Source organism: Stegostoma tigrinum, chromosome 6, assembly GCF_030684315.1.
Source record: "Stegostoma tigrinum isolate sSteTig4 chromosome 6, sSteTig4.hap1, whole genome shotgun sequence".
Lineage (NCBI taxonomy): Eukaryota > Metazoa > Chordata > Chondrichthyes > Orectolobiformes > Stegostomatidae > Stegostoma > Stegostoma tigrinum.
The window spans coordinates 55,473,104-55,545,192 of NC_081359.1; the positions used below are offsets into that span (position 1 = coordinate 55,473,104).

The 72,089-nt window shown below is 39.8% G+C and overlaps 1 protein-coding gene and 1 long non-coding RNA gene across 2 annotated transcripts; one reads left to right on the forward strand and one right to left on the reverse strand.

Moving 5' to 3' along the window:
- Nucleotides 1-29,695: 29,695 nt before the first annotated feature.
- LOC125453487 (uncharacterized) lies at nucleotides 29,696-50,857 on the reverse strand. Its single transcript, XR_007247774.2, has 3 exons — nucleotides 50,522-50,857; nucleotides 34,736-34,856; nucleotides 29,696-30,243 (listed from the first exon to the last, which is right to left on the reverse strand). It is a non-coding gene; the product is annotated as an uncharacterized LOC125453487 (long non-coding RNA).
- LOC125453486 (protein FAM181B) lies at nucleotides 48,616-51,448 on the forward strand. Its single transcript, XM_048533164.2, has one exon. It carries the CDS (start codon nucleotides 49,240-49,242, stop codon nucleotides 50,317-50,319), a length of 1,080 nt encoding a protein of 359 aa, XP_048389121.2. The 5' UTR covers nucleotides 48,616-49,239; the 3' UTR covers nucleotides 50,320-51,448.
- The last annotated feature ends 20,641 nt before the right edge of the window (nucleotides 51,449-72,089 follow it).

Below are 72,089 nucleotides of genomic sequence, written 5' to 3' on the forward strand. Positions count from 1 at the left end.
CTTATAGCCATGCCCCTTATTTAGTATCATCAACAAATTTCAAGATGCGCTTATGTTTCAGAATGTGCTTACACACATGAAAAATAAAAAAAGTCCCAGTTCAAATCCTTCGAGCACATACTGCTACATCCTGCTGATGTGAAAAACATTTTATTTATCATTACCTTGCTTTCTCTGAGAATTGTTATGTGGCCTGTGACTTTGAAATACTTCAAGCCAATTCATTGTTAATTATTCAATATATACCATGGAAACCTGACTACACAGAGATGAAAAGGATGGCAGTAAATTTTTTGCCCTTGTTTGTTGCATAATGTCAGCATAGATTGAGAATTGATTTACATTCAGCCTATTGTCATGCAATTGCTGTACTTTTGTTCTGCTATCATTTCCAAGACTGTATAGAGCACAATTATAATTAAAATCAAGTTTACAGCATTTTATAAATGAACAATGTTTTTAAATGTTAAACATAGTCATGATGTGTCAGATTGTTAGTCAATTAAATAAACACAGGAACCTATTAATCTAATTTTTTTTAAGTAGGCTACTTATATGGCTAAGATTTGAATCTAAAATCAGTGTAAGATGAGGTAAATGTCTTAACTGAAATACTATGCTTGACTTCTTGATAACTGTTCACTTTAAAATGTTAAAAAGAATGAATAAATATTTAATTACCATAGAGATGTATACTATATTTGGGCAAAATCCATTGTCACTGTTTATATTACAGTGCGGCTAAACCATCTGGGATGCCTTGAATGGATTCTCTATCACTAATCCTTCTTATTGGTGTTAGTCTAATCTACCGATACCGAGTTTTTCAGCAGAGTATAGGCTCACTCTTGATAAACAGTACAGCTTTATTACATGGTACTTGATAGCTTGTTGCATTGCAATTCAGATATGCGATTGTCTCCTAGGAGACATTGCATTACTACGAGCTACATTGGGAGTAGAACAATAGTTACAATACACAATGCTTGAAAAATGATTAACTCCTCCTTTCATATCCTGATGGGTAGTGTTTATCTTGTAATGCCGATTTAGACTTCTATGATATCATTGTTGACATAAATATTTAATTGCTATGTTATGGAATTTTAAAAAATTTTATAACTGCCATTGTTCTGATGGATACTGAATGAATAATCCAATCAATCCCGTCCATCCAGTCTTGGTCATTCCTTCCAAAGATGTTTTTGTTCATTCCTTCCAAAGGTTTTAATTCAGAAGACTGGAAAAATGGGGGTTGATATGAGGAGAGGAAGCATTAAGAAAATGCATTGGGGAATTCATTTTGACAGCCAAATAGAACTTGGGTAGCCCTTCTGACTGTGCAAAAACATTCACAAACGTCTCTTGAAATTTTTTTCTGGAGTAACAATGCACATCCCTTTTATGACTGTTGGTTCGGCCATTCAACAATGCCCACCAGTAGGTGTGCATGATGGAGGCTGCAACACTAGGTACTTTTGAATTACAACCACATTGAAGCCAGTGGATACCTGAATATCAAGAATGCTGGAGAAACTCCAGGTCTGGTAATATCTATGGAGAGAAAAACAGAGTTAACATTTTGAGTCTAATGTCTTCTTCAGAATTATATTTCAGCATTAGCAGTTCTATGCCTTCACCAGCAAGTGAAATATTTGTTGGCGATTCATGTTGTGCTGCCATTTTAATTCTTTTCATTCTAATTCCTACTCATTAGACAAACCTAATCAACCTAATAAAACTCAATAAAATAGAACCTAATAAAATGGATGACAGCAGATTATTTTTCAATACAAGCATGGCATTTATATACTTGTGATTTTGTTTCATTGTGTTTTTTTAGTGAGTATCTGTTTTTCTGTTACACTGCAAACAAATTGGAAATGTGCCTGACTCTTGATGATTTCAGTAAAATGCTTCAGCCACATCCACATGACTTTTCTTCTTATGTTGCCAACTACGGGGATTACAAGAGTTCTTAGTGGAAAGTATGTGAACTCAAATGGCAACTGTTCTTAAGGTGGCTTTTCAAAATTGGAATTCAAAGAGGGCTTGAAAATTGGAAAACATGCATCTTCCTCCTTAATTCAACATTAATACATGACCTCATGTCACATTATATACAAGGAAGCAGTCAGGTTGTAATCTTTCAAGTACCAGTGTCAGCATCAAGAACTTCCAGATTAGATTTATTAGACATAGGTTAATGTTCTACTTAGTCCCAACTTCAGAAAAAATTATGCCCTTACATCTCCCAAAGTATTTTCCCCTTCCTGTGCCAACAATCCTGGTGTTTCTGAGCAACTTTCTCAAATTATTACCAAAGCTGTATAATCTTTGTGATGTAAATGTATACCTGTTCAAATCTGCCGTGAAGTGACTTTTTTCATTTAATTCTGGAGCCAGATAGGGAGCATTTCGTCTCATCAGTTCAAGATATTCTCAAACCAAATCCTTCAATAAGTGGAAATGCAACTCAAGGGCATATTTCTAGACTGGTCTTAACAGAGTCTGACCCCGACTGATTCTGTCAGAGCCTTACCCACACTGATCCTATCAGACTGACTGAAACTGGTCCTTGCAGTGTTGTCCCAGGTTGGCCCAGACTGGTCCTGTAAACTGTGTATTCCAGGTGCAGATTCAAAATTCAAAAGTGGTTCAAAAGCACCAAACCTGATTAATTTGTTCAATCTGACATAGGTCACGTTTTCCATGCTTATTAAACATACGATAAAGGTTCTGACCATTTAAATTGCCAAGGATAAATGACAGAGATCAGAACATTGCATATGCCTCAATTTTATATCATTTCGTTTATATCAGTTCGTTTTTCATCTGTAAGTGATGATGTAAACTATTTAAACATGTAAATAATTGTAGGACATGTAAATATTAACACTCAGATGAAAACAACACAATTATTCTTCTTTCTTCTCCTAAAAAGAAGTATTGAGAGAGAAATCTAAAGGGCAAGAAATTATGCAGTTGAATAGCAATGGGTAAGAGCAAGGGAGTAAAGGGTCTAAAATCTGTACAATAATGTTTTTGAGATGAACGTGGAAGGCTTCAGCTTGATTTTCTTCCACCTAGTTGTTGCAGTATTTGGCTGAATGCCTTCAGCATTCAATTCAGTCTGGTTTTCACTTTTCTCTTGCCCAGCAGGTTGCCAACAAAAAATCACAAGCTCCGTAGGCAGATCTACATTATTAAAGCTGGTGTGAAAAATCTCACTCCATTCAGCTCAATAAAATTACCAACATTTGAAGTATTAATAATCAGAGAGAAACGTCAGAAACCATTTTTTTTACTATGAATTACATTCAATTGCTTTTAAAACCTTTCCTGGAGGTCACCATAAATTAATTAAATAAATTACAGATTCTCTAACATGGCATATACAAAAACTGCTGGAGATATTCAGCAGCTCAGGTAGCATCTATGGATCCAAAATTAACATTTCAGGTCAAGTTAACCTTTTATCACAGCTGAAGAAAAGTAAAAATTTAATAGGTTTTGAACGGATAAAAGTGGGATGGATAAGAAGAACAAAAGGGAAGACCTGTCATGAGCAGGATAAATTAAAAGATTTCTTGATGCAAAGAGTGGTAATGGGCCACTCAGGTGAGCCCATAACGAATAATATATAGCAATACATGCCAGAAAAGGCATGCATTGCTATATATTATTTATCAAAATGAAACATGAAGGCATAAGGAGAGAAATTAGAGGAGATGAATCCACTTTTAAAAAAAGAATAATATAGAGACAGAGATTTTGAACAGATAGGGTAGAACTTAATGTTGAATTCAGAGGGCTGCAGTAGGAAAATGAGGTGCTGTTCGCAGAACTTGCATTGAGCTTGTTTTGTCGGAAAGCAGACGCTGGAAAGGAAGCTCAGTGATGGAGTAATATGGACATGACAAGTGACAGGAAGCTTTAGGTCACGCTTTTACCTTTTACTCCATATCTTTTTGCTTTTTTTCAGAGTATCACTGACACTGTACTTTGCTTTATAATTCAGGTTTCTCTCATTGAGCAAAAGTGGCTTAGTTCACTAATCAGCATGAGAGGTAAATTATCAAGTTCCTGACACCTTGGATGCTATTATGATTCCAAAGGGAGTCTTAAAATCTTTTCATGATGCATTTATAATGGAAATTTGAGGTCTAAAAAGTCAATAGTTTTAAAAAATTGTATGTTACAGTTACAATTTTTGCTAATACAATCGGGGTTATGATGTCTTCAATGCATACTGATTCACTATATGCCAATTTAGATAGCACATACCTTCAGTTACCTTGGCAGTTTCTGAGTACTGGGATGACTGCCATCAATATGTTGCCAAAAAGTTTTTTAAAAGTACGCTCTGATCTCTTTAAATATTGCATATTAAATATTTAATTTGATGTGTTACTAGTTACAAATAATTATATTAAAAAATGATATTTTTGATTTCTGATGTGGATGAGCTTGATTAAGCTGTTTTAAGAAAAGAATGTTACCCATCTTTTTTGGAAAATTAGTCTGGCTGTGTGAAAAAAGACTTTTAGCTTTGTAATGACTGCAAAATCTGGGGCATGTGGTTCATTTGGAAACTTGCAGATACAATTTTCTTCAACTTCATTTTTAAGAAGTCATTCAAATCCAGTCTATGGATGAGGTTTTTGGGCTTGGAAGTAGGAAGGAAATTTAATTTGATGCCAGAGTTGTGTACCAGGATGCTCCCACATTCCCACTTCCACCTGGGCTAATTTCTGGTTGGGAAGTCCCAAGATCTACATTTCCACCTGGGCTGGGACTTCCTCTTCTTAATTCCAATGCCAATCAAAAATCAGAAAAGAAAGGTCCTGACCCGAAACTTCAAGTTTTCCTGATCCTCTGATGTTGCTTGGCCTGCTGTGTTCGTCCAGCTTCACACCGTGTTATCTCAGATTCTCCAGCATCAGCAGTTCCTACTATCTCTCCAAACAAAAATCAACTGGCTACCAATCAGATGCCTGGCTTCCAGTGAATCTGGAAGGTTTCCACATCTTGGGCAACCATGGATTTCTCTCCAACAATTTGTTCTGCTTTTAGACTTAGTCTGAAAACAAGAAGATACCAGGCCTCAAATCTGTAATTGAAACAGAAGTTTAATAAAATAATCTGGAAAAATGGGTCAAGTTTTATCATATTAATCTATTTAGCTGTCACCTGGATTTGGGGTTCTGAATAATATTCCCCTCTTCCTCTTAATTCTCCAAATATGGATATGTAAACTGAATAATTTAGTTTCACGAGCAGAAGCTTGTGTTACAGTCAGAGCAGAGGTGATGGGATTGCTGTTCCTTTTCTACCTCTTGACTAACTATTATTGGATTTGCTTAAAAGAAGTGCTCTTATCCCTTGAGGGATTCTGTACTTAAATTAAAAGGAAGAATTAAAAAGAGAACATTCATTTTCTCAAAACCAACAGCACCCATTTGCTCTTTATCATAATGGCCACATACAAAAATTGATGAGGCATGTGCTGTGAAAAAGTCCAAGTTAGTGGAAACATTGCTATCCCAGGATCTCGTTTTGTTTCACTATTGAAAATGGCAGTAGAAGCTGCTGGGAATGAACACATAATGGGGTTTACCATGTGGAACACCATTCTTATGGCTTTTCCAGTTAAAACTAGTCAAGCCCCTGTAGTGAAGATATAATCTACAGGTAAAAATAACAGCCCAATTTCTCTGCCTCTCCATAAATTTCCACACAGGCTTCTTCTTTTTTCTGGGTGACATGTCTTTTCTCTGCAGTCCTTGTATCCCAGACGTAGGCCTTGTATGCCTTATGAATTAACAAGGTGTTTCCTGTCACAGATGAGGTGTCAACTGGTGAAGCTACAAAACAGGATTACTTGCATGTGAAATAGCATTAGCAGCAAATGATTGACAGAGCTAAATGACTCTCAACCAATGGATTAGATATAAACTCTGCCGTCCTGCCCCATCCAGACAATTAAGCAACTCGCTGCAGGAGAAGGCTCCATAAATATCCCATCCTTACTTATGGAAGAGCCCAACACATCATTGCAAAAGATAAAGCATTTGCAGCAATCTTCACCTAGAAGTGCTGAGTGGATGATTCATCTTGTCGTCTTCCAGTGGTTCCCAACATCACAGATACTTGTCCTCAGCCAATTCAATTCACTGCAAATGGTATCAAGACATGGTTGGAGGCACTGGATATTGCAAAGGTTAAGGCCCGTGACAACATTCCAGCAATAGTACTGAAGACTTATGGACCAGAACTTGCTGTAACTGTAACCGAGTTGTGCCAGTATAGTTGCAATACTGAGATCCACCTGACAATGTGGAAAAATGCTCAGGTATGTTCTATACACAGAAAGCAGGTCAAATCTGGCCAAATACCGTCCCATCGATCAACCCTTGATCATCAGTGAAGTTATGGAAGGTGTCATAGGCAGTGCTATCACCCAGCCCCTTCTCAACAATAATCTACTCGCTGATGCCCAGTTTAGGTGCTGCTGTGGCCATTCAGCTCCTGATCTCATTTACAGCCTTGATTCAAACATGGTCAAAAGAGCTGAGCTCCAGAGGGAAGGGGACAGTGACAACTCTTGACATCAAGGCCACATTTGACTGGAACAAGGAGCCCTTGCAATGCGAATCCTGGAATCACTGGAATTCAGGGGGCAAACCCTCCTTTGGGTGGAGTCATAACTGGCATAGAGGAAAATGGTTATGACTGTTGGAGGTCAGTCATCTCAGCTCTAGGACATCTTGGTTGGGTTTCCTTAGGCTAATGCCCCAGGCCTAACCATCTTCAGGCTTGGGCTGACAAATGGCAAGTAACCTTCACATCACGTAAATGCCAGGCAAAAAGAGACAATTGAACCACTGCATCTTGACAGACAACAGTGTTACCATACAGAATCCCTCACAATCAACATCCTGGCAGTTACCACTGACCAGGAACTCACTGGACATGACATTTAATTCATTAGCAATATGAGTAGGTCAGAGGCTAGAAATACTGCAGCAAATAACTTGCCTCCTGACTTTCCCAGGCCTGACCACCATCTACAAGGTGCAAGTCAGATAAGAGATGGAACACTCCCCACTTGCCTGGATGAATGCAGCTCCAATTACACTCAAGATGATTGACACCATCCAGGACAAAGCAGTCCACCTGATTGGCTCCATATCCATAAGCATCCATTCCTTCCAGGACCAATGCTCAAGTAATAGCAGTGTGTACTATCAATAAATTTCACGGCAGAAATTCCAAACCCACAACCTCTTCCATCTAGATGGACAAGGTCAGCATATATGTGGGAACACCACCACCTGCAAGTTCCCTTCCCACACACTCATTGTTCTGGCTTGGAAATATATTGCCATTCCTCTACTGTCACTGGGTCAAAATCCTGGAATTCTCTCCCTAGTAGCATTGTGGGTCTTCGTAGAGCACATAGACTGCAGCTGTTCAAGAAGGCAGCTCACCACCATCTTCTCAAGGGCAACTAGGGATGGGCAATACATGGGATCTGAGCCAGAGACATCTATATCCCATGACAGAAAGAAAAATAACAAGCTAGTTTCTGTTATTTGACTATGCTATTTATGCTCCTATTAACCACAGAAATGGTTTGATGACCCAATCAATTATGACACAAAGAGGATTGAATGTGGGTCATTTCACCTTCTTATGAGAAAATGGTTTTCTTCATACCTATTTTCACAAAGTTTCAATTTTCAGACCCAAGTATGGCCCACTGTTCTATTTCAGTTTGTGCCGACAATTAGACATTGGCAACTATCAAGTCCACATGTTGCTTTCTAATATATTTTCAACAGAATGTCCCCAAAAGGTCATTTATACTTTAATAACTTCCCAGAGGCCTATTCAGATATGTGTCAGTTCCTGTCTGTACAGAAAATACAGAAGGTTGCCTGATATCAGCCACTCCACTCTCCAGCCCAGAGTTTATATTGTCAAAAAAAAAGGGTCCTGACCCACAACATTAACTTTCCTGCTCCTCTGATGCTACCTGGCCTGCTGTGTTCCTCCAGCTCCATACTGCGTTTCCACATTTCATGCTGATTTTTAAAAAATGTATAATGTCCAACTTCTTCATAAATTCACACTCATGGGCAAAATACTCTTGTAAATAATCTTGTAATCTTGCAAAGTAATCTTGTAAATTTGAAAAAAGAGGGATATTCTCAGAGATAAAACATTATAGGAGCCAGTAAACATCATTAATAGGTGGCTTACTCAAATCAAGGAAATTTAGCACCAATTACGAAAATAGTAATTTATTGTGTGGATTTTTTCATTTCTGGCTGCCTGTGAAGACTGTGAGGCATCACATCATCATCAATTGTTCATGGTCAGAATTAACACCACTGCACGAAGAAGGATCATTTAACCGTGATTGTGATTTAAGGAATAAGACTGGACAATGTGATACTCAATGTCACCATTCCAGTATTCGTTTCTTGTAATGCATTGGATGTGACAGACATGTAAGTTTTGGGTACTAGAAAATTTACTTTTTGAACGCAATACAATGTACTAAGATTATGATACAAAGATCTCACTTAAAACACTATAAAAAGGAAGAATATGAGAAGATACAAGGAAAAATGAAGAGGTATTAGAAGAACAGATAAAGAACATGCATTTATATTGCATGTTTTATGACCTTACAATGTTCCGAAATGCTTTAGAGCCAACAAATTAGTTTTGCAGTAACATCACTGGGATAATAACTAGATAATCTGGTTTAGTGATGTTGCTTTAGAGATAAATATTGGCCACAAATCACAGAACATCCCAATTCAACTCTTCAAGAATGCCACGGCATCTTTGATGTTTTTTTCTGAGAAGAATTCAAGCTTTCATCTGAAAGTGTGGACAGCATCCCTATGAAGAGCTAATGAAATAGAATTGGGATCTACATTTTTTTTTATTTATTCATGCATTGTCTAATTACTTTTTGTCAAATACAGAAAAAAAGGCAATTGGATGAGAATACATTGTCTTAATGCCTGTTATCTATTGAGAATAACATTTGTCTTGAATGTTGCTGACTGTTAAACAATGGAATTCACTGACTCTAGGCAGTTTGACAATGTGTTAAAATAGTTTACTTGTCTTTGTTTGCATTGATCTGGCTGTGCCAGATTATGTCCATGTCAACTTCAGAACACACAACTTTACCATTCTCTCTTCTGATAATCAGTTCGCAGCTGCAAAGTATTTTCTGATTTTCATGTTGCTGCTCTTATTATTCTTTTTCAGTTTATTGATCCAATGAGTTTTTCTCTTTTATACTCTTCTTCATTTTGTGCTTTTCTTTTAAAATGTTGCACAATAGTTTATTCTGTTTTGCCTTGATTGTTCACATCTAATTGATAGGGTCAGGAGCCTCTGGAACATTCATTAATCTTTGGGAAGGTCTGCTTAACTGTCATTGTCACTTTTGTCTTTCACCCTATCTTGCTATGAGTTTAGTTTTTACGCTTTTGACTTTATCCAGCACTATAAAACTTAACATTTCATTTTCACTTTCACTTTGATTGCACATCTTCAGACAATTTAATTCAAAACAATCTCTCACAATTGCACAAACACTTGCAATGTTTTCTGTTTGTTTTCATTGTAGCTTTAAGATAAACATGAGAGAATGTGTTGCCTTTTTAGCTCAGCAGTTTGAACATGTGCAACAAAAATGAAAGAAAAAAAAATCTTGAATTTTCTTGTGTTGCATAAATTCAAGAATATTAAGAATCAAATTAATTAAATGTTTATTGAGTTTCCACTTTTATTTAACGACTAATAGTTGAGATTCATTAGTGGGTTAGTTTATTTGATATTATGAATATTGGTAATTGCATTGTATTCTAAATAATTGTTGTCGCGATTTGGACATTACAAGCAAAGCCAACATACTTTATCCAACATTAATTGTCTTGTTCCTTCATATTGAAATATAACTGAGAATTACATGTTAATGATGATTATTTATCATACATTGAACCTAGAATTATGGCACAAATACGTCACGTCTATCCCCAAAACTTGTTTGAAGACATCTGTGACAAATGGTTGACTTATACTGAAGCTAACCAATTAAAATATTGCAAAACATTTTAAATTGCAAGTGTATAATGTGGGGATGGTTGAAACCACCTTCTGAAGTTACTAGTTGCTTGTTTTAAGAGTGACACATTCGCATTTAATCTGAGTAATTACTTAGAAGAACATTTAACAACCACCCATTTGTGCCTCAATTCCATTCATTTTAAACTTTATCATATTGTTTCTTGATAAAGATTTTCAAGGGAAAAGGAGAGACTTTAGACATTGTAAATGTATAATGAACTGTAATAATAATAAAAAGCATAGACATCTATATTTGGATGTTGTCTAATGAATAGAGGGCCTGCAGGGGGTATGAGCAATGAACCAGAATGAATGTTGGAACTATGGATAACCTGCTGAATTCCTCGGGTCACAAAGCAATTTACAGAAGTCATCTAATGTCATTAAGTTTATATCCAGACAGTTTTGGACCCCATGGTCTATGATGCCCTGCTGATAGCAATATTAATAATGTAGTTACAGTCAGCAGGAGACAACAAAAATGCAGAAAGTACAAAATGCATCCTGAAAAACATGATGAAAGAAAGTATTCTAAAAGATGTTAGGTGGTCTCTTGCATAGCTTTATGACTTGCACAATTGTGAAGGACTTCTGAAGCTAGCCAGCCAATAACTACCATTTCAGGCATTCTCTGTGGGATGTCCACTGCTTTGCGTGTTGTCTTTTACTTTAGCCACCAGCTGTTAAAGAACAGGTTGGGAAAATAAAAATAGGCCGTAGGTAGTCTGAAGCTAAGGATAGTCCTTTCCAAACTTAAGTTCTTGATTCTTTATTAAATTTTGGGCTGAATTTTTTAAAACTTATTCAATTTGGCAACTATACATAAATCATCCACTGAGCTTTAAAACAAGTTGAAAATATCACTCTGTACTGCTGAAAGCTTGTTGTGTTATCACACTCAACATGTCCTTCATGACAATGAGCTAAATAGAGAAAAGTCAGTGATGTGGAAACCTGAATGTTAAATTCCTTATTAAGCCTAAAAGGCTTCTTGCATAATTTCCCTTTCTATACATATATATTTTCTATCTCTTCTGTATTTCCATACTGTGAGGCTGGGTATACAAAACATGGACAAAGCATCATAAAACTATTTTGTATGAAGTATAACAATAAGCACTTGCTAAATTTTCAGCATTAGTAAACACCATTTTAAGATTTCTAATGATTTCTTAGTTAAAAAACCCCTCAATACTCTTTTATTAAGGAGATTAAATAGGTGGAGTAGAATCCATAATAAGATGGATTAGGAGCAGCTTGATAGAGCTGATTTTTTAATCTTGTTCTTTGCTTTTTCATTTTGCCATCAAATGGCCTTTCAGGCAATTCAAATTTTGAATGCACTGTACCCCTAAAACAAATACGTGTAGACGATACCAAATAGAGATATCAAAATGACAAAAGATATCAAGATAGAAAGTTCACAAGAAAATAGGTAGAATAATTTACAAAGTCCTTTTGATGAAAGCAATTATGCTATAAAGGCTGTGTTTGACTTTTCGTTATGTAGTAGGTGTTCAATGATCCATGTTCTGAATGATAATGAAATTGCAGGTTTTGGCCAAAAAGATTACAGACACCATATGGTTTCTTTCTTGAAATTATCTGAATTAGAATTATATTTTAAGCATACAAGAAATTAATTATTTAGGTGTGTAATGAGGGGTGTACATGATAATGCACAGATGTGGCATCAATTTTAGATGCAGCAGTAAAAGTCACCAAAGTTCTGATTTAATTTATTTTCCTCCAGTAACCCATATATTTTTTAGCTGGTTGGCATTGAAATGAACAATGGGAATTGCAAGTTTTCTTAAAATTCAAAATGCTTAATTTTTGTGGTGCTATAGACTGCATTAATGTGAAATAGTATTAGTATATGGTTGCATTTACTGAGCCTTTATTTTTATTAGTTCAGGAGATGTGGGTTTTGCTTGGCTGATCAGCAGCTATTGCCATTCAATATTTGTTCTTGAGAAGATGGTGGTGAGCTGCAGTCCATTTGGTGTAGGTACAGCCACAGTGCTTTTAGGGAGGGAGTTCCAGGATTTTGACCCAGAGACAATTAAGAAACAATGATATATTTCCCAATGAGACTTGGAGGAAAACTTGCAGACGGTAATACTCACATATATTTGCCGTGCTTCTTGGTGGTAGAGTCAATGGTTTTCAAAGGTACTGTTTAAGGAGCCTTGTCAAATTTCTGCACAGTGCATCTAGTCGGTTGTACACATTTGGGCTACTGTGCATTGGATGTGGAAGGAGTGAATGTTTGGAGATGTGATACCAATCAAGCAGGCTGCTTTATCCTGGATGATGTTAAGCCAATCTGGAGTGTTATTGAAGATGCATTCACCCAGGCAATTGGGAATATTACACATCACTCCTGATTTGTACCTTTTAGAAGGTTGTCAGGCTTTGTGGAATCAGGAGGTGAGTTACTTGCTGCAATTTTGTTAGCTTGAACAAAATAATGGAATTTCTTTGAGCTGGAGTTGGAGCTCTCTGTATTTTCATCATATGGTTTCATGGGACTAATATTTTCTGCTTTTGTTTAGAAACAGGAAGGGCCAGAATAGCATTGTATAGCAATTTTAGCATTACTGTGTTTCTTCCATTTTGAAAAAAGTTATTCCTGAGGTTGCCTGTTTCTTTCCAAGACTACACGCATTGTTTAAGACATTTTTCTCCTTGCAGGGTGCTCATTACTTAAGTGTTCCTTCAGGGTGGAGCATAAGGTGAGCTTTCTCCTGCTCTGTTTATCATAGAATCCCTACAGTGTGGAAACAGACCCTTCAGCCCAACAAGTCCACACTGACCCACAGAGCATCCCACCCAGAACCATCCCCATATAACCTACCTAATCTACACATCCCTTGAACACTATTTAGCATGGTCAATCCACTTAGCCTGCACATCTTTGGACTGTGGGAGGAAACCCATGCTGACGCAGGGAGAATGTATAAACTCCACACAGACAGTAGCCTGAGGGTGGAATTGAACCCAGGTCTCTGGTGCTGTGAGGCAGCAGTGCTAACCACTGAGCCACCGTGCCACCCATAAAACTTGACTCTTGTGGGAGACAAATTCCATTTTTGTTCCCTTACTGACAGTACCTGTTTCAGTGTAGCGACAATGTTTTTTGATTTCTTTTCTTTTTATTGAAGTGCCTCCAGGATCTTCAGTTAGGACTATGTTTCTTTTTAACAAATTTGTGGATTGGCCCAGTGGCACTCCAAGCAGTTTTTATCCTTGGCACCAGTTTCCCTCTTGTGTTATGCTTCATGAAGGACCAGGAGGCTGAAGTGATAAAAACACAGCAGGACCTTTATTAAGGAGGTGTTCACTCTGCAGGTAGCATGGTTTGGCTAAGCTGCTTCCTACCCAAAATGGCTGATGATAGCATCATGATGTCACACGATCAGATTGTCAAGGTGACAGTTCACCATACTTACCAAATACACAACATCCCTCCTCCTTTACATCTGAAGTTCCTGCAATGAATGCGCCTACAATATTTAAAAGTATATACACAACAGGTAGGGTGTTCCAGAGGATGTCGCTGTTGGCATACATCAAGCCTCTTTATTTTTCTTTTTGGTATTAGCCTCAGGTGTTTTAGGTGTAGTAGAAACCTTATATGATATCTTTTTCTGGGATGACTGAATGTTCAGAGGTTTGCACAATGTTGTGTTATTCTCCACCAAGGTGCTGTTTCCCTCAGATGCTCTAGTTATTGGCTATTCTCAGGTATATTCAGGTCTCTACTTTGTACAGCTATTGGTAGATATTGAATTACTGTTGTCTCTGGCACATCTTTTCCAGTTGTCAAGAGTTGATCTGCTTGTCGTCTACATACTACGTTGTCTCTTGTTTGTATGGGGCTGTTCCCGTCTGTGCTACAATGATCTACTTCTTGCTAATTGTGTAATACCTCGCCAACGCTTCTTGACCTTTTTGGAATACACAGTGTTTGGCCAATGATGCAATTAAAATATCATGTTATTGAACTGTAACAAAGTAACAGTCCACCATATTTACCAAATTCACAACAGGAAGCAGTAGTCCTGAAGACGTTTAATACCTACAAACCTTAAATATCTATCTTTGAAGGATGGCATCACATTCTCTGGAAAATGGGAAAATATTAGATTCCTAAAACCAGGGCAGAGGTTACAGTCAGGGAGCAAATGGGGATGTAGGCCTCAGGCTGAAGTTGTAGAACAGTTTGCACAGATCCAGTTCTTGCTCCATGGTAGGCCTTGCAGCTAATCTCATCCAAAAGATCTTCCAAAGAGACATTGAAATTATGACAAGGCTGTGCACTTCAAGACTGACTTCAATAATCACAGCCATCATACTTTCAGGTTCAGCGACACTTTCCAGTGCAACAGCTTCCCTTCTCACCAGATATTAAACTAATTGAGCCTCCTACTAAGAGGCCAGGTGAGGGGCAGAAAGAGGCTCCATTGTATACCTAGAGCAATAGGGACTAATCTGATAGTAAGTGTGAAATTTTCAGGGTAGAAGCATTGTGCCTAATTGAAACAAGGGTGGTGGCATCAACAGTTACCCACCAATTTTCCCATGAGCATCTTGTTAAGAGTAGTGAGCCAGTTGATATTTCTTCCCTCATCTGGCTCATTACTTCGCAGGATTTGAATATCCCTTATCATTGAGCTCTGCCTATCCATCCTCAATCATACATTTTACAGCTTGATGTTTCTGATAGTTCATGACTTGGTCAATGCCCCAGAAGAAACAAAGAATATAAGTGGTGTTGGGGTCAAATGTATCAGAAGATATCCAGGCATCCTTGTAAAGCATGTATGGTCTCTGCTATGGGTGGCACATTGACAGAAGAGGCTCAGAAGATTTTGACCTTGCTCCAAACACTCAAGCTGTATTGGGCTTTAGGACTGCTCAAATAGCAGAGAATCAGGATGTCCTGGTAGTCTCCCACACTATCACTAATTGTGCAAACTCATAACAGCCATCTCCAGTTGATCAACATCAGGTCGTGCTAGAGCATCAAGTTTAGCAGAACTGTCATTTGGCTTAACTCTGGAAGTGAGCCTCATCACTGAGGGAAAAGAGGATAGGATATACATAGAGATTGTCAATTTCAGCAACAAAGATGTTTACCTTCAGCTATTAGCAGCTGTAAATATCCTTAAACCTATTGGTATTGTTGATATTGGACTGGTTGCCATTTCAAAAATGGACATTGATGAGTTCGAGAAGACCCAAAGGATGCAGCTTGTTTCTGTTCTCACCAAATATGGAACAACTTTCAATCCAAATGGTGATGAAGTTGTTTATTGTGACATGATAAGTCACAGATTGCGACGAAAGGTGACTGCCCAGTAAAGATTCCCTACTGTGGATCCCTCTCTATCACTGGGAAGAAGTCCAGGGCAAATTGCATAAGACCAAGGTGTCCTCTGAGAGACATCAAGTCCATACACCTCCCTCATAGCCCTTGAGAGGAAGAAAGGCAGAAAAATTAGGATCTGTGTCAATGACCAGGCACTCGACACAAAGACTCACAAAGATGTTTACCCTCTAACAAGGATTGAGGAGGTATTGCAAGTTCTCAAAGGTGCCAAGTGTTTCTGCAGTCCTGATGTGGCTCATGTTTCTAACCAATTTCTGATCACTGAACAGGATATTGAAAGGACATCATTCCGAACAGACAACCGAAAATTCTACTAATTTGATGCGTGCTTTGCATAAAGTTTTAGACAACCTTAATTTCCAGTCCTCCCTCATGCATCTGGATGACATAGTCATCTTTGGCTATACATTTCAAGAGACCCTTGTAAAAATAGATACTGTTTCAGGCTATTCGTCACAGTTTACCTTGAAACTCAATCTAGACAAGTGAGAATTTTTCCAGACCAAATGTATGACACCTTGAGCATTTTGTTATCTTTGAAGGCATTAGTCCTGAGATGAGGAAATCGGAACAGTACAGGACTGCCCCCTGCCCCGGCCTTAGGTGGGAGGAAACTGTTTGGGTTTCTTTGGTCTAGCTGGTTACTATGGGAGGTTTGTGAAGGCTCTGCACAGTTGGCTTTCACAATTTGCTGAGAAAAGCAAAGAACGCTACACAATTTTTGGGATGGTCTGCATAAGGCATGATACTTCATGGAGCATCACAAGGTGTTGGACTCCAGCATGTGAGGATTCCTTTTGCATGCTGAAATAGAAGCTTGTCTTAACACCTATTTTTGACTACAATGGTTTCCAAATTCCTTTCATACCGAAAATTGATAACAGTTTTCTTATCTGAGGAGCAGTGCTTTCACAGGTTTAAGGGCAGAGAAGAATGTTTTAGCTTATGCCTGTCATATACGCAAGCTGAATGACAGTAATGAGGAGAATTACTCCAGTATGAAACTTAAACTGCTAGCTTTGAGGTAAATTATTTCTCAGACATTCAGTGACACTTTGATCAGTGTTGAGTTTGAAGTGATTACAGGCTACAATCCACTCAGCTGCTTTTAAACATCCATTAAGCTTGGAGCAACACAGATTTAATTGGCCACTCAACTTGCACGGTTTCGAAACCAGGTCTGGTACAGATCAGGCAGTTGGAAGACTGACTATGTGCATTAATTACTGCAATTGACATGTGTTGTGGCTAATGCATTGCCCAAAGTCAAATGCACCATTCTGAGCCTGACTCCCTATGACATTCTGACTAAGATTCTGTGGAGAGTCACTGATGTAATGATAAAGAACAAAGAACAAAGAAACCTACAGCACAGGAACAGGCCCTTCGGCCCTCCAAGCCTGCGCCGATCAAGATCCACTGTCTAACCTGTCATCTATTTTCTAATGGTCTGTGTCCATTTGCTCCCTGTCCATCCATGTACTTGTCCAAATATATCTAAAAGACGCTAATGTGTCTGCGCCTACCACCTCCGCTGGCAATGTGTTCCAGGCACCCACCACCCTCTGTGTAAAGAACTTTCCATGCATATCTCCCTTAAACTTTCCTCCTCTCACCTTGAACTCATGACTCCTAGTAATTGAGTCCCCCACTCTGGGAAAAAGCTTTTTGCTATCCACCCAGTCTATACCCCTCATGATTTTGTAGACCTCAATCAGGTCCCCCTTCAATCTCCGTCTTTCTAATGAAAATAATCCTAATCTACTCAACCTCTCTTCATAGCTGGTACCCTCCAAACCAGGCAACATCCTGGTGAACCTCCTCTGCACCATCTCCAAAGCATCCACATCCTTTTGGTAATGTGGCCACCAGAACTGCACACAGTACTCCAAATGTGGCCGAACCAAAGCTCTATACAACTGCAACATGACCTGCCAACTCTTGTACTCAATACCCCACCCAATGAAGGAAAGCATGTTATATGCCTTCTTGACCACCCTTTTGACCTGCGTTGTCACCTTCAGGGAACAATGGACCCGAACACCCAGATCTCTCTGTTCATCAATTTTCCCTAGGACTTTTCCATTTACTGTATAGTTCGCCCTTGAATTTGATCTTCCAAAATGCATCACTTCACATTTGCCTGGATTGAACTCCATCTGCCATTTGTCTGCCCAACTCTCCAGTCTATCTATATTCTGCTGTAATCTCTGACAGCCCCCTTCACTATCAGCTACTCCACCAATCTTAGTGTCATCAGCAAACTTGCTGATCAGACCACCTACACCTTCCTCCAGATCATTTACATACATCACAAACAACAATGGTCCCAGCACAGATCCCTGTGGAACACCATTGGTCACAGGTCTCCAATTTGAGAAACTCCCTTCTACTACTACCCTCTGTCTCCTGTTGCCTAGCCAGTTTTTTATCCATCTAGCTAGCACCCCCTGGACCCCTTGTGACTTTACTTTCTCCATCAGCCTGCCATGGGGAACCTTATCAAACGCCTTACTAAAGTCCATGTATATGACATCTACAACCTTTCCTTCATCAATCAACTTTGTCACATCCTCAAAGAATTCTATTATGTTGGTAAGACATGACCTTCCCTGCACAAAATCATGTTGCTTATCACTGATAAGCCCATTTTCTTCCAAATGGGAATATATCCTATCCCTCAGTATCTTCTCCAGTAGCTTCCCTACCACTGACGTCAGGCTCACCGGTCGATAATTACCTGGATTATCCTTGCTGCCCTTCTTAAACAAGGGGACAACATTAGCAAGTCTCCAGTCCTCTGGGACCTCACCCATGTCTAAAGACGCTGCAAAGATATCTGTAAAGGTCCCAGCTATTTCTTCTCTCGCTTCCCTCAGAAACCTGGGATAGATCCCATCTGGACCTGGGGACTTGTCCACCTTAGGATACCTAACACTTCCTCCTTCCTTATGTCAACTTGACCTAGAGTAAGCAAACATCTATCTCTAACCTCAACATCCGTCATGTCCCTTTCCTTGGTGAATACCAATGCAAAATACTCGTTAAAAATGTCACCCATTTTCTCTGATTCACCGCATAACTTTCCTTCTTTGTCCTTAAGTGGGCCAATCCTTTCTCTAGTTACCCGCTTCCTCTTTATATATGAATAAAAGGCTTTGGGATCTCCCTTCCAATGATGGGAGATACAAATGGGGTCCAGACAGGTAGAGCTCAGTATGGTTTCACATTGCGGTCTTCTTTCGAGATAGGTCACAGATACCTTCAGCTGATTGATGTGGTAGACTGTACCATTACTGGAAGGTCCAACATCTACCAAACTAGTGCTAGCTGGTGAGGGAGTCCTAACAGATGCAAGAAGAGCTGAGGTGATGGAAGGGAGTTAGAGAGGAGGGTAGAGTCCTCAATTGGCTGGTTCCTAACACAGTGAGAGGTAAAACCACACTCCCTTCCTGTCAGCCTCAAGTGTCAGGGTTGATAGAACCAAATAACAGAAAATCAACTGTCCTGACCAGACAGTGGTTTAATGGCACAAAACAGAAATTAATGGAAAAACTCAGGAGATCTGACAGCATCACCGGACCCAAAACATTAACTCTGCTTTCTCTCCACAGATGCTGCTAGACCTACTTCCAGCAATTTCTGTTTTTGTTTCCGATTTCTAGCATCCATTGTTCTTCACGTTTTTTACTGAGTGGTCCTACTGGTCTGGGAAGCCTGCTGATACTAATGATTACTGTTGAAATTGTGAGAGATATGTTTCGGCCAAAGCAGGGAGGTGACTTTACCCCAGTATGAGATCACTGGCCATGAAGAGACTTCTTGAGGTCCATACAGTAGATTTTATAGTTCTGACTTTGGTAATAATGGGACAGAGCATATTCCCATGCTCATGGATGTCTTCAGCTAGTTCACACAGGCCATTTCCATTTGTGATCAAAAGTCTCAACTATAGCCAGAATATTAGTGCATGATTGGTGTTCTGTTTCAGATTTACTGTGATTAGGAGAGCAAGATCCTACAGAAGCTTTGCAAAATCTATGCTATTGCAAAGAGCCATACAATCTCCTACCATCCAGAGCATAATAAACAGTGCAAACATTTCAACTATACTCTGCACAGCTCCCTGTAGACCTTGCCTCATGAGTATAAACAGAGGTGGCCTGAGTATCTTCTGAAGATGGAATATGATTATAAGGTACCCTGTGCTCATCCATGCACTATTTTGCACATTATCTCCTCTTTGGACAACGCTTAGTCCTTTCAATGGATCCTCTCCTTGGGCTAACCATATTTGGTCATGGAGATGGCCAGGTCAATGAGTAGCATTACGCAAGGCAAAGCCAGTGATTTGAGATAGTGCCAAGAGTTCTGACAGACAAACACAAAAAAGAAAATGTTAACTGATCTTAAGCCTGACAGGACAGACCTTCCAATTGGTGTAAGGGCATACCTCTGAAACTGGAATATGAAGGATCGGAGTAAGATGTAGGATGTGTCGAACTCTGAACCCCAAAGGATCATTGAGTAGCAGGACATAGGTGCCCGTATATACGTTATTGAACCAACAGGTGAAGGACAGCCTCAGAAAATGTTTTATAGGGGACAGTTGTTTGCAGCCAGAAGTCTGGTGGATGATGTGGGGCAAACAGCTTACTCAACAGTATTCTGGAATCTGAAAGGCTGGTGCATGATTACTTGAATGTAGTAAAATCACCTCTGAGTCATGGAGTGATTTGTGTATTATGGAGCGAGAATGTGCACCCAGTGTGCAAAGGCCTCCTCTCGATCTGGAAAAGAACACTAGGATGATCTTGGAGTAATCTCGGTCTATGAGGCAAGAGGACTCTGAGAGCTTTGGGAATTCAGCAGGAACAGTGGTTTATTTGAGTGGCAATCAATTACAGCAAGGAGTGGAACTCAAGATTGTCATACAGGACAATCAAGCTCTCTCTGCAGGATACCCTCGTAACACCATCTTTATACACTTTTACATTGAAATCACAAGCTAACTGCTAACTATGTGGTTACTTACATCAAATCTATTATGCAGTTAATTCGTCAAATCGCCACACATTACACATGTACTATTCAGTTCAAGCTTGACGGTGCCTGTTCGCTTATGTGGTCACTCATTCAATTCTTGACCTTTGTTCCCGAACATTCTGTAGTCTGCTTACTCATGTCAGTTGCCAACTAATTATGCTTCTGTGGTTTGGGTGGCATGTCTTTATCAATGCAATGAGCCAAACACCTGAAACATTTCATTCCATGTCCCCGAGACCCGAAGCAACACCACTCAACCAGAACATCCTGCACAACACCCCACTCACACATCTGCCTAACCAGGAACCCTAAAAGACCATCCCTCTCCCTGTCCTCCCTCTTCACTCCAAGGTACTCCATCACTGCTTCAATGCAGGACCATGGTCCCAATCCTTAGACAATTCCCAGCAGCCACCGATGACCCTCAATCCCCTACTTCAATGATCTGCTGGAAGCAATTAGCCATCATTCACATGACTCATGGTTGTCATGAACCTCAGTATGAGTGATTCACTACAAATATTGGATCCCTTAGAAGCTAACAGATAAGAAGCAGAGAAGGTCTTCTTTGAGAAAATGTTTTGCTATCTTTCCAAATTTTACCATTTGCCTGGGGCAGGGATGCAAGAAGAAAATACTGCTACTAATGTGGACTTGAACATTCAAGCAATCATTGAGTGTGCAAGTCATGCAACTGTTACTGTGTAGTTGTCGGGATGGCAAATTTCTAGACTGGAAGTGTTACCAGAATCTCAAGCATTAGATGGTGGTGTTAAGGGAAGGTAACAAGTAGGGGAACTCAAATGTTTGAGCTCAAACCTACAGGAGTAGGTAACAATGGTGAGTGAAGGCAACTCAAGTAGTCAAATGGATTTTCTCTGGAAAAAAAAGGAAGGTGTGGGGGAAGGAAGGATGATGGAAAGATGGAGCAGAGAGATTAAGGATTTCTGAACTCAAAGTAAGCCACATTCTTTATAAATACTTCTACATTGTAACTACTTCATTGTTTAGTAGTTAATCGTAATTGGCCTTCATGTTTGCAATGACCTAATGCCAGTGGAATAAAGAATCCTGCTTCATACTCTTTAGGCTGTCTGTATGTTCAATTCTCAAGTTGCAATCACATTGCTGGTTTTGAGGACTTTCTGTGTGCAAATTTGTATTTCCTACATATGAACAATGGGTCCACTTCAGAAATACTTAATTGGCGGTATATGTTTCAGTTATCCAGTTGCCATGTAAGGAACAAGTCTTCCTTTTTTAAAAACTAAGTTGCTTCAGCAACATTGCCTTAACAAGCAACTGATGCCTTTTCAGGAGCCTCAGAAACAAATGCTGTGTGGTGCCACAGAAAGACAGTACCATTGCATTTATATTTGTAGCACTTCTGTTGAAGTCAGGCAACTTGTATCAATCCTTTAGTGTAAATGGTCAGTAAAGTAGAACAGAACACAGGCCTGATCACAGTACAAATTAATAATATAAAACACAGCAGAAATTTCTTAATTCATCAGAGAAAACATTCTAGTCATTCAATCATTCTTATTGTTAACATTCAGCAAACGCTGTTGAATGCATGGGGAATGAATCAAGATATGAGCAAAACAAAGTTTCGTTAACTGGCATGTTCACTGGTCATAGCTGTGCTACTGGTTAAATGTTACCCTATGAAATCGGGGTGGCATGGTGGCTCAGTGGTTAGCACTGCCACTTCACAGCACCAGGAACCCGGGTTTGATTCCAGCCTCAGGCGACTGTCTGTGTGGAGTTTGCACATTCTCCCCATGTCTGCGTGGGTTTCCTCCGGGTGCTCTGGTTTCCTCCCACAGTCCAAAGATATGCAGACTAGGTGGATCGGCCATGCTAAGTTGCCCGTAGTGTTCAGGGGTGTGTGAGTTATAGGGGGATGGATCTGGGTGGGATGCTTTAAGGGGCGGTGTGACTTGTTGGGCCAAAGGGCCTGTTTCCACACTGTAGGGAATCTAATCTAAGACAAATAACCTACTGTGAAACAAAACTGAAGATATGGCACTGACTTTTATGTGTGACATTTTAAATTGTCACATCAGAATAGATTTTTCACCACATGCAGAATCATCCTTTTTTTTGTAGCTTTTTTATAGGTTGTACTGATATTTACGAAGCCAAAACCTGCCCAGCAGTTAGGCATTGATGTACAGACTAACACTATTACCATAAAAATGATGATAAACCTCTAGCAATTGGAATACATTCTGCTTTTGTTCTTACACACAGATGTTGCTGCCGATATCTCCCTGTTACAGCTACAGCTCCATGTGATGCATTCATATTCAAATAAACTGAGATAAAGAGAGTGATTTCTTTTGGAGATAAACTTAGAACATTGTTAGATTTCTGACACAGTCAGCTTAGTCACAATTGTCTGCCAGCTTTATTTACTGATTTTTGGAAATGACAATGGGCCATTCATGAATGTCTCGCAAGAGAGTGGACAAAGCCAATCAAATCAGAATGTTAACAGAAATCTATTTGCATTTTTTTGGTGCAGTGTTATTTTTCAAAACTTTGTTGATGACAATTTACTCCAGTGAAATACAAATTGCTTTCTCTAGTTGAAATGGTCCCCATAGATCATAATTAGATTAGATTAGATTAGATTAGATTCTCTACAGTGTGAAAACAGGCCCTTCGGCCCAACAAGTCCACATCGCCCTTCGGAGCATCCCACCCAGACCCATCCCCCTATAACCCACACACCCCTGAACACTACGGGCAATTTAGCATGGCCAATCCACCTAGCCTGGACATCTTTGGGCTGTGGGAGGAAACCGGAGCACCCGGAGGAAACCCACACAGACACAGGGAGAATGTGCAAACTCTGCACAGACAGTTGCCCGAGGCTGGAATCGAACCCGCGTACCTGGTGCTGTGAGGCTGCAGTGCTAACCACTGAGCCACCGTGCCGCCCCTAATGAGACTTTCTGAGGCTCAGCCCTAACCCGGGCAGGGACTGGCTTCATCTGGACTTGAACTCGGATCACAGGGCTCAGAAACCAGCGTGCTGACCACTACAACACAGCAACCAGAGCAAATCCTATATAATAAGTTTTGTTTTTGCAATTGAAACTACTTTAAAGTTCCTCTTTCTCATGTTATGCACCAGTGATAGTTGAGAGCTCAGTTCAATGGTCATATTATTCGTATCAATATTTCTGCTCTGTTCTTTCAATATGATTGTTTATTAAGGCTGTGATGGTGGAATTCATCTTGAGAAACATCAGAAAAGTTGGTTATCATCAATTTCACTTGCAGAAAGTGGGAACCTTCCCTTCTGATCACAAAACAGTGGGAATTTTTTCCAGTATAGAAATATTCTGCAGCAGCATTGCTATTCTGCATATTTATTAGTCTTTGATGCAAGGGTAATAACATCATTAAAAGTCATGGCAGCAGAAAGAATACTACCAGGAACATTAAATTTCAGAAATGGACCAAATGGATGACAGAAATAGATATCTTGGAGAAAACAATTCCTAAGGTACCGAAATGCTTCTGAGCTAGACACTGAATCAGAAGCTGAACAAGTTAATACATTTTGGTACACGATTGCAAGCATAGCTGATGATGTTACATCTCACCAAGATCTAAAACAAGCAACAGAATTTTTTTAACGATGTTCTGAAAGCCGTTGAAGATTACTTCAATTTTAGAACATTTAAAATTGTTGAAGGACCAAGATTTAATAGAAGAGTTTAGCATCCTGGGGAATCCATAGGTAATTTAATTTTTGACCTCTCCAGCTTAGTGGAAAAAGTGACTGTGAAAATTTAACGTTATAATTCACAAGAGACAGAAATGTTGATATAATTGCTAATAAGGTTTATTCAGCCAAATGATAACCAGATGCAAGAGACAGCCATTAGATGGTGAGTAAAGAAGTCTGGAAGAGGCAGATATCAATCATGAGGAGAAAATATCAAGTCAGCAGAATCCATTATGTTCTTCACATACAATATCCCTAAAACATGTAAGAAGCCAAGACAGCTAATAGAATAGACAAAATATACTAATAGTTATTGTTAGCATTGTGGAGCAAGAAAACATCAAAGGCAGAAACAATACCCCGTTTAAAAAAAAGAGAATGCTTTACCTATATCTGTATTGCTTCAAATCACTTTCAGAGAATGTACTAAAGTATTGTCAACAAGTCAAATAGCTGGTCACACAAATAAGTCCATGAGATAGTAAAGAATACAATAAAGGAAAAGCCAGAAGTATTTCTAAAGAAAGTAAGTAGTCCACACCTAACCTTTTGACAAGATGATATTTACGTCAATTGGCATCTCACTAATTTTAAGCTTCAAATGGCAGTGCGTATTACCATATTCTCAGTTATTATACCATGGTTTAAGAGACACTGTTTCCAGCCAACTTCAGTATAACTATATGGCCTAGGAGGCTTAGTACTTGAGATTATAAGTTTGCTACAAGAAACTCTGCAACACATGATGTGTCAAGTAGTAGACAAATTGTATAAACTTAACCGTCCAGAATTCTCACTCTTGAACATAAGAAATCCCTCAACCAAGGGATCTAATCTAAATTCTGTAGTCCTGCCCCATCCAGCTATGAATGATAGTGGACAATTAAGAAGCTCAGTGGAGGAGGAGGAGGCTTCACAAAAAATCCCTATCTTTAATTATGGGGGAGCTTAACACATCAGTATGAAAGATAAAGCTGAAGCATTTGCAATGGTTGTCAACCAGAAGTAAAAGGTGGATGATGAATCCCAACCTCCTCTGAATGTCTCCAGCATCACAAATGTCAATCTGTAGCCAATTTGATTCATTCTACATGATATCAATAAATGGCTGAAGGCACTGGATACTGCAAAGGCACTAATCCCTAACAATTGAACAATGGTATTGAATAATTGTGGTCAAGGACTTGTTGTGCCACTGGGTAAGGTAGTCCATTGTAGCTACAATACTGGCACCTACCCAACAATGCGCCCATGTGTATCATGCAGACAAAGAGAAGGGCAAATCCAACCTGTCCAGTTATTGCCCCATCAGTCTACTTTCAATCATCAGTAAAGGGATGGAAGGTGTGATCAACAATGCTAACAAGCAGCATTTTCTTTGCAATAACCTGCTCGCTATCATTTAATTTGGTCTCCGCCAGGGCCACTGAACTCCTGACCCTATTGCAGCTTTGGTTCACACATTGTCAGAAGAACTGATTCCAGGGGTAAGGTGAAAGTAACAGCCCTCGATATCAAGGCTGCATTTTGATCAAGTGTGCCTTCAAAGAAGTTGAGGAAAACTTGAGTCGATTACAATCAGAGAAATACCCTCCACTGGTTGGAATCACACATAATGCAAAGAAAGATGGTTATGGTTATTGAAAGTCAGTCACCTTATATCACATCTGTCCAACTGCTTTATGCATTAGAAGTAGATAATGTATCTATCACTGGCACATGGGAAGGAGTGTATTATCACTGCTTTGCACATATGAGTTTGAGTGTAAGATTTATATCTTACTTCTTCCCATGGGCAAATGCTCTAGCAATTCTATTTGTCTCTTCATTAGTAATTCAGAGTTTCTAGACTTTGTGCTTCTGAGATAAATGAAGTTAACCACAGCTTTCAGGGTTGTATCATTGATAGTTGTAGAAAATGGTGTCATGCTGAATTTCATGTTGGTTGGTGGAGTATCCCTACCTTCTTTAAGCTAATTATTAGCCCATAGTGTTTCTTCTTTATGTTCTAGCCTGCAATGTATGGTAGTGTGCGTGTGTTATTATTAAGAAAGCGCATTTTGGGATATAACAGTACTTGGTGAGATGTGCACATAAGAAATACCTCCACATGAATTGATTAGAATGGAGACGGATTGAACTTGGCCAACCCCACTCACTTGGTCTTGCATGTCCATTCTTAGTGGTATCAGCAGTCGAGGCAACTGGAGATATGGTCAACTGCCATGGATGATCTGCTTCTGTGTCTATGCCAATAAGCTTTACATCTGTCCATATAACTGCATTGTGATGCATCCAGTAGCAGGAGGGACTATCATTTTGTTTGCTAAATCCATCAAGACAACTTTTTTTGTATACATGGGAAAGGGCATTTGGAGATGGTCATTCTTCCTCCAAATTGACAATAGCCTGCATGCTACCCTTACATGGCTTGGTCTACAAGCTGACATTGTTACTGAGATTGTCACAAACAACTACCCAGAGGCATAGTCGAGAACTGGAAAAACGACATGTCAAGGACAAGGTTAGCCATCAAGCTATGAAGTAGGGTGTGGCAGAGGGGGCTGCAACCATAGGTAATTACATTTTCTCTATATTGGTAATGCTGTCAAAAAAGCATTCCACCAACATTAACCTACCATATACGATTAAATAATTTGATTCCTGTTAGTTTAATACTTTCAATGTAGGATAGGGTTTTAAGAGAACTCACTCTGGCAGAATATGAGCTGTGAAGTGCCACAGGGGTCTATGAGGGGCTGCATATACTTACCAAATATTTAAAAAGTTTTAACTGAAAACTTGAAGATATTCTGCTGAAATTTAAAGATGTTAATTTGAAGGAAGGTGGTAAAACGCAAGAAGACATACCTAAATAGATTAAGAATTGGACACAAAAGTGGTATGTTAAATTTACTGCAGCAAAATTTCTCTAGGCCACAAAAAGGAATATTGACGCACAAGAAAAAATGCAGAACAGATTTAAAAATTGCTGCCTAAAGTGAAAGGATGCAGTAATTGGCAAACCTTGAGTACATGGTGGCTCTTTTCTCTGGAAAACTCAGTGAGAATTTGAAGGCAATCAGCAACATTATAAAGGGGTTCAATATGATGTGAAGAAAACAGTCCCACTTATGGATGGATGCAGAAGAAATGGGCATAAATGCAAAATCAGTGAAATTAATAATTTAATAGATGAACTGAAAAATTTTGGAGGAGTTTATTTACACAGACATTGGTGAAAAGGTATAACTCACAGTTACACAGAGTAGTGGAAGAAGCTGACATTGATGTATTCAGGGGAGATCAAATGTATATGAGGGAGACTAGAGAATTAAGCTAAGAAGGGCACAGGATAGAAAAAGTTCTCAGAATGAGTGAATGTTTGTGTGGAATCTGAAGAACCAAATGGATCGATTAGGCAATAGTTATAAAGATTTTATTGTTACTTTCAATTGTCTTTTCCATATCGGAAACTGCAGGCAGCTTTAAGTAGAACCTGCAAGTCTAACGTTAGAACCCCTTACTGTTAACATTGAACAGAGAACATTTTTCTTTGTTTGCTAGCAATCCCTGTTATTTAATCTGTTAATTATCTTTAACTTAATATTAAATAAACCACCTGGTGATAACCTGTCAAAAATAAATCCTTGATGGATCACCATAAGTTCACGAGGTCGTTGCCAGCCAGTTAATGTTTGGAATTAGAAAGCAGATACTTCAGGCCAGGTAATGTAGTTTAGAAAATAATTTGTATAAGGTATTTACATAAATGATTTGAATGAGAATATTGGAGGCATGGTTAGTAAGTTTACAGATGACACCAGTTGAAGAAGGTTATTTAAGATTACAAAGTGGTCTTAATCAATTGGGTCAATGGGCTGAGGAGTGGCAGATGGAGATTAATTTAGATAAATGTGAGATATTGCATTTTGGTAATACAAACAGGGACAGGGCTTATACAATTAATAGTAGGGCTCTGGGTACTCTTGAAGAACAGAAAAACCTTGGGGCTCAGGTATGTAATTTTTTGAAATTTACTTCACAGGTGGACAGGATAGTTAAGAAGACATTTATCTCCCTGCCTTCATTGCTCAGACCTTTCAGTATAGCGTTGTCATGTTGAGGTTGTGGGGGATATTAGTGAGGCCTCTTCTGGAATACTGTTTGCAGTTCAGGTCTTATAGGAAGGATACCATTATTCAGAAAAGATTTATCAAGATGTTGCTGAGAGTGAGGGGTTTGAGTTACAAAAGTAGATTGGAAAGGCTGGGACTTTTCTCACGGGAGAGTAGGTGGTTGAGAGGTGACCTTTTTGAGGTGTATAAAATCATGAAGGACATTGACGATGACAAGGGTTTTTACCCTAGAGTGGGGTAGTTCAAACCAGGCTCTGTATTTTTAAGGTGAGAGGAGAAACATTTAAAAAGGACATGAGAGGCAACATTTTTACACAGAGTGGTTTGCATGTGAAATTAGCTGCCAGAGAAAGTGATGGATGCAGGTATGGCTACATTTAAAAGACATTCAGATAAGATCAAGAATAAGAGAAGCCTAAGGAGCCAAACGCATGCAGGTGCGTCTAGATTCCACGCTGTAATACTCCACGACTCAACTTGTTCAAAGCTTGCCAGAAATTTTCTTCAATATTCTGTATACAAACTAGAGTTATTTGTCAAGAATATCACCATTACCTAAAGCACGACACAAAATACATCTTACCAAAACTAGCATCACTACACAATACTAAACATTAACAACAGGGTATCTTACAAGAGGCAATTTTTTATAAAGAAGGCAACCATAAACTTTAAGACTAAAGTGATGTCTGGCATTGGAGCTCAATGAAAAACAAATGCAGTATTGCCCTTCCCCCAGCATTCTACTTTATTCTCTTATCCCATGCAGGACGAAATAAGGAATAATCTCCTTCCTCTGGTGTGTGGTCTGTTTTCTGCAGCTTCATGCAGACAGTACAGAGACACGGGGTCAAGGGATCAACAGAATACTAATAAGAAAGCTGATTGATTAAAGTGTCAGCTGAATAATGTGTTAGTTAATTAATGACTTCTGCCAGTTTAAAGGGTCCTTTTAAAGGAAGCTCCCGGTCTCACCACTCCTATTTTTGGAAGAAACCACCCCTGTAATACCAAGTTTTCCAAACAGCCACAGAAGACTTCAAAGGCAAACATGACCACTGTTGTGTTTGGGCTGATTCATTCTTTCTTTTGCAGAGCAGCCAGGCTTGGTTCCAAGGTTTAAAAATAGAAGAACATTATTGTACTGTTCTAGAATGAAACCTTAAAGAAAAATGCAATGCTTGTTTTAGCATTTTATTTGGCAATTTTAAAAAGTGAAGCATTATTTGAACCTGACTTTGAACAGCAACCATGAATTATTGTACAATGAATGAAGAAACAGGCAAAAATAAAAATGAATCACTACAAGTGACAAAAGTGTAAGAATCCATTACCAAAAATTGCAGTAAAAGCAAATAGGAAAGGACACTTCTGATCATATTATTAAAATTATACTTCATTGTTCTTGAATATCATCAATCTAGTTTTCTTTCCTCATCTGATTTTCTTTATATTGCTGCATTCTGGCATTGTTTTTCCTGACTTTTTAAAAAAGTTAACTCTAGCAAAATCTGCTCATCTGAGGTGAAATTTAGAAACTATATTGCCCTCTAAATTAGAGTGCAATACAAGGCATGAATCACTGCATTCATAAGTGGTAGAACTAATAGACAGATTTTAACAGTATTCTATTTTCAGTTCTTATCTATTGATATTATTGATTAAGAATTTCTGCTTTTAGCAGTTTGATCCAGTGTTACGTTGAACAACTGAAATTAATACAAAATCCAAAAGATGACCTCTTCAAGCTGATCCTGAAACAAAACAAAACACATCAAATTGACAGAGAAACTGTGTATAACTTACTTAGTTAAGGCATAATGACATGTCTAGTTACTGATTTATTGACTGCTATTCTTTCTAATCAATGCAAAAAAATTCTTCCCAGAGCAAGCCTACATTGTTATTACATCTTTAGCTGTTGTTTTTATTTTTCTCTTTTTTATTATGTACATAACATCATATTATTATGTTATATTGATTCTAAATCCTGAAATTGGCCCAAACTCAATGTCTGCTAGGTGAAAATGCAGTTGAATGGGAAGCAGAAGCTTTTACTTTTCTGCTAGCCTAGCAGGATGACTGCAGATAAGTGCCGAATTTCCAGCAAATGTTGAGTGATAATGAGTTTTTTTTAATGCTAAGGAATGTTTTTAGATGCAAATGGACATATTAATTTGTGTTATTTAAATGAGTTTACAGGACCAAAGGAGAGGATGAAAGATCAAGACCACACACCTCTCATACTGTCCTCAATGGGCTTGACATTGTACTTAAGGCATATTCCTGCTCCTAAATCCAATGTTAATGCCTATGTGCTTGGAATCTATTGACCCTTACAGTCTATGCAATAAGCCTTGAAAAGAAAAATACATAATCTCTCGGGGTGTGCCGTTTTTGTGAGATGTCTAATGGGCAGCCATTGAGAAAGGTACTGTATGAATGTATTTGTTACTGTGACTAAAGTTTTGCTGGCATTAACAAAAGTAAGATTAATGTCCATCATTTCTTAAAATAATCTTTAAAATATTTAATTACACAGTCTACTAATTCGAGACAAAAGCACGACATAAAGTTTACAAAGGAGAAACAAGTTAATATAAAGAAGTAAATCAAAATAAATGAATATTAAATGGAGGGAAAGCTGAAGAGTTTAGGAAACATAAAGGATCAAGTAAAGTGCTTGCTAATATATAAATTAAGGGAGCTAAACAGGAATTAGAAGAGAAAGCTGTCTGGTTATTGCGAGGAATTATTTCACTTTTCCTCAGAATAGGCAAATTAAACAATTCAAAGGTGATTGTCCAAATACTATCATGAAGAAATGACAGATATTGGCAACACGTTTAATTAGATCAATGCTGAGTGGTGGATCAAGTGAGCTATAATATTAGAAGTGCCATTACACACCAGGCGACAGCTGCTATGTTATGGAACACTGAATTATGTTGAACAAAACCAAAGCATTTGGAACACAATTTCAGTTATGAACTAACCTGAATAAAATCCTAGATAATAAAATGTGAGGCTGGATGAACACAGCAGGCCAAGCAGCATCTCAGGAGCACAAAAGCTGACGTTTCGGGCCTAGACCCTTCATCAGAGAGGGGGATGGGGTGAGGGTTCTGGAATAAATAGGGAGAGAGGGGGAGGCGGACCGAAGACGGAGAGAAAAGAAGATAGGTGAAGAGAGTATAGGTGGGGAGGTAGGGAGGGGATAGGTCAGTCCAGGGAAGACGGACAGGTCAAGGAGGTGGGATGAGGTTAGTAGGGAGATGGGGGTGCGGCTTGGGGTGGGAGGAAGGGATGGGTGAGAGGAAGAACAGGTTAGGGAGGCAGAGACAGGTTGGCCCGAAACGTCAGCTTTTGTGCTCCTGAAATGCTGCTTGGCCTGCTGTGTTCATCCAGCCTCACATTTTATTATCTTGGATTCTCCAGCATCTGCAGTTCCCATTATCTCTGAATAAAATCCTACTTGTTCATGTAAGTCAGGGTCAACACCTTCATACAAGAGAAATAACTGAATAACATCCTTAGACCAACAACTCCTTTAAAGTGTCCATTTATAATGGAAAACGTTGTCCCTCAGTTTAATCCTTTTAGTTCAATGAACATTACTGTTCTTGGTATATCTGAAGATTCCTTGGATCCCAGTCTGCTAGTATAATGAAACAAGGCAATACTTATTCCAATTGGAATTGGAGGTGACTGACCCTGTTAAAAATTCAAAGGTCAGCTCATTTAATTGGGACTCCTGGTTCCAGTGGGGGGCAGGTATAATGGTGTGGATGGTAAGATGAACCAGAAAATGCCAACAGGATGGAACCAAAGTGTAGCTTTCTTACTTAAAGAGTTCTACAAAGATAAAAGGACGAGCTGCCTCCTGAAAGTGGGGCTGAATTTGATGGACCTAAAGAAGAAAAACATATGAGCTTCTAATGTGATGTGAAAGTGTTGCTGGTCCGAAGTGGAGAGCAACTGGATGTTATTACTGGAATACCAAGGAAGAAATCATCATTTGTAGCAATAAGGGAAACATGGAAAGATTTGGATTTGGCCAACTTTCTCTCTAACTCTTTTTTCTTCTGTTCAGATTTCCAAGTTCCGTATGTGGCAGCAACTTCCAGAATCGGAAGTCAATGCCACAATCACAGTCAGAATGCCAATCACTGTGTGCAGAACATTAGAGCTGCTGTGTTCATAAACAACCATGCACATCAGAGGGAAGGGTCTAGGCCCGAAATGTCAGCTTTTGTCCTCCTGAGATGCTGCTTGGCCTGCTATGTTCATCCAGCCCCACACTTTGTTATCCCACATCAGAGGGAATGTTGGTTATGGCTAAAACTTAGGAGTTTAATTAACTCATTAAGTTAGCAAAGGTTTTTAGATGAATAATAAGGCAGGTACTCAATTACAAAAAGGCATATTGGCATTACTATATTAATCACATGCTTCCCTGTATTTTATGGCATAGTACAACCTTCCTTCTGCCTTTAGGTGAATCTCATGGCAGTATGTATCTTCAATTTTTCACATTTGTTGCGGAAGACAGACAAAGCAATGGCTTGCACCAAATAGAATTAAAATGGAGAATAATGTGAAAAACACTGAATTAAAGGCACTCTACAGAATGTGTGTAGCATTTATGAAAAGATAGTTCAGCATTTGAAACCACCACTTAAGAAAACTGAGTATAATTTAATTTCCAATACAGAAATCAGGGTGACCTTGATTAGCAACTAAATATTTAGGGATATTTTACATTTAAGAGAATTAGGTAAAAAGGTAAAGGGGCCATGTAGTACTCCTAGTAAGGGATGTGATCAATGTGTTAATACGTTATTTTTTGGATCAATTGATTAAGTTATAGAATCAGTTTGGATCAAGCCAAGAAATAGCAAAGGAAAGTAAATATTGGTGGGAGTTGGTTAAAGAGCACTGAAACTTTGTGCGAATAGTGAGCTTGCTTTACATCAGAAAATTAGAGATGTATATAATGTGGATAACATAATAATAATAGGCAATTCCAATTTGCTTTTGGACTGTATGGGGATGAATTCCTGGACTATGTATGAGATGAATTTCTGAAACAATGTGTAGAGAAGCCAATAAGGATTGAGATAGTAGGAACTGTTGATGCTGGATTCTGAGACAACAAGGTGTAGAACTGGATGAACACAGCAGGCCAGATGAGGAGGAGCAGGAAAGGTCACGTTTCAGGTCTGGATCTTTCTGAAGAAGAGTCCAGACCCGAAACGTCAGCTTTCTTGCTCCTCTGATGCTCACTGGCCTGCTGTAATCATCCAGCTCTGGACCTTGTTGCCCCAATAAGGATTGAGCTATTTTGGATTCAGTTTTGTGTAATGAGAAAGGACAAATTAATAACTTTGCATAAAGGAGCCTTTGGGAAATAGCAACAATAAATTGATAGAACTTTATATGATGTTTGAATGTAACATTGATCATCCTTAAATCTGAACAAGAGGAAACATTAAGGATATAAGGAGTAAGTTGGCAACGGTGGTTGGAAGATTTCTAGCAGATTTATGGTACACAGGCAATAGTTAGCATTTAATGAAATTATATAAAATCTACAACACATATACATTTCTCTCAGCTACAGACACCCAAAATAAACAGTAAATCAGAGATAATGGGAACTGCAGATGCTGGAGATTCCAAGATAATAAAATGTGAGGCTGGATGAACACAGCAGGCCAAGCAGCATCTCAGGAGCACAAAAGCTGACGTTTCGGGCCTAGACCCTTCATCCTCTCTGATGAAGGGTCTAGGCCCGAAACGTCAGCTTTTGTGCTCCTGAGATGCTGCTTGGCCTGCTGTGTTCATCCAGCCTCACATTTTATTAAACAGTAAATCAATTGGTTTTCACCAAAAAAGTTAAAAATTGCATTTAATCAAAGGAAATGGCTTATAAGAATTCTAGGAAAAATGGTAAACCTGAGTCTTAAGAACAACTTAGGACCCAACAAAGGAGGATCAAGAAAGGGAAAACAGAATATGTATGTAAGCTAATGATGAACAAAGAACTTTGTCTTTGTTCTCAGGTTGTACTGTTGACATGATCCTTATGACCTTTCTGCTGGTCAGCATGTATTCCTATTGTCTTTCTCCAAGTTTGCACTTACTGGTAAGACACACAGGTAGTTGTTTCCCTTATAAAAAGTTTCTAACTTATGAGTTAAATGTCACAGTTTACAACATCAGTTTCAGGAAAGATAAACTAACTTTTTTCAGGTTCGCAGTGAATTTTGACTGCAGAGATGGACCACTCCTGTGCTGGGGAAGAACTGAACACTTTCCCCTTTGCTTCTCTCTATCTTGTTCCCAGCTTCAAGTTGTTCAGTACCTGTGAATGAATCACACAGATATTGGCAGGAGAAAAAGGTATTTGTCATTGATAACTGATCACAGTAGATGGACATTTCTTTTTTGCCAGTAAAAACAGCATCTGTGCTCCCCTTCAGCTCCAAATCATCTGTAACTCAAACTCCAATTACTGCTATTCAAACAATTGCTTTCAAAATAACAAGCATGGGTTTCAGGTTAGTTACTTTTCAAAGCTGCAGCACCCTTGCCAAAACACAGGCTTTAGAATAGCTCTCTGTGATTTCAGTTCACAGTCTTTAAAACACAGAAATAAAAGACAACAGTTGTTAAATAATTGAAGGTGGGGCAGGTTCATTGGGCTGAATGGCCTACTCTAGTTCTACATTTCTATGATAGTATACTGAACTTCCATAATCTAGACATTGATCCTGTACACTTATTACTTCCACCATTCATTTGATGAATTTTCACAGCTTGCGACTATTGTGTCTGGTGATTGCACCCATTAAGTAACAGCATTCATTCCTCCTATGGGAAAAGTCAACATGCAATGTAAGGGAACATCATACTTCTGCTAGCATATAGCATTTGGCACCAGACAAAGAGGAATTGCCGCCCTAACAGTTAAGGATGAAGATGTGGAAATTTTGTTGTGTTTCTGTTTATTTTGTGTAAATATTTATCTTTATACATACTCTTTATTTCTTTGCCAAGTGTTAGTTTATCTTCTAAGAAGGAGACAAAATAATTGGTTATGATAGAATGCCTAGGCCACAACAAAATTAAAAATATTTTTGTGCCTCTGAAAGTTCTAATTTTGAAAAGTAAGACCATTTAAATGCCACTAGATCTAGCAGCATTGGAAAGCTTTCCTTTACAATCTGAAATCAAGAAACAATGAATGATCACTTTGAAAATGCTGGCTCGATAAAACAGAAACAGAGATTAGAAAATGTTGGACACCTACGCAGATTCTGTGTGGTTGTTCCCCAAATGTGTAGTAAATAGTTGGTATAGTGGTGGAGTTCAGTTCTCTGATGTGTACCAATATGCAACTGGTTTTAGTGTTCATTGGTAACAGCAGCCTGGAAAAAGTGATGGCTACTGGAACATCTTTAAAGTTACCCATTTCACAAAAGAGCTAATGAAGCCACTCAATTTGGACACACTGAACACAGGGCTGCAGCTGATAAGGGGACTTCTCAGAGAAATTAATTTACAAAGTATACAGGGCAAAGGGATTAAAGGATATTCGATTGATTCTTTCCAAAGGATGCAAAAATACTGAACAGAGTAGAACAGAACAGAATGGTAAACTGTCATCGGTTTAGGGTATTTAGCTAATTAGATTTTGACCTTTAAATTCACTCATGGTTGTTCATTGTGCTACCGAAATATGGCATTGGACTATACTGAAATCTTTTTATTTTAAATCTTAATTAAAAAATTAATTTTAATCTTTGTTGTTTTGATTTTCATTGCTGGTGAGATTTGTCTGCAGTTAACAAGTTCAGAAGTTTAGAGTTTGGCAATGATCTTGTGAAACAACAGCAGAATTAATCACATCTTTCTCGAATATCTTCAGACCTCAATTGTGTAGGTTTGAGTAAGACACGTAATTAAGGGCAAGATTGATATTGCAAGTCCTTTTTCTGCAAACAGTGAATGGTCTACATTGCTGCTTTGTGATTCCACATGACCACACATGTGCCCCCTTTCCCATTACTTTGAAAATAAAAGATGTGACCATGGTTATGAGATTATTACTTGAGAGAGAAAATTATATTTCAGTTTTGGTACATGTCACGGGGCTGCATCACCTCAGGCAGCAGCATAGAAGGGTATTCCAAAAACTTACCACACAAGATTTCATTTTTGCAGGACTAGGATATTCTGTGGTGAGAGAACTGTTCAATTCTCACCAGGGATGGAATGTCAGTTGGAATTTTGACAGAAAGCAGTAGTGGCTGCTGTTTGGATACAGAGGAGCAACAAAAAAACAAAACTGGACATGGACTTAGATTAAGTCCAGTAGTTTGTGCGGGTATAGCTGGAAACTCCCAGCGAGGTGGGGAGTGGAGATTCTGAATGAGGTGGGGTCATGTTAGAATGGGGTGGGGAGTGGCCTGGGGAAAGCCGGTGCAAGGATAGGGAGGTACTATTTTAAGACTGGATGGGTGCCCGCGGTGGTCAGTGGAGATCCCTCAAATGAGTACCTACCTCCAAAGATGAAAAATCATGAACAAAGTGATGAGCATTGAGAACCACTATTCAAAATGTAACAACTTATGACGTTCTATTTTAACAAATAACTTACTTTTTATAGTACAAAAATTATTCACCCCCTTTTTGGCAGGATCATATTTGTAACCTATATAATTGAAAGTATTTAACGGCTAGGAGGTGATCCATCTCTCTTTCAAATGAAAACTAATTCTGCTACTTTCTTTCTGTTTTGCATTGTAGTAAATCTCCTGTCTCATGTATTTTTAAATCTTCAGTTAAAAGATGGCACAATTGATTCTGTCAGAGTAACTTTATTAAGAAGCTGTTATTTTCAGACAGTCCCTTGGCAATATGTCAATCAAGCCGAAATTCTGGCACAACTCCTTTTCACATCTGACTTCAAATGATCCTGTTTCTCTTATTTAGAATCAGAAACGATGTAGTCAATATGGTTTCAACTTTTAAACACATTCTGTAAACCACTTAGTTCAAGTTTTAACTCCAGGTTTTCCATAGTTGTATGCTTTCTATTGTCCAGGCTGAAAAATAAGGTCTCAGCCAGCCAAACAGCTGAATCATGCCACTGCAGTTTCAATGCACTATTATGCTTCTCCTCACATCTTTAAGACTCTAGTTAAAGTCACATCAATGATTATTCAGAAAATCCTGATATTTTCTTTAAAAAATCTACAATTCTTTAACATATTTCCCCCATTCAGTACAAGCTTTACTCGGCTACTTTTTCTTGAATAACCTTCTGAAGTTTCAATTGACATTCTAAGTTCAAATGTTTCCTCATTGCTCCATAGAAAATAAGAGTGGGGTAGGCCATTCAGCCCTTAGAGCCTGATCCACCATCCAATATGATCATGGATGGCTGAACATCCAATTCAGGATCCTGTTTTCACTTTCTCCCTATACTCTTTGATCACTTTAGCCCTAAGAACAATATCTAACTACATTTATATTAAATGTTATGGCCTCAACTGCCTTCTATGTCAAAGAATGCCACGGGGTCAATACTCCCTAGGTGAAGAAATTTCTCCTCATCTCAGTTCTAAATGGTCTTGCTCACATGCTTAGACTGTGATTCATAGTTCTGGGCTTGCTGGTCATCAAGAACATCCTTCCTGCATTTAGCTGTCTAGTCCTGTTTGGAGCTTACAGGTTTTGATGAGATATCCCCTCATTTTTCTAACCAACTGATTTAGTCTCTCTGCATATATCAGTCCTGTCAACCCATGAATCAGTCTGGTAAACCTTTGCTGCACTCCCTCCACAGTCAGAACATCCTTCCTAAAATAAGGAGACCAGAACTGCACTCAATACACCAGGTGTAGTCTCACCAAGGACCTGTACCATTGACGGAAGATGTCTCTGCTCCTGTACTCAAATCCTCTGCTATGAAGGCCAACATATCATTTTCGTTACTCACTGCTTGCTTTATCAGCATGCTTACTTTCAGTGGCTGGTGTGCAAGGACACCCAGGTCTTGCAGCACCTCTCTCCTTTGTAAGCTATCACCATTCAGATAATAACGTGCTTTCCTGATTTATTAAAGTGGATAACTTCACATTTATCCACAATATACTTCATCTACCATGCATTTGCCCACTTACTCAATTTGTCCAAATCACCCTGAGGCATTCTTGCATCAGCCTCACAGCTCACTGCCTGCACCACCACCCCCCATCCCCTCAGCTTTGTGTTATCTGCCTACTTGGAGCTATTACGCTTATTTGCTTCATCTAAATCATGAAGGCGTACTGTGAATAGCTGGGTCCTAGCACTGATGCCTGTATTATCCCACAAGGCACTGGGTGTCAAACAGGAAATCCCCCATACATTCCGACTCATTGTTTCCTGTCTGTCAATCAATTCTTTAACCATGTCAGGACACTAACCCCAATCCTATGTGCTTTAATTTTTCAATTTAATCTCTTGTGCTTTATGTTAATAAAAACCTTCTGAAAGTCTAAACAAACCACATCACTAGCATCTCTCTCCTCACCGTTCCAGCCCTTATCAACTCTACTCGTTACAGCCTTGAAAAATTCCAGTACATTTGTGATTTCCCTTTCATACATTCATGGTGATTCTGTCTCTGTTTTACAAGTGCTCTGCTATCTACCTCTGCAATAAAAAATATTTAAAGATTCTGCACTTATTGTCTTTTGAGGAAGGGAATTCCAAAGACTCACGACCCTTTGAGAAAAAAATCTTACCTCATCTCTGTTTTAAATGAGCACCCCTTTATATTTAAACTATGAAACTACTTCTTGATTCTCCCACAAAAGGAAAATTATTTTAACATCCACGTACTCAAGTCCCTTCAGGATCTTATATGGTTCAGTCACCTCTGACTGTTGTAAAATCCAGAGGATCCAGGCCTGGCTTATCTAGCATTTCCTTTTAAGTCTATTCATTCCAGAAATTAGTTGAGTAAACCTTCTTTGAACTACTTCCAGTGGATTAAACCTTCCATAAGTATGGTCACCAGAACTGTGCACAGTTCTCCAGATGCAGTATCACCAAAGCCCTGTATAACTTAAGCATAATCTCCCTACTACTGCAATGAATTCCCTTTGACATAAACCATATTCTATGAGCTTTCCCGATTATTTGCTGTATCCATATACTAACCTTCTGTGATTCAGGGACTAGGACACCCAGGCCTCTCTGTATCTTAGAGCTCCACAACTTCTCATTGTTTTGAGAAAATGATTTTTTTATTCTTTCTGCCAAAATAGACAATTTCACATTTACTACATTGTACTCCATTTGCCAGATTTTTACCTACTTACCTAGCCTATCTTATACTTGTGGGACCCTTCTGTCCTCTTTGCAACTTACTTTCCTACCTATCTTTATGTCATTAAGCAATTTAGCTACCATACCTTCAGCCTCTTCATTAAAATCATTTGTAAAACTGTGAAGAGTTGAGGGCTCAGGACTGATCCCTGTGACACACCACTGATGACATTCTGAGCTTGAAAAAGAACAATTTATTCCTACTCTCTGATTCCTGTTAACCAACTGATCTCCTATCCATGCCATTATGTTATCTCTCACACCATGAGCTTTTAATTTCCACAATAGCATTTGATACGGCAGCTTATCAAATGCCGTCTAGAAATCTAAATATATATATATTTGTTGGTTTCCCCTTTATCTACAGCGCAAATTAGTTCTTTAAAGAACTTCAATAAATTAATTAAACATGATCTCCCTTTGACAGTACCCTATTGGCTCTGTCTGATTACCTTGAATTTACCCAAGTGCCCTGTTATATCAGCTTTCATAATAGTTTCTAACATTTTCCCTATGACAGATGTCAAACAAGCTGGCCAATACTTTTCTTGTTTTCCTTTCTTCGCAATTCACGGTTTTCCTTTGCTTATACTGTTTGAAAGTCTTACTAAGGCTTTTTGTACTCCCTTGCCTTTTCTCCTTTTTTATTCACTTTCTCTTTTAACTTTTTGTTTTGCTGTCTGTTCCTAAGACGAACTACTTCATGTGCAATTGAATTCTAGGTTATGTCAACCTGCATTTTATCTGGACTACTATATTCTATCTCTAGTTCAGACACTAAAGCAATTGTTCAACAATTTCAGCCTTCTTTTGTACATTTAAATCTATTTTCAATGTTTCTGCTATTGTCTTCAGATTAGCCTTTGTTACCTGTTGCAAGGTACTCATATCAAAGGGTAAGAAGACAAAAAAAGAAGTAACTATAGGCCAGTTAGCTTAATGTATGTTATTGGAAAAATGTTAGGGCGTTATAAAGCATGTAATAAAAAAATACATCATATGATCAGACAGAGTCACATAGCTTCATGCAAGGTTAGGATTAGGCTTAAGTGAGAAGGCAAATGTAATTTTAAGAACCCAGGACCATAAGACATAGGGGATGTATTAATCAGCCCATGTCTTTCCAGTACCAGTCCAACATCTACTCAACATGAGTCAGCAATCTGCCAGAATTCTCTCCATTTGTCCTGATGGGTGCAGCTTCAATAACAAAAAGCTTGATGCCATTTGGACAAAGTACCTACTGACTTGCTCAATTCTTAGTTTTTCTTTATATGTGTATTATGATTGTGGCAATGGTGATCCTACAAACGTCAATTTTCCTGCTCCTCTGATGCTGCTTGGCCTGCTGTGTTCATCCAGCTCTACACCTTGCTGTCTCAGATTCTCCAGCATCGGCAGTTCCAACTATCACAGGAAGGACATAATTGTGCTAGAGAGAGTATTGAGGAGATTTACAAAAATGCTTTCAGGGCATTAAAATGGCAGATATGAGGAAAGATTGGATAAGCCATAGGACCGTAAGACATTGGTGCAGAATTAAGCCATTTAGCCCATTGAGTTTGCTTCACCACTAACATGTTTCTCCACACCATTCTACTGTCTTCTCCTGTAAGCCTTGATCCCCATACTAATCAAGGACTTATCTAGGCAAAGGTCGTTTCATTGAGAACAGCGGAACCTGAAGTATCACCAACTTGAGGACTACAAACTAAGGAGGGACTTGGATTCAGTGTACAGGGATCCAGTTCCCCAAGAACAGAGGTCAATTACTAGATGGTAGGACCTAAGGTGATAGGTAGAAAGATTAGAGGACACATAAGAAGCTTTTCTCACCTAGAGGGCAGTGAGTATCTGGAATTTTCTGCCCAGTTTGGTGGTTGAGGAAGAAACTCTCAATTCATTTAAAAGAAACCTGGATCTGCATCTGAAGTGCTGGAACTTTCAAGGGTATGAACCAAGTGGTAAGTGGGATGAGAATGGGTAGCTAATTTATCCAGCTGACATAGGCATGATGAAGTGAAATGGTCTCATTCTCTGTGCTGTAACTTTCCTATGGCCTAATGGTTTGAATCAGAAATAGAACTTACATTTGAATGAATAACCCTCACTAACTTGAAGAACATGGATGTAAAACATCTGAAAATGAGCTAGCTATTCTTTATGGAAACATTGTACAGAATTAACTGCCCTATAGCATCTTGCTTGTAGACTTGACTGCAGCTGTCAAAATACATCCAAAATTTTATAACTGTGGCATAATTTCCTGACAAATGGACCACTAGAGACATGTTGGGAATGCTCTTGATCATGATATTTAGGTTTTGGTGACTGCTATTCTGATGAATTTCAGAAAGGATGCTGTGTGCAATAGGTTAGGTTTCTAGGGGTTATTGCCAGCACTCTGGTTTCATGAAGGGTACTACGCAGCAGGTAACCTGTGTTTCAGGTTTACTTCTGCAGGGGTAGTGTTGATTTTTAGGCATTTGCTTTTGGAACATGGTGGGGGGTGGTGTGGTAATAGCTTGAGCATTGTGCATAGGTTTTATCTATCTTCTGGGAGTTCTTAAGTGCCCAATCACAAAGAAAATATTGACCATGATGATGTCATAAACTGAAAATCACAGTTCTGATATTCCTTTTATCACTGGTGTTTCAGCATACTAAGTGATGTTTGGCTGCACAAATGCGTTCGGCAAGTGCTGCACAGATTTCACCCCATCTCATTTCAATATTTTTTTGTTTAAGCTCATAATGTTATTGGATCAGCCCATTTGATTTGTTTTACTTACCTGATTTGATTTATTTTATTTACTGTCACCTGTGAAGGAAATCTGGGACCACCATCATCGCTGCCACACCCACATTTGGAGTTTCCGATAATGTCATGACCATGGATCTGAGTACTAAATTACTGTGGGCATTTTCAACTTAAAATCCCAAAACATATCTTGTGAAAAGAGGTTGATACAGCCAAAGCAGCCGTGAATGTAAATTAAGCAGCTGTGTGAAGAGAGAGACCAACAAAATACCTCACTTGTGGATGTGAAGGGAGCTTCATACAAGAGCCCTTCAGAGGTTGAGTTGGTGGGGCGGGGGTGACGGAGAGAGACTAACTCAAAACTAACTGGACTGTGATTCTTGTGACTGCAAAAGTGGGGATGACAGCCCCTTGCTCATTAGCAAGTCATTCCCATTGGAATTTTGCCCCAAAAACTGCAGATATGTTTTATGCATTTTTACATAGAACATAGCACATTACAGCACAGTACAGGCCCTTCGGCCCTCGATGTTGTGCCGACCTGTCATACCGATCAGAAGCCCATCTAACCTACACTATTCCATGTACGTCCATATGCTTATCCAATGACGACTTAAATTTACCTAAAGTTGGCGAACCTACTACTGTTGCAGGCAAAGCGTTCCATTCCCTTATGACTCTCTGAGTAAAGAAACTACCTCTGACATCTGTCCTATATCTATCACCCCTCAATTTAAAGCTATACCCCCTCATGCTCGCCGTCACCATCCTAGGTAAAAGGCTCTCCCTATCCACCCTATCTAACCCTCTGATTATTTCATATGTTTCAATTAAGTCACCTCTCAACCTTCTTCTCTCTAATGAAAACAGCCTCAAGTCCCTCAGCCTTTCCTCGTAAGACCTTCCCTCCAGACCAGGCAACATCCTAGTAAATCTCCTCTGCACCCTTTCCAAAGCTTCCACATCCTTCTTATAATGCGGTGACCAGAACTGTACGCAATACTCCAAGTGCGGCCGCACCAGAGTTTTGTACAGCTTCACCATAACCTCTTGGTTCCAGAACGCGATCCCTCTATTAATAAAAGCTAAAACACTGTATGCCTTCTTAACAGCCCTGTCAACCTGGGTGGCAACTTTCAAGGATCTGTGTACATGGATACCGAGATCTCTCTGCTCATCTACACTACTAAGAATCTTACCATTAGCTCAGTACTTTGCCTTCTGGTTATTCCTACCAAAGTGCATCACCTCACAATTGTCTGCATTAAACTCCATTTGCCACCTCTCAGCCCAGCTCTGCAGCTTATCTATGTCTCTCTGCAACCTACAGCATCCTTCGTCACTATCCACAACTCCACCGACCTTAGCGTCATCTGCAAATTTACTAACCCATCCTTCTACGCCCTCATCCAGGTCATTTATAAAAATGACAAACAGCAGTGGACCCAACACCGACCCTTGCGGTACACCACTAGTAACTGGTCTCCAGGATGAACAATTCCCATCAACTACCACTCTCTGTCTTCTTTCAGCAAGCCAATTTCTGATCCAAACTGCTATATCTCCCACAATTCCATTCCTCCGCATTTTGTACAATAGCCTACTGTGAGGAACCTTATCGAACGCCTTGCTGAAATCCATATACACCACATCTACCTGTTTGGTCACCTTCTCAAAGAACTCAATAAGGTTCGTGAGGCACGACCTTACCTTCGCAAAACCATGCTGACTATCCCTAATCAGTTTATTCTTTTCTAGATGATTGTAAATCCTATCCCTTATAACCTTTTCCAACACTTTACCAACAACTGAGGTAAGGCTCACTGGTCTATAATTACCAGGGTTGTCTCTACTCCCCTTCTTGAACAGGGGAACCACATTTGCTCTCCTCCAGTCTCCAGTCGTCATTCCTGTGGACAAAGGTGAGTTAAAGATCAATGCCAAAGGCTCGGCAATCTCCTCCCTGGCTTCCCAGAGGATCCTAGGATAAATGCCATCCGGCCCAGAGGACTTATCTATCTTCACCCTCTGTAGGATTTCTAATACCTCTTCCTTGTGAACCTCAATCCCACCTAGTCTAGTAGCCTGTATCTCAGTATTCTCCTCGACAACATTGTCGTTTTCTAGAGTGAATACTGTTGAAAAATATTCATTTAATGCTTCCCCTATCTCCTCTGACTCCACATACAACTTATCACTACTATCCTTAATTGGCCCTAATCTTACTTTCGTCATTCTTTTATTCCTTAAATACCTATAGAAAGCCTTAGGGTTTACCCTGATCCTATCCATCAACAACTTCTCATGTCTCCTCCTGGCTCTTCTGAGCTCTCTCTTTTTATTCAAAGAATTCACAAGAAATTGAGAAAAAGCCAGTTTCAACTCTTTTGGAACATGCCAGTGGTGCTGAAAGTTCTAACGTGTACCAGTTTAGGTTTGGGTGTGAGTATGCTGTGAAGGTCACAGTCAGTGAAATATCCTCTGGCCACTTGGTCACAAGGTAAAGGAACTACTATCTCCCTCAGTGCTGGAAGTCAACTAGCTAACAACCAGAAAGAAGGAAAAAGGACAAGAAAGTGACATATTCCCTCTCTCATCCTGAATGCTGGATTTCATTCCTCGTCAAAGGGAATCAAAGCTACTGAATCTCAAACAAGTCTGCAAAACGAAGGATCACGTTCAACTATCAATGTCAATTCTACCTGAAACCTCCACTTAAATTGCCATGTTCAGCTGTTCGCTCTTCACAAACAATTCTGAGACAAATCAGTATAACCTTCTTTTTCGCCTTGATCACTTCGGAATTACCTGTGATTTCTAACCCACATTTAGTGCTTTGTGTTAGTATTTCTTCTTGCATTTAGTAATTAATAAAACTCGTTATTTTTTGTTACTTCAAGGAAACCTGGTTGAACAGTAAATTTAAATTGTAAGTTAATTTGGGCATGTAAGAAAGCATCCTAAGGAAAGGGATAACAAGGTGTAGAGCTGGATGAACACAGCAGCTCAAGCCACTTCAGAGGAGCAGGAACCATTTTAAAAATAACCCTATTGTGACCAACTGAGTGATGAAGGAAGGGGAAATAATTATTCCGCCTCATTCCAGAACTTGAGTATTTGGGATATGTAGCTTGGAAGTGTAATAAATTGGAGAATCTTGTCTGGTGTCTGGGTGTAAAATTAAGCTCATGGGCACGAAACTTTTGCTTCAAAATAGTGTTTCCATCCTCTTCATTCATGCAAATATTGTACACTCTTCCGGTGGTGACCCTGGCCTGACCCGTGTAATTTTGGACTTTTTAAAGTCTATGTGTACTTTGAGCTGAAGCTTTACAAATTCAAGAATGTATTTTACTTTTTCTCAAGTCACACCATAAACTCCGTGTGATCTTTAGGGTCAATGAAGTACTCTGTTTTAGAGTCAACAGCTGATCATTGATCAATGTCCATTTCCATGCTTAGTTTGACGGCTTCTTCACACGTATTCTCTAAATATATCAGGTGAACGTTTTGCTCTCCTTAACCAATGCCCATGTACTTGACCATGTCAACTGTTCAATAAAACAATATTTTTGCTCTCTATGTTTTCTGGAATTCTGTAAATTTTACTTCAACAACACAATCTAAATTTCTGCACAATAATCTTCCCTAAAAATATCAATTTGCACCAAAGGTCATACAAAGTAGTTAAATAAACTTTACACCATCAGATCATAACATTAGGTTGACTATTTTACAGTTTAGCTCAAATCAATGTTTTTGGAAAGTCGATTCCCTCATTAATAGCAACCTCTCAGGATCAGTTATGTCCTAAGCATTTTAATATTGACCAATTTAACACTGTCACAAAGCGGGTAGATGACCAGGCTGCACACTATAACCTAAAATATTCAGTTTGCTTAATAAAATGTATGTGGCTGGAAGGGGTGGCTTGGGTTGATAACGATTGATACTAATAAAGGAGGAGGTGGTTTAAACCTTGTACCTGTCGGGCAAGTATAAAAGATGCCTATGTCCTTAAATGATGTCGCTACTTGCTTAATAGCGCGTTTTTCAAAATTGGAAAACTTGAAGCGTCATGTAGCATTTGGCAGTTGTCGAAAAGTGTCAGTCACCTCTGGCCCTCCCAGACAATAGAGTGTACTTTGAATTTAAAAACAGCCAAAATGTCAGATATTTCTCTGATGATGTCACTTTCCCTGGACCAAATTGATGGGAAACCACGAAGACACCAGAAACTGGTGAGGACATAGTCAACAAAATAGAGAAAGAATTTATTTACACTGCGGTTAAATAAATATTCGAAACATGGGCTAAACTCTCGACTGGTACTTCCAACAGTTTCCCTGAAGCTATTTATTTATTACTGTTGGCAGAGAAAAACCCCTTGATAATCCACACCTAAATATATTGATTATGTTAAATGTTAACATTTAGTTTAACAAATTAATATTGAATATTGATCGATTTAAAATCGATGGTTATATTTTAGCCAGCCTTGTCATAGTAAGTAACATATTCTAAAAAAGGTCGTCGATGTAAACAGGATCCTAAAAATTGCTCATAAAATCGTTCTTTGTACGGAAAAGAAGCGCGTTGTATACTGTTGCTAAGGTTCTTATTGTTTTCTCTCGCGGTTTTTGTGTTCGAAGGTCAGCCTTTCTGTGAGGCTCTTTCAGCAGCTTCGCTGTATTGGGTGAGATAATTAGATCAGTGCTATCAGTTTCACTGTCCTTTTTCTCGCTACTATTTACATGAGAAAGGAAGTTTATGCTGGTTGCAGTTTTCCTTTAAATGCTCCACTTTCTCCAACAGTGAGTGATTCAGTACATCACCTTGCCAATGTGCTGGCAAGGATACCCAAACTCTTGGGAAAAACAAATCGCTGCTTTCTCCAAAATAGAGCTGTTTACATAATGTTATCATCCTAGAGTGTCCACTGGGTATGTCATACCCGTCGGGTGATTAGATCACATTTACAAGATTCCGCCCAATACCCAACAGAAAATGAGCATTAAAAACGACAGTAACGGCACTTTAACATCGAACACATGGTATGCCATTGCGGCATTTTCCATCTTTTACAGTATTTCGTATAAGTTGAAAATTAAACTAAAAAAGAAAACGTTCAAGGTCGAATTTCTTTCTGCCAGATTGAGCTCGAACTGGACATTTCCTTTAATTTAGTAGCTCCAGAAGCTTTTTCAGTTAAATCGACTGTTCATTATTTAGCACCATTTACGAAGCTGTGTGGTGAGTTTTAATGAATCCTTGGCACAAAGCGTCCTTTCAGACGAGGGAAGAATAGACTCTATTTAAACCCTTACGGTTGTACGTCAAAGGCTAACCATAATACTTGTCAAGCTGGGAAAAATTCCCACTGATATGGGAATGTGTATTTTGAGCCTGCAGCTAAGGAATCGACTCTTAAGAAATACCAGGTATGCAGACTTCCAATCTGCAACACAGTAGCACCTGCTGAAGGTAACAGCGTGCAAGAAGCCACCACTTGACACGGTCTCGATTATAGGCCAAGCCTTTCTGACAAACTTGGAATCGAATGTTCTTACTCCCCGGAATACTGTTTGCTGGAATTTATTTAAAGTGGTCCATGACAATAATAAAACTCCTTCTCCTGAACTCTGCACTGTATACCAAATGGGAGAGGAGGTTATTTTAAATGTACTTTACGAGTTCCTCTTTTGCCACATTATGATCTGGTTTACAATAATTATTCGTTAACATAATCATTAAACACATTTGGCACCGTTAAGATACTTTCAAAGAATAGAAATTTGTTCTCAATTGCGTCAAGGTTGTGCTGCGGTTTTAGAAGTTTGTTTGGAACTGAACACACACCCAACTATTGTAGTTTGGGAGAATTTATGAGATAAGGTATGTACTGGGTGAATTTCAAGAAAGTATAGTGAGGGGGAGTGATTCAAGATAGACTGACAAAATATTGAAATCTTCATAGATTATCAAGTCCCAACACCGCCTTAAAGCATTGAAGAGTAATTTAGAATACAGGGCATCCAAAATTAATATTGTACATATAAAGCCAATCTATTTCGACGAGGGCCGTTTTATATTCTTTGCTCTCGAGGCTGAAGTTTGGTTGTGCTGAACTTTATACCGAAGTAATGAAGTGCTTCTTCAAACCGTGTCCAACCTCCTTAAGCTGTACGATTTAATGAATTCACAGCTCTATAATAGGATCTGAGTCGCTTTTGACTCACTGATTCGAGTGACGGGAAACGGATATTCTTTGCAGCCGGAGCCTATAGCGAAGCACATTCATTAAAACACTGTTCACAGGGTTGGGGCGGGGACGGCTGAAGCCATGCGATGATGTATTGCCCAGCTTCTTTGGAGCCATCCTTAAGCGAGTGAACGGCGGGCTGGATTGAAGCTGGAGAGAGCGCTGCGGTTTCCCAAAGATTTGCCTGTGCTTTTGCCTCTCCGGGCCTCGGGCTGAAGTGGGAACGAGTGCATGCTCACATTGGAGCACTTTCCCGGAGCGCTTCCGGGAGGATGAGCCAGGAAACCTAGCGGCGAGAACGACTGGGCCACTGCTAACACCGGGAGCCAAAGGGCGCGGGAGATGGCTGTGCAGGCTGCCATCATGAATCCTCACTTCATCCATTTCTGCTTCCCCGGTTCCTCGGTGGAGTACGAGGTGGAGAGTGCTTACAGCGGGGCCCTGCTGGGTGAGATGGGGAGCTCCGGGGAGCTGAAGGAAACCACCAGCGCCCTCCTAAACTTCATCGACTCAGCCTCCAGCAACATCAAGCTAGCTTTAGACAAACCCGTCAAATCCAAGCGGAAAGTCAACCACAGAAAGTATTTGCAGAAACAGATTAAGAGGTGCACCGGGATGATCTCCGGCGGCGGCACTGGTGCAGGAGCCGGCCAAGAGGCAGGCAATAAGAGACAAGTGTCTCCACCTTCCTCCTCCTCGTCTAGCGGCGGCAGCACCAGCACAGGCCATTTCCAGTGCAAGCCGCCGCCAAAGAAGGACGGCTCGCAGTCAAGCCTCCAAAGCAAGTCCCTGGCGGCCCTCTTTGACTCGGTCCGGGATCTCCGGCGATCGGCGGCCGGTGACCGGGCCCTGGTGGCGGCGGCGGCGGCCGGGAGCAGCAGGAAGATCCCGCTGAGGAACCGTAACTTGCCGCCGTCTTTCTTCACCGAGCCGGCCAACGTGAAGATCACCTCGACCTCCGGTATGTCCCTTAAGGACCTGGAGAGGGGTAACCCCGAGGCTGCCGAGTTCTTCGAACTGCTCGGGCCGGATTACAGCAACATGATCTCCGGGCAGGAGCCCTTCCTGGGCTCGGCTCTGCGGATCCAGCAGGAAGGCAACTGCGAGCTCGCCTCGTACGATTCGTACCGCGGCCTGGGCGGCAGCTTCCCCCACTTCCCGGAGCCCTGGCTCCCTTGCAGTGCCACCAAGAAGAGCCCCACAAACGGCTGCAACCTCGCCGTTACCGAAGCGGCCCGGACACTGCCCGTACAGACACCGTTATATCCCAGCAACCAGGCCGCAAACTCTTCACCCCTGGAGGAGTCTCCCGTCAGTTTAGCCAGCTTCCCGCAGTTTTTCCCGGAATGTTCACTCCCACAGGTCCCGTATGAATATAGCCCGGGATACAACTGCAGCAGACAAAACTTCCCGACTCTCTAATTCCCTTTTCGAGTCACTACTGAACCACGCAAAGACTCTTGAACTGGGCTCCGTTGTATTTGACCAGTATTACAGGTGAACTGTTCAGGTAGAGAGATGGTAAAAGGCCCTTTCCAACAAGAATCCGCAATGTGCATTCACTCGAGCTATACCTGACTTTATAATTAAGGCACAATTCACTTTCGACGAAGATGACACTTACCCGCTGTGTTTTACACCGAGGGGACCAGCTGAAAGCGAGTATCCTGGTTGCTAACATTCTTTTAGGGCAAATATAATGGCTGGTCATGATTCTATATCAGTTTTGACCATGAAATCTTGTAAAGTATAAGCAGGCGTGCTGTAATGGGGTATGAAGCTTGTGCTGAAGTGCAAAAAGGGCCCTTTCAACTTCCAACGTTGCATGAAAGTCGAAAAGAAAAATAATCCTTTACTTCAAGTTTGGCGCTGTCTTTCAAACGGTGTTCAGATGCAATTGCACTTTGTGAATTGAAAGATTTGAGTAAATCTGTATTGATTCGGCGAACAGTTCTGTACGTGACAACGGACGACAAGTCCCGCACTGCCAGTACACAAACATAATAATAAGGTATATTGTAGTCAAAACATCTGTTTAAAAAACCATATAATTTTGAACGTGTACACCAAAACATCGGGAAGCTAAACACAACCTGCTGAGTTAGCTTAATGGATACTAAGGAAGTACGACACGGTTAACATTGAACCATAATTGCATTTGGTTTTGGAACAAATAAACGTTTCTAGATTTTATTTTGTATAGTTATGAAAAGCCGACTGTGTTAATGTCAAACATCCGCATTAACCGTCAGTGTTTTGTTTGGTCTATGTCTCGGTTTCCATTTTATAAATCTGAATTCCTGGCACCCTGCTGACAACAATATTAGTTGCCGATGTTATCTTTGTTCAGTCCCCAAAGAGACAAACAACTCTGTCAAGAATTGTTCACCAGGATATTCATCTTGTCCTAGTACCTGCTGTGATTTGGTTTTAGTGTCCTGTTTTTTTAGAAACCCCTCGTCTGTGTTATATCGCGCGAAAGGTACTAATTCCAGCTACGTCTCGAGCGAAAGGTCAACAGACAAAATAAAGCTGGTCTTTATTTTCGGAATCATCTGGTCTGGTTTGAAGTTTGTTTTCTTTTCCCCAAAGGTGGGGGTGGGTGGCGGAGGGTGTGGAGAAAAGTCAGAAGTGACAAACCTGGCTGTGAAATTATAATTCTTCACGTTTCCCAGGCACTGCTCTGGATTGGCCAACAAGCAACATTACCGCAGGTCAAGTAACATTCACTAATCAATTTGCCCAAATTCAGCTTTTTCGATGTTTTTGTTTATAATGTGTTCTCTCCTTTTTGTGGTGTGACCCTAACGAAATAATAACATGCATTTGCGTTCATCTTTGGCCGGGCGGGGGAAGAAAAACAAACCTCAAGTCCGTACATTGTCCCACAAAGACTAATCAAGTACTCTGAAATCATTGTTGGAGACTTTGTAAAGTTAGGTAGGAGTTGACCACTAACACAGCTGGTTTTCTGCATGTCATGTTTCTTCACTGGCTAAGCATCCAGCTAAAACAAAACAAAATCAAAAGTAAAGACTAACTGTAACAGTGCCATGTGTCCATAAAACAACCTAAAATCCCATTTTTGGCTAAATACGAAATTTTGAAAGATAATTTTAGACATCATAAAATTTCATATATTTATGACACTGAACAGAAGTTAAACTGAGAAAAAGTCAAGTTAAATCTCAATTTGGCTTCATGTCAATTTTTCGATTTTTCTTTGTTTAATGGAAAGGAACATGAATTTGGTTTCTTGGATGTCTCACTTTTGCAGCAAACAGTCCATGCAAGATGCTGCAGAACATTACTGACATTAGTGCAATACTGCTGTTTATTTAAAATTTTTCATTCTTTTACTTTTTTTCTTTCTTTTACGATATCTTCATTCTTTTACTAATTTTCTCCTTTGCCACACTTTTAAACTTCATCAATTATACCTCGAAATCCAAAATGCATCAGTGGGTGATTGGCATCACCTTGAACAGTGACATGTCCTTGCATGTTTAAAACTTAATTAACAGTTTCATTTTGTACTTTCTGAAGAACTGTTTTAATCAATGAACTACAGGATTTTTCTGTCTTTAGGAATGTTCATTTAAAGAAATTGGGCTTTTAATGGGAAATCTACATTATTCACCACCATTAGTATCCAAACAGAAGGTATTTTAAATTGCTGACACATTCTGGACAAATCCCCAGTGTTCTGTTAAGGCATAGTGCTTGCTACAAAACATCTTCCAATGCCCTCTGTAATGTGTTGTAAAGTCAGTACTTTCCTTGGTATAGTTGCTTACAAGTCACTGTAGCTTTTCAAGTGCTGCTAAACGTTGCTACCGAAATTTAAAATTACAGCATTCTGAAAAAATAGATTTGTATTGTGAATAAAATGTTTACCAGGCGATGTGGCATATGGTGAATGAATGACATTAAATTCCCACATAATGCAAATGAAATTAATTGTAAGGAAGCAGTGAATAACTGGCATTTTCTCAGACAATGCAGATGTTACAGCAAAGAGAAGCATCCCCCTCTTGCGTACCGAACCATGCCACACAATTTTTGTTTTAGTTTCATCTGAGTTATCAGGTTTTGTTAAAAAAAACTCGAACTTCATTTTTGGAAAGGTAGCTTTGAGTCCTTCTGTTTATTTACAAATACTGATTTATTTCTAAGAATGTACTTGAGTTTAAAATACTGGAAATCTTAACAACAATAACACCTTCTACCAATAGGAAAATGTTCAGTAATACTGCAACTTGCATCTCTGCCAATATTATATCAGAACAGAACTCATGAACTGGATTGAAGTTAGCTTTAATGAGATTCAAGTCCAGAAAATAATTTTCTATCAGTGCCAAAAAGGTTAACAGCAGGCATACAGAAATTATTAAAATGAAAGGAATGGTGAGACCAAGCCTTGAATGAGTACCTAAAAGAAAACGATATGAGATTTAGTTTACCGATTAATAATTGCCTCTTGTTAATATAGAAAAAAAACTCTTCGTCCTCTGAATGCCTGTGCTTGGGCAAGTCATAACTTGATGAATCCCAAATTCCTTTGGAACATCATGACTCTGATGTTGGCATCAGCAACTTCATCTATCTTTTCATCATTACCTTCACTACAGCAATGTTATTTTTGGAGAACAAACTAAAATATTTGGACTTTAATCCTGCAAGAAACTGCCAAAGTGATCCTTAATTTTATTACTCATTGTTAAGTTTCTATTAGTCAGCATACACACCCATATGTCACTTGCAATCCTAAAATACATTTCTCTATTTGTTCAAATTGCAGTAAGTGCATTTCGATCAACTCCTACTTTATTCCTGCATCCCCACTGGACATCTAAAAGACCTTTCATCCACCTGGCCTCCCCACTATGATTTAAAAGTTCTTTTTCCTCTAACCATCTGCCTGGGCATACTCCCATTTCAAATCAGCAATGAGTGTCTGGAATGTAGTGTGGCGATTGGAGGGCAATGTTAATATTTAAATGCTATGTGCCAGTGCAGGACAGAAAAAGCTGTCAGGAGTGCATCAGTGTTTTGCGGCTAGGCATTTACAGAATTTGTATCATCTGAATGGAAATCAACCAAAAGGAAAACTCAAGGGAGAGGATAAGACCCAAGTATAAACTGGCTCTACTTTTATCCATAAACCAGGGAATAAATTTATGCTGTAATAAAACTCAAAGGTAATTTTGCTAATTACTTTTATTCCTTTTATTTCTTATTGTTACTCTGCACCCAGATGCCCTAAACGATTATTTTTCCCTTTGGTGGCTCCAGGAAGGAACCTCCAAGGTATTTATTTCTATAGTTTTTTTTTAACTTTAGTGTAGAAAGTGCATCCAATAAACATTTACATCAGATTCACCACCTTATATTTTTTCATAGTAAGTTCATCCGCCAAAGGTTTGTCCATTCTTTCACCTTATCTGTATTCCTTTTTTGGCTTCTTCACAACTTGATTTCCTAACTCTCCATGTGTTTGCAAATTTAACAGTTATACACTCAGTCCATTCATCTAAGCTATCAACATAGATTTTAAATAGTTGAGCTCCACCTGTGATCCCTGACCCACTCTACTAGCTAAAGATCGGCAAACCAAAAATGATCAATTAATAGACCGTACTTCATGTTAGTTAACTAATACTTTACGCAAGTTAATATCTACTCAACACAGTGAGCTCTTCTTTGATAGATCCTATTTATGTGCCACCTTATTGAAGACTTGTTGGAAATGCAGATACAATACATCTATTAGTTCTCCATTACCTGTCCTGCTTATTACTTCTTCAAAGAATGCCCATAAATTAATCAAACACCAGTTCCCACAAAGGACAGACATTGTTACTCAATAGCGCTTTGTTTGAATACCTACATCTGGACAAGAATTTCAAATTGAAAATTGAAGACATAAAATATTGATTGTCATCTTCAGCTAGAAAAGTAGAATATTACTTGAGTGGAGAGAGATTATAAAAATTTGTGGTACAGAGAGAACTGTGTGTTGTTATATACAAATCACAAGATTACAGGAACAGTGAGTAAATTGAACGCAAATTGAATGCTGGTCTGAAATGTAAGGGGGAGAGACAATAAGAGATGAAAAGTCTTGATAAAATTGTACAGGGGTTGGTAAGTCTCCATCAAAGGTTCACTTGGCTGATTCCTTGGATTGTCTGGTAAGGTATGTCTGAGCAGGTTAATTAGTTGTTTGATACATGAAAAGTGATCTTCTTGAAGTGCATGTTGGGTGGGGAAACATGGAGTTCAACTAAGTGTATGCTGGAAGGATGATTCCCCTTAAAACTCGGGCATACAGTTTAAAATTATGGGTTACCATTTAATTCAGATAATGAACAGGAATTTCTTCTTTCAGAGAGTTATTAGACTTTGAAATTCTTAAGCACAAACAGCAGAGGATGCTAGGGCATTGAATATGTTTAAGGCTGACTTAGACAAATTTTTGATGAGGAAAGCAGGAAAATTGAGTGAAAACTGCATTCTGACCTTCCATGATCTTACTAATTACTGGAGCAGCCAAATGTCTTGATTCTAAATGTTTCTCTTATGATATTTTGATCTGTCACTTTTTTGCCTGTTGTAAACTAACAATTTTAATGCCTCATTAATTTTGTGACATTTGGAACGCCTCTTTACAATAGACATCCAGTGATAGTACAAATGCCACTATATCACAAAAATAGGCCCAAAATTATGGAATGGATTGGGAAATAAACGGATAGGTTTACATTAGTGGAGGAGCCACTTTGATAAACCCAGCAATTTAAAAAAAAATTCTGAGGCACTCTGCCTGATAAATGGTGGCATTTATCATCATTCATTGTCTGACAGCAATAACCATTCCTCAAAAGGGAATATTAACTCTGGGATCTTGCCACAAAATTTGAAACTTTGTTGATCCCAGAAACTTTGAGAGTTTCAGTGACCGACCAGACAAGTCTGTTGGCAATCTATGTTTGTATGTCAGGAGAGCTGTGCATTATTCATCAGTTTTATAGACTGAAGAATCTTAATCCCCAGCAACTGATCCAAATGGGGAGAGGATGCTGTTAAACTTGATTCAGTAGACTTATTTTCACTAGGCTTTTCCTGGGCTTTCGGCCATTCACTAAAATCAGGAGTAGCTCATCTCTACTTTTATGAAAGAAAGACAAAAGTTTGTCAATGGTTCCCGGTTGTCAAAAGATGTGTTACCCTACAATCTGTAATGCCATGGCATAGCATATCTCTGAGTGTATCATTACCCATCAAGTCAAGGGTTAAGTCTGGTTCCATGAAGAGTGCAGGAGGGAATGCTAAGTGGAGCACCAAGCATCCTTAAAATTGAAGCTACAACAGAGAAGTATTTGTATGCTGAAAGCAGTATCAACAAGTGATAGACAGTGCTAAACTATACTATAAAAGAAATGCTTGATGATGGTGGACAATTGAACAACTCACTGGAAGAGCAGACTCTGTAAATATCCCCATTCTCGATAATGGGTTGCCCAGCACATCAGTGCAGATATGGCACAAATTTTCAGCGAAAAGTGTCAAGTGAATGATCCATCTTGGCTTCCTCCAAAGATCCCTAGCATCACAGAGGCAAGTCTACAGCTAATTTGGTTTAGTCTATATAGTACCAAATATAGCTGAAAATGCAGGATACTACAAAGGCAATAGGCCGTAATGGTATTCTAGTAATAGAACTGAAGATATATCTTCCTGAACATGATGAAGCTCTAGGAAACCTGGTTTAGGACAGTTACAACCCTGGCATCTACCTGAAAATGCGAAAAATTATCCAGGTATGTCCTAGCCAATCAAAAAAGGACAAATCCACCCTAGCCAATTATCACCCAACACTCCACTCTCAGTAATTTGCTGGAAGTGTCATTAACTGTGCAATCAAGCAGCATTTACTCAACATTAACCAGCTCACGGATGCATTGTTTGGGTCTCAAATCTAGTCACCTCCTGGCATCACCATGACCTTGGTCTAAAGAGCTAAATAGAAGGAACTGAGCTCTAGAAGGCCTTGGCATCAAGGAAGCATTTGACTGAGTATGATGTCAAGGAACCTTGGCATGGCTGGAGTCAATGGGAATCAGAGCAAAAATCTTGCCATGTGGACACAAAGGAGATGGGTGCGATTGTTGGAGGTTAATCATCATGGTACATTGTTGGAGTTCCTCAGATATGTTCTAGGTCCAAACATCTTCAGTTGCTTCCTAAATTACCTTCCTTCATCTTAAGGAATGTTTGCTGATGAAGCTGATGAATTTTAGCACCATTGGTAACTCCTTAGATACTACGTATTCTATGTCCAAATGCAGCAAGACTGGGACATCATTTCAGCTTGGCTGATGAGTGACAAGAAACAATCACACCACGTAAGTGGTAAGCAATGACTACTGCCATCGAGAGAGAATCCAAACATCACCCATTCACATTCAGTGTCAATATCGTTGCTGAATCCCCCATTGTTTCCCAACATCCTGGGGGTTACCATTGACAAGAAACTGAACTGGATCAGCCATATAAATACTGTGGCTGTAAGAGTAGGTCAGAGTCTGATAATTCTGTGTGTGAGTACTTCATGATCTGCTTCCTCAAATCCTGTTCACCAGCTACAGCATACAAGGCAAGTAAGTGATGGAAAACTCCTCACTGCCAGATGAGTGCAGCTCTAACAAAATTCAAAAAGCTTGATGCCATCCTGGACAAAGCATCTTGCTTGATTGACACTGCATCTAACACCTTCAACATTCACTTCTTCTACCAAGGGCACACTGTGGCAGGAGTTTGTATCATCTACAGGATGCATTGCATTCATTCACCAATGCTCCTGAGACATTACCTTCTAATTCCACAACCTCTACCACTTAGAAGAACAATGATAGCTGGATTTGAAAGTATATTATCATTCATTCACTGTCTCTGGGTTGAAATCCTGGAACTTCCTTCCTGAAGGCACACCACATGGACTGCAGCTGTTCAAAATGACACTTCATCCCTACCTTATCAAGGGCAGTAAGGAATGATGAATAATTGTGGTTCTAGTCACTGATGCCCACATCCCATGAATGAATAAATAAAAATTGTGCACCTAATTTATTTGGCTGAGACACCTTCCAAACACTGTTACTGCTCTTTAATTGCATGAGGAGATGGTAGTGGAGTGCTCATGTCACTGCATCAGTACTCCAGAATCTCAAGCCAAAGTGCTGGGGACAGGGGTTCAAATCTGATCATAGCAAATGGTGATACTGAACACTGTAATTAAAAGCTGATCAAATTGTGATCATGTACCCATTGTATAAAGCCAGCTGATTCATTAATGTCTGTTAGGGAAGGAAATCTGCCATCAGGGCAATTGTAATGAACCACAAATACCAACCTCATCAGTGACACCCATATCCTACACAAGAATTCGTAAAGATAGCATAACAATTCTCACGTAATTTCAAGACAACATTACTGAAATTCTATTCAATGTCCAATCCACTGGCCACACCCAAGATCAATGGAATCATTACGTAATTACAGGCAGTTGGATAATAAGTGTTGTGTTCCAATATGCTATTTTGTTTATCAGGAGATTTTCTAACTTATTAATTAGTTATCTGTGAGAAAGGTTAGAACTCTCACATCTTATCACAGAGGCTTCTAAGCCACATTCAGCATAATGAAACTCTAGGTGAAATCACAGCAGTCTCAACAGTCAGCAACAACATGAGCTCCACCGAATAAAAGATAACAAAAGATGTTCTGTGTGGAGTGTAAATATTGCTTATTGATCAACCTCAAAACAGAGGATCTACAGATGAATCTCTTTTCTGGATCTCTGAAGAGTATTGTATAAGGAAGCTATTCCTTGCCAGCAGGCTTTGAAGGGTCTAGGCCTGAAACGTCAGCTTTTGTGCTTCTGAGATGCTGCTTGGCCTGCTGTGTTCATCCAGCTCCACACTTTATTATCTTGGATTCTCCAGCATCTGCAGTTCCCATTATTACTTTCTAGATACCTGTTGCCTATTGTACTAGACACCCATGCAATGCTTGTGGCTCTCAAGATCACTACAGTCTTTAAATTCTTTGCCACATGCTAGGATGTTACAACGGGTGACCATCCACATAACTCAGGTCTACATGTATAGCTCCAAAATGCAGATCAGCATTGCAATAGCAACTTGCATTTATGGTTTTGGGCCAGAATTTGCAACTAACATTAGCACTGATTATTCATTGCACCCATAGTTGTCCATTGACTTTTTGTAGGCTTTTACACTTTGACTCATGGTGGTGAGTGTAAAAACAGCAAAGTGTTCTCTATGGGGGATATGGAAACGGGGCAAAAGCAAAGTTGTGCCTCATCTAAGAACAGTTGGAATATTTAATTCTGTAACAAATCATACATAGAAAGTCAAACAAAAAGTAGTAAAGGAAGATTTAAAGAGTGCTAAAAGAGATGGAATGAAAAATTACTGGAAATGTAATTTCAATACGTTTTATATCTCCAACAGAGATTATTTTCTGGAAGAATTAGACTCCAATGCAAATATTTTAAGATGTCAAATGGTGAAGGAGTTGTTTAGCTGTAAGTTATGACTTACCATATTGTCAAAAACTCACTTCCATTTTAAAAGACAAGCCTTAACATTATTCTGCTGCACTTACTGTATATTTCGTACACATACGCAACAATTTCATGACCTTCTGTGTATGTGAATGTCCAGTGTCTTAATGAGGTTCCAATGTAGTGAAACTTGTGAGGAAGAAATTCATATTTATTGATATTGACTTTTGGCTAATTAGGCTGTAGACAGAGTCATTGAATGGTAAGCATGAACTTTGATAAAGAATCAGGTTTCCAGGAGGATCTCAAAGCAAAGAGAAATTCACAGAGGGAGTTCCATGGTGTAGACCTTGTAGAGCTGAATGTTGCTGATAGAAGGAAAGTGGTGGATACACAATGGCCAGAGTTTCGGAAACACAAAGATCTCAGGAATTTGTACAGCCAAGACTGTTGTGGTGGTGTTATGATTCTTCTCACCAAATTAAATCTTTACCTGTCCATTTAGCTCACTGGCATCTTTTCTTCCTTTAAACATCCAACCTTAGTGGGAACATATGAATGTAGAAACATAGGGCAGTCAGTTAGCCTCTTGAACCTGTTCTGTCATGCCATGAGATAAACAATTATCTATGACCTCACTCCATATATCAATCTTTTCTCCATATCCTTTAATACCCTTGAAAATCAAAAATCTATTGATCTCTGAATTAAAATGAACTATTCACTTTATTGTTGGTTATATTTCATTCCCAGTCTTGAATTACTTTATAATCACGTTGCTGTAATTGTTAACTTATCATATTAAGTTGAGATTGTAATTCATTCATTTTTTTCCCCGCACATTCAGTGCACTTATATAAAGAATGCTTATTTGAATCTGACACTCTGACCCATCTTGGCTCATACAGTATTGAAATCAAGACAAACAGCTTGATACTGGATGGTTGACAGTAAGGGTATCAAGGAAGACCTGTCACTGCACGTATGAAACTTGATTTTGAATCTTGTTGGCAATGGGCATCATGGAGATGTAAAATAAGAAGAGTCCAAAGATAGGTCCTTAGGGAACTCCAATGTTATTAGTGCAGGAGTGGAAATGGATGATCTTACAGAACATATTCTAGATATCACCAAACAGATAAAGGTGAGTGATGTCCCTTGTAGCTAAATAACCGAAAAGAGACATCATCTTTCTAATTGAGAATAAGGATCAATATGAAGGAGGTCAACATTTTTCACCAATGGCTGGCTTCCAACATATCTAAGGCAGCTACAACTTAAAAAAAAACATTAATGGGACCAGGGTGTTGTTGACTGAGCCAGCATTTCTTGTCCATCCCTTAAGAGTCAAGCACATTTTTGAAGGTCTGAAGTCCCTTGTAGGCCATATCAGGTTAGAATGGCAGTTTCCTTCCCAAAAGGAGGCAATCAGCAATTGGGTTATGGTCATCATTACTTTCTTAATTCCATATTTTTATTGCATTCAAATTCCATCATCTACCATGGCAGGATTTGAACTTGGGTCTCTGGATTAACAGTGCATTGATAACACCACTAGGCCATCAACTCCCCTATTGTCAACAGGACACTAGAAACTAGTCAATACATTCATGAATAGGAAAGGGACTGCGTGTGCATGTTTGCCTAGACAGCCACTGCTGCTTCCACAACCCAAGCTACAAATCCTTGCAAAAACCGTAAACACTTACGGGCGCAACACACTAAAAATTGCCTGACAATGGGAAACCTTTGCCAACCGACTGAGCGCGACCCATGAACAACTTCACTTTGTCCACAAATGTCTCAGGAACCAGGTGCTGCCCTGCAAATGGGTATGATTTAGTGGCCATTACAGAGTCATGGTTACAGGGTGGTCATGACTGGGAGATAAATATCCAGGGGTATCAAACTGTTCAGAAGGACAGACAGGAAGGTAAGGGAGAGACAATGGGAACTGCAGATGCTGGAGAATCCGAGGTAACAAAGTGTGGAGCTGGATGAACACAGCAGGCCAAGCAGCATCTCAGGAGCACAAAAGCTGACATTTCGGGCCTAGACCCTTCATCAGAAAAAGGGGATGGGGAGAGGGTTCTGAAATAAATAGGGAGAGAGGGGGGCGCAGATCGAAGATGGATAGAGGAGAAGATAGGTAGAGAGGAGAGTATAGGTGGGGAGGTAGGGAGGGGATAAGTCAGTCCGGGGAGGACGGACAGGTCAAGGGGGTGGGATGAGGTTAGTAGGTGGGAAATGGAGGTGCGGCTTGAGGTGGGAGGAGGGGATAGGTGAGAAGATGAACAGGTTAGGGAGGCGGGGACGAGCTGGCTGGTTTTGGGATACAGTGGGGGAAGGGGAGATTTTGAAGCTTGTGAAATCCACATTGATACCATGGGGCTGCAGGGTTTCTAAGCGGAATATGAGTTGCTGTTCCTTCAACCTTCGGTTTTTCTACCTTCTGGAAACTGCCATCCATTACATCCTCTAGTTCTTGTAAATTCCTCATCACCTTTAACTGTTACTCCAACTGATCCATGCCATATGACAGGGGGTATGCAACCAAACACAATTCCTGCAGACATAATCATCAAGAACATTGAAATTCTCTCCAATCTCTCACATTCAACATGAACAGCACATCAGTTCACTAAAGCTTATCTTCGCACATTAACAATCTACAGACCCAGAAAGTAGCACAGTCTCACTGTTTAAAAAACACTGCTCTAAGATAAGTTAATACCTGAATTTTATATTAAGAGAACATTAATCAAGAAACAGATCTCAGTAAAACATAAAAAAGCTCCTACTCACTATGACAGATTTACAAAAAAAATCTTAAACACTTAGCTGATCAATAAAATCCCAACATTCCCAGCCGTGAGTATTTCTAAGGATGAGATCTCTCCAAAGTCAGCTGTTAAATTTCACTGTTTGTTTTTCTTGGACCGAACTTCAATTTCCAGAGATGTTTGTAACTTCACAGTCAGTCAGCTGTGAAAGTTCACTGCTTGTTTTTTTAATAAACATTAGAGTCATTCTGCGACCTCCCATGTGGTCTCTCCTGAATCTCCTGCTCTCTTTCTTCCCTTTTAAAGTATCACTGTTCTTGATTTTTTTAAAGTTCCGAACACAAAACAAACTGTTATTAAAAAAAAACTACTGCTCTAAGAAATCAAGGAAATCAGCCCCAGCCCTGAAGAAAACCTCAAAGAAAAGCAGCAGCTTTTCCAGCCACAATTCTCTCCTATCCACCATTATGTTAAAGAGAAAAACTGAGCACAGCCAATCTCAAGTTCCTATGGTTGGAATCAAATGTCCTGGGTACTCGACATGTGACTTTGGTAGTTGTGGGATTCAAACCTATGACTCCCAAAGTCACAGTTGGAGTACCCTAGGCAGGTGCCTCCAAGTGTATGCAGTTTAAGATTAGCTATGCTCAATGGGATTTGAACTCATGACTCAATAGAGACTGGAGCTTAAATGCAGCAGCTCAGATCACTTGTCCATACTCAGGTAAACATCATTATGCATCTTTGTATTGAGCTTCCAGTAATTGACACAGCCTCGGTTTTCTGTCTTTTCTTATCATAAAGATAATGAGGGAGGTGTACAGACTTGATGTCCCTTGGATGGTACCTTGGTGTAAAGACTTCTGCAGGTAGCCCTGGTCTTCCTCCCACTGATGGGCTAGAATCAGCAGTAAGGAATCTTTATGGGACAGTTTAGTCACTATGCTGTCTCTTACCAGGTCAGAGTATCCAGTGTCATCGCCAATTTTACTGAAAGTTGTCCCATCCTTAATGAATATGGAAATAAACTGCCTCCTCGGAATCTCCTCCAACTCACCAATGTCCATCTGTGAAATTAGATTCGAGATGCCTCCTTCAGTCAGTCCATTGTGGACAATAGTTTGGGGTTTAAGGACATGTACAGACATTATTGATTAGCGATAAACATCTTTAATGCAGAAATCAGTGATCTGTGTGGGTACTCTACCTTTTCTCCCACAGGAATGATGGCAGTTCCCATAGTTACCCCAAGTGGGAACTCTGCTACACATGATACTTGGCACTCTGGTAAACCTTGACTTTGACTGAGGCGAAACAATTGGCATGAGACTTCAAGAGCAATGATAGTGCAGATGAGCAAAAGAACAGCTCTGAGGCATACTGTGGAGATAGGACAACAAGGACAGAAGCTGTTCTTTCTCTGCAGCAATCTGTTCCAGGTATCTGTTTAACCTGTGGTCCACAGCCCTGTTCGCACCAATAGTCACTTCCCTGATGGTGGCCCCTCTCCAGGTCTTAAAAGTGCAATCTTTCATCACGATCTGGATAATGTGTTCCTGTGCCTCAAAAAAAGATAATTGAGATTTGTGACATTTTAGCCTACTCAACTCTTTCTGAATGTTCCCATTCCTCACTATTGCTGGGTGGTTCTTCAGTATCTCATCTCTGTCGGATTGAAGGAGGGATCAAGGAGGAATGCTTGATCGAACAACTTCACCAGCTCCAGATGTATAAAAACCAGGTCCTCCCCTTCATATTGCTTGTACTTATAAAACCTCTTCTGTAGCTGTGATAGTCTCTGCTTCAAAGCTCCACTGTGGAATTCTTTGAACATCCACACTCTTTTGTATTATTTCCTGTTGGGCTCTCCTGTACAGATAACATCTTGAACACTGCCTGCTCACTCTTATTGATGCCACTGGAAGTCATAGCTAGTTGTGCATCCTCAATGCATTGTTGAATGATTGAATGACTCTAGCCTTCCTTGAATTTGTCCAGCTTTGAATTTATCAGCAAGTTGAAGATCTGTCCAGGAGAAACACTTCCTTACTCTGTAGTATCAAGGGAATGCACATGGGTAGCCTCTGGTTGGGGCTGACCTGAAGGTTTGATTCCGTCTGCCAATATCTGTGCCTCCAATGATCCTGAAACAGCTTCAGCCTCCTTCTTGGACATTGTCAATTTCAATATGTGAGGTCAGTTAGCTCAGTTGGCTGGTTTGAGATGCAGAGTGATGCCAACAGCATAAGTTCAATTCCTGCTCTCCTTCTCAACCTCTTCCCTCACCTGAGACTTGGTGACCTTGAGGTTAAACCATCACTAGACATCTCTCTTTAATGATTGAGCAGCCCTGTGATACGTTAAGACTGTGGTGACTTTAGCTTACTATCTGCTCCATCTCAGCACATTTTAATCTTGTCCATTATGAAACAACATTTTTTGCTGTGGAATTCTGTCAACTGTGACAGAAATATAACACAAAATTTTAACACACAAACATCTCAAAGATTATGAAGCAGGGAGGCTTTATTCCACTTGCATTAGGCCATTTCACACATGAAGGGAAATTAGGTTTAAAAAAAGACTGTATTTCCAGTATTTATGACGAATGAAACCTGTGATTACCATTGAGTTGAGGATTCCTGTTCATGTCTGCACCTTCTGCTCCCAAAGATCCTTTCTTCTCTCATGACATCGCTTTAACTGATCCAAGAGTCCTCCTTCAATATCGCCATCTCGTGTTGGAGGTCCCAGTTCAACTGCTTGAGCTCCCCTGCATATCATTCCTCAGCATTGCCACCTGCTGCTGGAGTTTTTGGTATACGTATTTTCCATTGCTTCAACATTTCCACTGCAGCAGCATGTCCCAAAGCTTGGCACAGTCCTCTGGTGCTGAATCATTAATTTTGAACACATGCATCATCTTTAACATTTAAGGTTTGGTATTTTCTCAGCATTGAAAGGTGAAAGATGAAAACATCTTAATTGGATTGAAACAAAGGGTTGAGGCCTGTTTTCATGCTGTATGATGCTATGGCTGTAAATGGCTTACAGAGAGAGAAAATAAAGCAAATCTTTAGATGAAATAAAGGAACAGACAACTCACTAAATAAGCATAAGGTTCTTCGGTCACTGGCAAGTTCTTTACATCATAGGGTTCATTTTTATGCTTGGAAAACTGGCCTATGGTACACTATGCACTTCTGATAATACATAAATGGCATGAGAAAAAGCATGTATTTACAGGTTACTAAGTTATTAACATGGTGAACAGACCAGTAGACTGAAATTTAATGTTGCCCATGCCTTTTCTTGTAGGTATATAACAGAAACATTTGGAAGGGGTCATGCCATCAGTGCAGAATTTTGCTCAGGTGAATAAAAAGGTGAATAGGACTATGGCTGACTTTAGCTGAACAGCCTTCTGGGGAAGGTGGAAAGTTTTATTAGTGTTGTACATCACTTCAGTAATTGTTTTGGGCCATCACTGGGAGGTATTGTCAGGAAAGGGCACCCATAGACTGGTGTACAGTGAGTTTCCTACACCACAATATTGGAACTTAAAATTGAAGTCCCAAGTCAAATATGGAGGATGTTCCTGCTCCAGCGAGGAGGAGAGGAGAAGGAGGTGAAAAGCTGGCCAAAAAAAAATCTGCCCTGTGGTGCAGGTGGTCATGTAACCTGTTGCTGATCGAGGGCCTGTAGAAAGGACACAACAACAGGAGGCAATTGGAGGGAGGAGAAGGCATTATCTACCAACACAGTAAACCAGAAAAGGAGGCAGACGCAGAAATATTAAACTGCCAGTGCCTGGGATGACCCAGTCCTTCCAGGGAGAGTATTATATCAATCTGTGACCTGCTGACCAGGGAGATTGCAACAAATTGTCTTGCTGGTCACCAGATTCCTATGGTATTGAAGGTCACAGGATTTGCATAGTTCAGCGTTTTGCAAAAAAATTACTCCAGTCTAAAATCTGCCGAATGAGCTGGAAAGGAGGTATAGCAAGTGCTATCTTTCTATGAGTTGCACAACCTGGCAAAAGAGGACAGTGGATGAAATCTTTTCTCTGATGAGAATTCTGAGGATGAGTTTGATGCGGAGGCGGATAAAGCACACCAGTCAGCTAATAATGAGAAAATTTAATGAGAAATCTGTAATTTGATTAAGAAGATTATCTTGGTCACAAACACCTTTTAAGACCATAAGACCATTAGACATAGGAATGGAAGTAAGGCCATTCGGCCCATCGAATCCACTCCGCCAATTAATCATGGCTGATGGGCATTTCAACTCCACTTCCCTGCACTCTCCCCGTAGCCCTTGATTCCTTGAGAGACCAAGAATTTATCAATCTCTGCCTTGAAGACATTTAACGTCCCAGCCTTCACTGTGCTCCGTGGCATTCCACAGGCCCACTACTCTCTGGCTGAAGAAATGTCTCCTCATTTCCGCTTTAAATTTACCCCCTCTAACTCTAAGGCTGTGCCTATGGGCCCTAGTCTCCCTGCCTAACGGAAACAACTTCCCAGTGTCCACCCTTTCTAAGCCATACATTATCTTGGAAGTTTCTATTAGATCTAAACTTGAATAAATACAATCCCAGGATCCTCAGCCGTTCATCGTATGTTAAATCTACCATTCCAGGGATCATCTGTGTGCATCTCCGCTGGACCATGCGCTAGCACCAGTATGTTCTTCCTGAGGTGTGGGGCCCAAAATTGGACACAGTATTCTAAATGGGGCCTAACTAGAGCTTTATAAAGTCTCAGAAACACATCACTGCTTTTATATTCCAACCCTCTTGAGATAAACGACAACATTACATTCGCTTTCTTAATCACAGACTCTACCAGCAAGTTAACCTTTAGAGAATCCTGGACCAACACTCCCAGATTCCTTTGTACTTCTGCTTTACGAATTTTCTCACCATTTAGAAAATAGTCCATGCCTGTATTCTTTTTTCCAAAGTGCAAAACCTCGCATTTGCTCATGTTGAATTGCATCAGCCATTTCCTGGACCACTCTCCTAAACTGTCTAAATCTTTCTGCAGCTTCCCCACTTCCTCAGTACTACCTGCCTGTCCACCTATCTTCGTATTATCAGCGATCTTCGCCACAATGCCCCCAGCCCCTTCATCCAGATCATTAATATATAAAGTGAACAGCTGCGGCCCCAACACTGAACCCTGCGGGACACCACTTGTCACTGGTTGCCATTACGAAAAAGAGCCTTTTATCCCAACTCTCTGCCTTCTGTCAGACAGCCAATCCTCAACCCGAGCCAATAGCTCACCTCGAACACCATGGGCCCTCACCTTACTCAGCAGCCTCCCATGAGGCACCTTATCAAAGGCCCTTTGGAAGTCTAGATAGGTAACATCCACTGGATTTCCCTGGTCTAACCTACTTGTTACCTCTTCAAAGAATTCTAACAGGTTTGTCAGGCACGACCTCCTCTTACTAAATCCATGCTGACTTGTTCTAATCTGACCCTGCACTTCCAGGAATTTAGAAATCTCATCCTTGACAATGGATTCTAGAATTTTACCAACTACCGAGGTTAGGCTAATTGGCCTATAATTTTCCATCTTTTGCCTTGATCCTTTCTTAAACAAGGGGGTTACAACAGCAATTTTCCAATCATCTGGGACTTTCCCAGACTCCAGTCACTTTTGAAAGATCACAACCAAAGCCTCCGCTATTTCCTCAGCCACCTCCCTCAGAACTCTAGGATGTAGCCCATCGGGGCCAGGAGATTTATCAATTTTAGGCCTTTTACCTTTTCTAGCACCTTCTCTTCTGTAATGCCTACCGTACTCAGCTCTGTCCCCTGACTCTCCTTAATTGTTGAGATGCTACTCATGTCTTCCACTGTGAAGACTGACGCAAAGAACTTATTAAGTTCTTCAGCTATTTCCTTATCTCCCATCACCAGCCTTCCAGCATCAATTTGGAGCGGCCCAATATCTACTTTTGCCTCTCGTTTGTTTCTTATGTATTGAAAGAAGCTTTTACTATCATTTCCAATATTACTAGCTAGCCTACCTTCATAGTTGATCCTCTCCTTCCTTATATCTCTCTTTGCTATCCTCTGTTTTTGTAGCTTTCCCAATCTTCTGATTTCCCAGCGCTCTTGGCCATTTTATTGGCTGTCTCTTTTTCTTTGATACATTTCCTGAGTTCCTTTGTCAGCCATGGCTGTCTAATCCCACCCTGGATAATCTTTCTTTTCTTTGGGATGAACCTCTGTACTGTGTCCTCAACTACACCCAGCTTCCAGTCTCTGCTTCCAGTCGATTTTCTTCAATTCCTCTCCCATGCCCAATTACCTTTATTTAACTGTAACACCATTACATCCGATTTTGCCTTCTCTCTTTCAAACTGCAGGATTTTGGTATCACCCACTCACCTGTGTACCAGGCTGTCTATGCATTCACCAATGTAGAAATACCAAATAAGGCCTTCCTGAGAAGTTCACATGAGCTGAAACTCCCTTCAGACCATGCAGTCAATCCAGACCATAATCTCCAGAGTGTAAAAATTAAGCAACACACAGCCAGCCAAACGTGCAAGTAAAATTATTTATTGCCAAAATAAATTACAAAAGAAATTTCACATTGTATTCCCATCAGTGATGAATGTGTTTCTTTCTTAAACCTTTTCCAGGTGCTATGGCATGTGTTCCACATTCACTGTTAGCTGTGCTCTGGTAGACTGAGGCCAAAAAGGCCTTAGCATGGTACGGTAATCACGTCCTGGACAGTGGCATTCTGAGATAATCATATTAATGGCAGAGAGACAGAAGAGAGTCTACCAGCCGCGGGATTACAGTGAGAGGTGTCCACCAGTGGTGAAGTAATGGAAACAATATTCAATAGACAGAGCTAAGTGATCCTTCAACGAATGGATCTGCAGTCCTGCCACATCCAGTCATGAATGGTAGTGGACAGTTAAATAGCTAACAGAAGGAGTTGGCTACACAAATATGCTGATCCTCAGTGACGGGGAGCACAGCACATTACTGCAAAAGACAAGACCTGTAGCGTCTTCAGCTGGAACTGCCGACATGACCAAGATTTTACTCATCAGATCTAATAGTTCTTTGAGTGGTTTGGCAGCATTTTTGTCTTATGATGTACCTATAAAATATCTGGGATGTTTTATTTTAGCAATATTGCCACATAAATGTAAGCTGTTGTTGTAGTTGTAAGCAGCTTAAACTCTGAATAGCAGCAATAGCAACTTTAAGTACTGAAGACCTTAGCACACAACCCCTTGATTTGTGACTTCCCATATTTTCTTTATCATTTATGTTAATTGCTTAGACTGTTACAATGAATCAGAATGGCTCTACCTGCGGCTAATCTCAGCCATGATCTGGCCAATTTGAAGTGGCAGACTGGTGAAACAGTTACCTCAACAAATCCACCAGCACTGATTTGCTGCACTTTTTAAATGTTGCTCCTATCTTGTTGCTGCCACACATTTAATTCTTTTAACCCATGACAGCCACATGCCCAACTGTTTGAATTTCCCACTGCCTGCAAATTGATTCTCGAAAAAACTGCTGATGTTTCCCATTCATCTAGCATACTTGGTGCTATCTCCTGGCTTAATCTCTACACTGACTACAACCTTCCATCCCAATCCCCTGACTTGCCACAGACTCCCAGCTTCATTTGCTAATCTATTAGTTTTCTGATCAACCTGTTCAAGGACCCGCTCTGGAGCAGATGGGACTTGCATCTGTTCTAGGAGAAGCAATATTATGGCTGTGTACAAGAACCTTTGCTTCTAATCTATTAGATATTTTAAATCTTATCTTGGGATTAGCTTTATTGTTAAATGTATTCGAATGAATTCAAATACATCTATTCAAGTGAAAAAAAGTTTACAAATCAACGCTTGCTGCACCATCTTAGGTACAGATTCTTCAGTACAATTTTTCAGGGAAAAAGAATTGTAAAAATAAAGAAATAAAAAGTCCAACAATAAATCAACCTGTTTAGAGATATTATAACTCTGGAGCAGATGGGACTTGAACCCAGGTCTTCTAGCTCAGAGGTAGGAGCACTACCACTGCACCACAAGATCCTTTCTCCTCACCTATTTTTTAATTAACCTATTTTTCCTAATCAACCTATTCAGTGATATTATTACACATCTTTGGAGAAAGAGAGACTTGGACCAGATCTCCCAGTCCAGGGGTAGGGGCACTGCCACTGCACCACAAACACAGCCCCGGTCCTGCCCTCTTACTGTTTCCTAACTCATTCTCTTCATCTGCTTTTACTTTGCAATCCATCTAAGCTGTTAGAGTCTTCCAGCTGTTGATCAGAAAGTTCATCTAAGACCCTTAACTGTTCTTCTGGGCATATAACATTTGAAATCACCGTTCATTGAAGAACAGGGAGTTCATCCAGTGTCAAGTCCAACATTAACATTAACACTTCAGCCAAGATAAATTAATCATCATTGCACTATTATTTGTGGTCCTTTGCTTAAATGGGTGCCTGGTGGTGTGAGTGAGGGGAGGGATAAAGTATATGGTAGTAAGTGGAAGGATGAAATAATAAGATGGCAGATGGGTAAGGGGATTAAGGTGTAAAGAGGGCCAGTGAGGGTTATATAGGGCAATGAGTGAGAATGCAGGGTGGCAAATGGGCAAGGGCTTGGGCGGTCAGGTGGTTGAGGGGTTAGATCAGTTCTGAAAGTTAGATAGGTGGCATAGTAGAGTTGTGGAGATTGTTAGTTGGCAGAATAGTCTCACATGTCAGAGGTTAGTTGGGTCAAGTTGGAGAGGTTGGTATTTGAGGAGTGGTTGTGTTGAGGGGGTAGCCAGGTCAGGTCAGGGTGGAGTGGGTTGGTTTCAAGGGTTGGGACAATGTAGGGTTGTAAGGTTCAAAGGGATAGTGACAGGGGAGCAAATGTGGGGTCACGGTAGTCTCACGGTTAGTCATTTGACATGGTAGTCAGGGGGTTAGTGAGGACTGATATCAGTTGTATCATTAACCAGGAGTTAGAACTGGTTTAAGTTCAGCTAACATTTCCTGGGTAATTACCTAGGTAGGTAAATTACACCTTATGATTTCTCTTAGTGAAGAAGCCATTGGGCATACTCGCTTTTATGGTCATTACATTGAGAATAGGAGTTAGGAAGTTGTGTTGCAGCTATACAGGACATTGGTTTGGCCACTTTTGGAATACTGTATTTAATTCCAGTCTCCCAGCTATAGGAAAGATGTTATGAAACTTGAAAGGATTCAGAAAAGACGTACAAGGATGTTGCCAGGCTCAGAGGGTTTGAGCTATAGGGAGAGGCTGGGGCCACTTTCCCTGGAGCTTTGGAGGCTGAGTGATAATCTTACAGAAGTTTACAAAATCATGAGGGGCATGGATAGGATAAATGGTCAATACCTTTTCCCCAGGCTAGGGGAATCCAAACCTAGAGGGCGTAGGTTTAAGGTGAGATGGGAAAGATTTAAAAGGGACCTGAGGGGTAACTTTTTCACACAGAGTACAGTGCGTGTATGGAATGAGCTACCAGAGGAAGTGGTGGAGGCTGGTGTAATCACAACATTTTTCAGGCGTTTGGATGGGTACATACATAGGAAGGGTTTAGAGTGATGTAGGGCAAATGCTGGCAAATGAGAGAAGATTAATTTAAGATATCTGGTCAGCACAGACAAGTTGGACCTAAGGGTCTGTTCCTGTGCTGTACATCTCACTGAGTTTATCACACTTGTCTGACTCAGAATTGGAAATATTTTCCAGACTGCTCCAGATGCATGGGAATTTGGGGATATGTCCTGTCT

Coding starts and splice junctions, on each gene's coding strand:
- LOC125453486 (XM_048533164.2), top strand. CDS start 49,240: ATGGCTGTGCAGGCTGCCATCATGAATCCTCACTTCATCCATTTCTGC.